Here is a 71588-nt window from a genome sequence, read left to right on the forward strand (position 1 = left end):
TGAACTGGTTGAGTTTTTCTTCATGCCCTAGGAACTTCCTTATGTTTAGATCTTTCATGTAGTGATAGAGTTTGTTTCTGTTTGTTGTAGATGTCAGAGTCTAGAAGTTCTAGTGATGAGGGCTCCCCTAGCTCTAGCTCTAGGTTTGAGCTTGCAATGTTGGAGTCTTCAGGGCCTTTGTTGGAGTCTTGTACAAAAGAAACATTGGATGATCTTTGCAATTGTCAAACCTTAGCCAATATTGGTTCTTGCTCCTCCATGTCAGTAGGTGAGGGGGTTGCTTTTGACGCCATAACCATATTTCGCTCTGAGTTCGTAGTGGACCATTTAGAGAAAAATTTGTTAGATAGCGAAAAACAGCTTGAGGCCCTAAAACAGTCATGTAGTATCCCCCGCAGTGTAGGAATGTGTTTGGTACATCATGAAAAATTGCCTTCTGAACCACCCAAGGGTCATGTTATGTTCTAGACCCAAATTTTATTAACCTTAGCGGTGAAGCTGCCTTTGTACCCGTGGTTGCAACGAATGCTATCTTTCATTGGATATGCGCCTGGGCAACTCAATCCTGGTTTTTGGGATACCTTGATCAAGTTTTATATTATTTGGATGGAATGTGGATTAGGTGAGCTTTCCTTCCATCAGTGGTGCTACTGCTATAAGATGCACCCGGTGAAAGCATGTCCTGGGTATGTCGAGTGTGCATGTCGGAGTAAGAGAAAGCGTATTGTCTTTGGTAAGAAAAATGCGTACTGCACTTGGAAAAACTGTTGGTGCATTCTTTATAATGATTAGGAGCATGTTAAGGGTGTCATACCTGAGCGACGTGTCTCTACCCACTTCCAGATTGTAGGTTGTAATGTATCTATTGTTTGCATTGTTTGCTATTTGTTGTGATTTCTTTTTGCGTCTAACATTTTCCTTCATGCAGTGACATGAGGTACTATCAAATTGTATGGACGGGAGCTGGCTAATGTAAAGAAGGTGTTAAGGGTGCCTAAGGAGGATAGACATTTGGGCAAGCTACGACCTTTGTTTCAAAAGTATGGTTTCCAGCCCCTAGTGTCGGAGTGCCAGAGACGAGCAAATAAGTTGTATCTTTCATTTCACCCCCTCTTTCTTTTAAAAAGTTGCATTCCTTACTTTGATTTTTCTTGTTCAGTGGAGAAAGTGAAATAGAAAGGGGGGGACTAACACCAAGAAAGGGAAAACACCCATGTTAGTTCCTGTAGATGACATTTTGTTTCACAAGGGAGCTCGTAAGCACCTGGTGAGGCCAGCCCCTAGACCTAAGTCGCAAGATAAGGTCCTCAAGATTACTGCCTCAAAGAAAGCTGAAGCTGAGGCTATCGAGTGTGCTGTTGCCATAGTTGTAAGGGAGGAGAGACGATTGTTGCCTCATTTTCCTACCATCGATCCTATCTTTCCTTTAACCATGGAGGACACTGACCAAGAAGGTGGCCCTAGCTCCAACCGTAAGAGAAAGTATCAAGAAGAGGTTGGCAGCATCCATTGGAAGGATTTGAAGGTTGCCATGCAAGCAAGTAGTTTTAGGTATGTCAATAATTGCTTGGCAGCACGCCGATCTACTATTGACGAGCTTGGCGAGTCGCTACATGAGAACGAATCAAATCGTGATCGGATGATGAGATTATCTTCTTATGTAAGTGTTACTCTGTTATTTCTTTACTTTCTCCCCTCTTTTCCTGGTAGTGATGATCATCTTGTCATGTAGGTCATGATTGAGTACGACGACAGATTACGAAAGGTCAAGCGGCACAAGGCAAAGTTTAAAAAGAATAACCAGCTTGTGAATGACGCCAGAAAAACAAGCAAAACTTTGGTTGAGGCTATTCGCCTCAAAGATCAAAACTTTGAGAGTTTGAAGAAGCGAAATGGTGAGAATGTGAGGCTCAAGAAACAACTGGAGGGGACTGAGAAACAGTTGGAGACAACTATCCTCGAAGTTTCCAAGGTTAAAGGGGAGTTGGATAGTGCCTTGGTTAAAGTTTCTAGGCTAAAGAGGGGTATCCCAACTGAGAGGAACGTTACCATGCAGGAGTTCTTAAGTTCCCAGGCCTTTCACAATACCTTTAGACCTCACTCCATCCGAGCGGCTAATTTTGAGAAAAGGAAATGGATGGCTGTCCTTGAGCGTTTCGATAATGGAAACATTATCCGAAAGTACTATGATGAGATGGATGAGTACCGACAAAGAGGTGAAGCCTTCATCCTTGCAGTTGATCCTAGTAGTGAGGGTGACTCTGATAATGAGGCTAGTGTCAGTAAGTAGTCTTGGGAGAGTGAGGATGGTTCTGGAGATACCGAGGATGGTGGTGATGGCGATGGGGTTGAAACGCAAAGTGATATTGTCAGGGGTTCGGCCTCAGATGAAGATGACTCATAGTGCCCTCTTTTTTTGCATGTACTTTGAATGTACTAGTTTATTGTTTGTGTGGCATATGGCATGTTGTAAGCCTGAGGGTTTTTTGTTTATGTATGTTTACAACCTTGTATTATGCATTTTGATGTTAATTGTCAAGTATTTGTACTATCATTGATGAATGTTTGGCTATGTTTGGATAAGTCCCTTGTTTGGATATAAGCCATGACTTGAGTATGATTGAACGAATATGCAGTGGAACTGTTTGTTATTTGTATAGTCTTGTTGACATATACTTAGAGTTTATTTCATGTTGGAAGCACTCGTGTTGAGGTTTCAAACCTGAGCGTTTCAGTGATAGGGATGTAAAGGAGTTAGGACCAAGTTGTCTAAATCACCTCTTTATTGAATTGATGCCAAATGGCCTTCATTACATAGGATGCCAAATGACCGTAGCTCAACACTTGTACAGTGTGAGTCTACTTGTAATAGTACTTCAACTGATCAGCGTTTCATGGATAGCCAAGGGTCTTGCCATCGGAGCTCCTAAGCTTGTAGGAGCTATGGCGACTGATGCCATAACTTGAAACAGTCTATCCCAATTTGGGCTTAGCGTGCCTTCGCTCGAGACTCTGTCGCATAGTAGTCTTTTCTTCAATACATAGTCCTCCACGTTGAAAGAGCGAGGTTTAACCCTTGAGTCGTAGTCGTTGGAGATACGCTATTTGTAAGCGACATTCCCTAAGTGAGCCTGGTTTCTATGTTCCTCGACTAGATCCAAGTTGAAGGTGAGTTGTTCGTCATTTTCACTTTGCATATAGTTTTGGACTCGAAACGTTGCTTACTCAAGTTCAATTGGGACAATGGCCTCTGTACCAAAGGCAAGTGAGAATGGAGTTTCTCCTATTGAAGTCCGATATGAAGTGCGGTATGACCAAAGAACTTAGGGTACAAATTATGGCCAATAGCCTTTAGCTTTATCCAAGCTGGTTTTCAAAGTGAGTTTGATTATTTTGTTGATGGCCTCGACTTGTCCATTAGATTGGGGATAGGTTAGGGAGGCTAAACATAAGTTGATGTTGAACTTAGAACAGAACATCCTGAACTTCTTGTTGTCGAATTGTCGCCCATTATCCGTGACTATCGCATTGGGAATGCCAAATCTGCAAAGGATGTTCTTCCATACGAAGTCTTCTATTTTTGCCTCAGTAATGGTTGCTAAGGGTTCTACTTCGGCCCACTTTGTGAAGTAGTCAACTGCAACAATTGCATAACAGAACTTGCCCTTCCCTGCGGGCATTGGGCCGATCAAATCAAGTCTCCATTGGGCGAAGGGGCAAAGGCTGATCATAGGAGTAAGAAGCTCAGGAGGGGAGTAATGAATAATTACGTAGCGTTGACAGTTATCACATGAGCGGGATATTCTGATGGCATCTTGGTGGAGTGTTGGCCAGTAATATCCTTGGCAAAAAGCCTTGTGTGCTAGGGATCGAGATCCAGCATAATCTCCACAGACTTCTTCATGTATTTCTTGAAAGACAATTTCCGCTTCCGCATGTGTAAGGCACCATAAGTATGGTAGGTTAAAACCTCGCTTATAGAGTTAGTCATTAATGATCAGGTAACGGGTGGACTTGTATTGAATCTGCTTAGCTTGGACTTTATCATTTGGGAGGGTGCCATGAGCAAGGAATTTATAAATCGGGGTGATCCAACTATCCCCCTGTTGTATGTTGCACACTTTTGCGGCCATAGTGCTTGGTGCTGCCAACAATTCGACATGAATTTTTCTCCTAATCTTGTCTTCTACTACTGAGGCAAGGCGAGCTAAAGCGTATGCATGACTGTTTGCCACTAAAGGGACTTGGGTGATCTGGTAATTGAAGTGCTTGAGCAAAAGCTGCGTTTGCGCAAGATATACTGCCATGGAGTTATCTTTAGCATCAAAGTTGTTCGTGAATTGGTTAACCACCAATTGGGAGTCACTGAAGATATCAATTTGTTTAACTCCAAGGTGTTTGGCCAAACGTAAACTTGCTAAAAAGGCCTCATACTCGGCCTCATTGTTTGACGCCTTGACTTTGAAGTGAAAAACATACTCCATTGTCACTTTGTCGGGGGTAGTCAGGACTAGTCCTGCTTCATAACCTTGTTGGTTGGATGAGCCATCAACATATAGAGTCCATACTGGGAGTGTTGGTTCTACCTTCCGAGCTTCTGGGGGTAATGAAGCCACAGCTTCAGGTGTAGGAGAGATGTCAATAGGATAAGTGAATTTGGCGATGAAATCTACAACTACTTGGCCCTTCTCAGCTGGCTTTGGGTGGTAGGAAATGTCAAACTTTCCCAGTGCTATCACCTAGTTGGTCAGTCGCCCCAAAGTGTCAGGACTCTGAAGTATTTGTCGAAGGGGGAAACACAATGATGAAGTGTGTTTAGAAGTAGGGGTGAAGTTTCCGAGCAAACATGACTAATGCTAGAGCTAATTTCTCAATGTTGGAGTATTGTGTCTCCGCATCTTGTAGAGCATTGCTAGCGTAGTAGACAAGTCGTTCGATATTACCATCCTTACGAATGAGGACATAACTAACTGTTGAAGCCGAGACAGACAGATAGACAATTAGGGTGTCGCCAACTTCAGGTTTGGAAAGTAGAGGGACTTTACTCATGTACTCCTTAAGGTTCTTAAATGCTTCGGCACATTCATCAATCCACGTAATATACTTCTTACTTCCTTTGAGTGTTTTGAAAAAAGGAGCGCATTTGTCCATGGCTTTAAAAACGAACCTGGTCAAGGGTGCCACCTTGCCAGTAAGGCTTTGGATGTCTTTTGAAGTTACTGGTTTTTTCATGTCAATGATTGCTTTGATTTTCTCGGGGTTAGCTTCAATAACTCGTTGGCTAATCATGAAGCCCAAGAATTTTCCAGAGCCCATGCCGAAGGCGCATTTGTTGGGGTTCAACCTCATTCGATACTTTTTATTGATGCAGAAGGTTTCAAACAGGTTGGCGATGTGTTGGTCAGCATGTTTACTTTTGACTAACATATCATCAACATAAACTTCTATATTTTTCCCAATCTGTTCAGCAAACATTGAATTGACTAATCTCTGATAAGTCACCCCTTTATTCTTTAGGCCAAATGACATGACTTTATAGCAATATAGTGCTCTGTCAGTAGTGAAGGCCGTGTGTTTTTAGTCCGAAGGGTTCATGAGGATTTGGTTGTACCCTGAGTAAGCATCCATGAAGCTCAAGAGTTCACACCCTGCTGTAGAGTATATAAGTCTATCAATGAAAGGAACGGGAAAGCTATCCTTCGGACATCCTTTGTTTAAGTCAGTGTAGTCGACACATATTCTCCATGAGATCTTTTGAAGCAAAACACTTTCCTTGGTTGGATTTTTCTTAACAAGGACCACATTTGCTACCCATGTTGGATAATTGACCTCACGGACGAAGCCTATGTTTTTGAGTTTTTCAACTTCTGCCTTCATTGCCTCGTATCGTTCAGCGTCATAAGATCTTCGCTTCTGTCTCACCGGCTTGGTCTTGGGATCAATACTCAAGCGAAGACAGATGATATCGGAAGAGATGCCTAGCATGTCTTCGTATGACCAGGCAAAGACTTCAATGTTTTCTTGCAAAAAGGAAATCAATGCCAGCCGAAGGGGTGGTGACAAAGTGGTGCCAATCTTCATTATGCGGTCCAGATAATCTTTTGAGATAGAGACATTCTCCAATTCTTCAGCAGGTTATAATTGTTGGGTGAAGGGGTCATCTCGAGGATCGTCGGGTTGACTATTACCATCATGGAGATCCAAGTTGGCTCTGTTTAAGCTAATCTTTATAACTTGGTCATGTATAGAAATTGTTTCTTTGGGCACAGGCAAGTGTTGTAACACGATCGTGCACTCAGTTGATTTCCTCTAATGTAACCGTTTCCATAGGGGGTTGGAAATTTCATCAACAACATATATATAGATACCATGGCCTTGAGATCATTGATACCCGTGCGTCTAAAGATGACGTTGTATGCTGTTAGCCAGTTAACCACCAGAAAGTTAGTGGTGATGGTGGCTGTGTAAGGCCCTGTATCGATGGTGAAGGGTAAATGTATGCTCCCTAAAGGTTGCACGACATCACCAGAAAAGCTTATCAGAGGAGAAACTGAGTGATCAAGCAAGTGTTTAGCTACATTAAGTGCTTGGAAAGCTTTAGCAAACATAATATTGACCAAAGCCCCCGTGTCTACCAGGATTCGTCGTATATCAAAGTTGGTTATCTGAGTCTCCACGATTAGTGGGTCATTGTGAGGGTAGGTGATACCTCTTTCTTGCTCAGGGTAGAAACATATTGGATCCCAATTAGGCTTTTGATACTTGCCTCCCCTGATGTCATCTATGTGAAACACTTGGTGGTCAGGCCTCAAAGTTCATTCACTGTTTTTCATGGCCCTGTTAGAAGATTCAGATACGGGTGTGCCGCCACTTACGAAATATATCACATTCATTTGGCGTTGGTTACGGTTATCCTTTGGAGGGTGACGGGGGAATTGATCAATTTTTCCTTCACGTGCTAAAACTTTAATATGATCACGGAGGATGATACACTTCTCGCCATCATGACCGTTATACTCATGGTAGTAGCAAAACACACCCGTGTCCTTCATGGATTTGTAATCCGACTATCTCGGATTTGGCTTTGGTATCAGGTGAGATATACTGGGGTAAATGGCCGTGCATGTGGCGTTCAAAGGTGTGTACGTCTCATACCTCGGGGTAGGGCCTGTCTTGACATGTGTTTGGCTCACTGCGTTAACTGCCTGGGGTTGGGCATTATCGTGGCGATACCTTTGGTTATCTCAATAGTGCCCCTTACTCTTCTTACTGAAATGGGACTGATGAGGATGGAAATCTTTCCTCTTGCCCTGAGATTGATATGTCTGTTATCTTGGCGAAGTATTAAGTAAGGTAAGAAGGGGCGCTGTTTCCGTTTGGAAGGTTGAGGTTTTCTCATTTGGTTGAATCTAGCTTCCACTCCCTATTTGCTGATAAGGGATGGTTGTAGGGAGTTTCCCTTAATATGTCCTTGCCTTGGCGGAAGCATGGTTGTAAGCCTGCGCCATCACTTCAGAGTAAGTCTTCCAAGTGTTGGCATTGATCATGTACTTGAAGAAACAGTCGCGTAGGCCTGTCAGGAAGGTTTTAAGGGTGGTCTTGTCATCTGCCTCAGCGCAGCGAGAATACTTATGGCTGAAGCAGCCGACATACTTTCGTAGTGACTCGTCTGGTTTCTGGCAAATAGTGTACACGTCATCTGCAGAATGTAAGCGATCTGTCTTGAAGATGTGTTGAGAGACAAACAGTTTCCTTAGTTCTTCAAATGAGTCTAGTATCTCAAGTGGAAGATGGCAATACCAATTTAAAGCTCCACCAAAGAGGGTAGATGGGAAGAGAAGACATCGCTCTTCGTCGGTGTGCATCCGGTATGCCTTGGTGGACTCAAAGAGGTTAAAGTGTTCAATCGGGTCCTCCATTCCAGTGTAGAGTTGTAAGCTAAGCTTCTGCTTTGTCTTTGCTTTGAGGGGGGTGTCTAGGATCCTCCTGGTAAAAAGACTAGGCCTGGGTTGGTTCCAGTCAGGTATTTCGGCCTGACGTTCGGCCTTCAACTTGTTTACTTCCTTAAGGAGCTGTAGAACAAAGGGATCCTAAGCGGAGTCAGGTATTGCTGAATCCTTCTTTCGTAAGTCTACATCACCTCTTGGAAGTAAGAAAGCTTGATCAAGAGCATGAGATTTTTCTTTGGACTCACCATACTGATTTCCAGGACGAGCCTGTCGAAACACCCCTGAGTCCCCCATATGTTCATATTCCTCTAGGACCTGTCTCTTATTCCCTAGATTGGCAGCTGGCTTGGGACATGGGAGAGGACCAAATCTTTTAGAAACCCTTGGGTCATTGACCTTCGAGCTTATGTGGATGGGGTTCTCTCGATGTTGTCTCAGGAAGTCCCGACGGTCGTAAAAAACTGCTTTCGATCATTCTGCTCCTTCTGCAAAAAGGTGCTTTCCTCCACTTCTCCTGCTTTGGGTCGAAGCAGCTAAGTTGAGAGAGGTCTCATGTTGATCAACACCTTGTTAAGTAGCTCGCTCCTTATTAGGGATATCCATGTTGAAAGCAGGTAATCCCCCACGTTTGGGGCCACCCAAGTGGTGGTCGACTTCCATGGGGGCGATGAGTTCGTGTTTTTGAATATGCCTAGCTTAATGGAGCATCCTGAAGAGCTTCTCATACTGCTCCTGGAGGATCTCATTCTTTATCGCTATCATGTTGTTCTGAGCCTCTAGCTCATCCACTTTAGCCTAAAGAGCAAACTTCTTTCGTTTCTTTTTTCGTTGCTTCACACTAAGTGCGAGGGGGTGTCTTTCTGCGTGTTGTGGCTTTCTTCCCTCCTCATGTTGGAGAGGGGTGCCTAGTCGAAAGAAAGTGTACGAATGGTGGAAACCAACTTAACAAAGTTGGAAAGAGTAGGAATAAATGCACTTCCCATAGACGGCGCCAAATGTTGATGCACAAAATTAGCGAGGACTTTGGTACAACAGAAAGTGTTAAGTTTGTGACCTTTGCTAGATTGCTTTGGTCATTAGTGTGGATAAGTATGTAAATGGATAAAGACAGAGAAACAAATAAGACAAGATGTACGTGGTTTACCCAGATTGGCTACATCTACGGAGTAGAAGAGTTCTCATTAGTTGTGAAGGGTTTACACAAATACATAGGTTTAAGCTCTCCTTCAGTGAGTTCTAGTGAATAATTTAGTACAAATGACATTAGGGATTATTATAGGAGAATGATCCCCTTTTATAAAAGAGAGTTTCTAGCTTTGTTCTGACATTGACACGTGTCGTGCTGTGATTGGCCTCTGATATCGACACGTGTTTCGTTGTGATTGGCCTCTGATATCTACACGTGTCGCGTTGTGATTGGCCTTCTAGTTGAAAGGAAACTCTTGTGGGTCATTGACGGTATACTGTTGATCGGTGTTTAGTAGTTTCGGAATTGGTCAAGTATGGTACAAACAATATGCATTAGTAATAAAACTCACAAAAACTCGCTATGTTAAAACCCAAGGTATGGGGAAAACCCATATACTAAGAAGAAAAGTGAGAAGTATGCACAATGTCTAAAACAAACGTCAAACAAGACAAAAATAGTGAACTCAGGAGTATGATCATCCCAGGATGGGTGCCTCATCAAAACCTCATTAGGTAGCAAAAGCTCAGTGGGAAAAATGCTCCTAATCGTAGGAAAAAGAGTACATTAAGATCAAGTGAGTATGCTTCAGGATACTCCCCCTGAGTTAGACATAACTTCCAAATAAGATAACTACAAGCAATTCAACTAAGATAATTTATGCGTACTAATTCCTTGGACGAGTTTCTGAAAAGTAGGCTTGGGCAATGACTTGGTGAAGAGATCGGCCAGGTTGTCCTGGGAACGGATTTGCTTGACTTTAATGTTCTAATGATGTTGTTGTTGGTGAGAATAAAAGAACTTGGGCACTATGTGCTTGGTGTTATCTCCATTGATGTATCATTTCTTTAACTACTCGATACATGCTGCATTGTCTTTAAAGATCGTCGTAGGAATGTCAACAACGGAAGTAAGACCACTAGTGCTTTGAATATATTCCCTAATTGCTCTCAGCCAAAAGTACTCATGTGATGCTTCATGCAGGGCAAGAATCTCAGTATGGTTCAAAGAAGTTGCAACTAGCATTTGCTTAGTAGACCTCCAAGATATAGCAGTGTCTCCAACGGAAAAGACATAGCCCGTTTGAGAATGTGCCCTATGTGGGTTAGAGAGATATCCAGCATATGCGTAACCAACAAGGCGAGAATCAATCCAAAAACCAAAGAGGGTGTCAACACTCGAAGATTTGTGGGTATAGAACAAGCCCAAATCCATCGTACCCTTGAGGTAACGGAAAATGTCTTTAATACCACTCCCGTGCTTGCATGTGGGCGCATTGTTGTATCTAGCCAAAAGATTAACAACGAAGGAGATGTCGAGTCTAGTGCATTGAGCCAAGTACAATAAAGCCCCAGTTGCACTTAGGTATGGAACTTCTGGTTCCAAAATCTCTTCCTCATCCTCAGTTGGATGGAAGGGATCTCGTTTAGCATCTAGAGTCCGAATGACCATAAGTGTACTCGAAGGCTTCATTTTATCCTCTTTAAAACATCGTAACACCTTTTAGGTGTAGTTCAATTAATGTACTAGGATTACATCCGAACAACGCTCGTCGAGACAGTATCGAGTTTTCTGAAGATCCTTTATCTCAAATTCCGATTTCAAGTGTGTAGCAATTTCATCAAGCTCTGCAGAAGTTCTAATAAGGTTCATGTCATCGACATAAATTGCAATGATTGCAAATCTGAAATGTGACTTCTTTATGAACTTGCATGGGCATAATTAATTGTTCATATAACTCTGACTTGTCAAATATTCACTCAGACGGTTATACCACATCCAGTTGGATTGTTTCAATCTATAGAGTAACCTCTTCAATCTAATTGAGAGAGTGATACGCGGTCTAGAACTTTTTGAACCAGTCAATGGAAGTCCTTCTAAAACTTTCATGTATATTTCTGTATGTAGATGCCCATAGAGATACGCGATTACCACGTCCATAAGCTGCATATTAGTTTTTCAGAAACTATTAAACTAATGAGGTAGTAGAACGTTATAACATCCATTACGGGGGAATACATCTACTCGTAATCAATCCCAGGGTGCTAAGAGAAACCTTACGCTATGGGGTATGCTTTGTACCGCATTATTTCATCCTTCTCATTACGCTTCCTCATAAAAACTCATTTGTAGCCCACTGGCTTCACACATGGTGGTGTAGGAATAATAGGTCTAAACATTTTATGTTTTGTAAGCAAATCGAGTTTGACCTGGATTGTTTGTTTCTAATTTAACCAATCTGTTCTATGTTGGCATTCATCAACGGAATGTGGTTCAATGTCATCGCTAATCATGTTGTCAGTAGGTACTATGTACGAAAATTCATCGTCGACGATCATCTCATTTCGATTCCAAACCTCATCCAATACGGCCTAGTGGACCGAAATTTCACGATTTTCTGGAGGTCAGTTTGTCTCATCTAAAACATCATCATTATCTAGAATAACCTCATGCGTTGGAATGGATGAGTGAACGATGGTCAAATTCAAATGAAGGTCACTAGTTGGTGCCGATTTCCTCTTCCAGGGTTATGAATCCTTTGAACCAAGAGGTCTGCCACGCTTCAAGGTTGGAGCAGATGATTGGCTAGTCACTAAAGTACCCGGCCGCATGGAAAGTACGGCCTCCCTACCTTTGGGGACGGTTCGAGCTTCCTAGGCAAGATGTTGACGTACGAGGGGTACATCTATCCTTGCAGGTGTGTTTGCAGCAGGTGTATGTGATATTGTCACCTTTGATAGATCATTAAAAGCATCTGACATGCTCTAAGTAATGCTCTGAAGATCTATAATCCATGCACCTTAGTTTCAGACTGGGCAGTGTGGGGATCTAAATGAGACATAGTAGGAGCTTGCCACAACAATTTGCGGAGTTCTCTAGGAACGTTAGCATGCTTATCTCCCTCTAATGATAGGAAAATTGTTTCATCAAAGTGACAATCTGCAAAATGTGCGGTAAAGAGATCTCCTATCAAGGTTTCTAAATAGAAAACAATTGATGGCAAATCATAACCGACATAGATTCCCATTTTTCTCTGAGAACCCATTTTGGTACGTAGTGACAGCGATATTGGCACATAAACTGTGCACCCAAACATATATAAATGCGAGACGTCAAGCACGTATCTAGTAAACAATTGTAACGATGAATGAGGTTGGGTAGCGGTGGGCCTCAGGCGGACCAGCATAGCTACGTGCAATATTACATAACCTTAGGTAGATACCTGCAGTTTGGTTCTCATAACCAAATTTCGAGCTATCAATTAAAGACGCTTTATGAAAACTTTCGCCAGGCCATTTTGGGTGTGAATATGGGGTACATGATGTTCCACATCAATCCCTATTGACATGCAATAATCGTCAAAGGTCTGTGGCATAAACTCTCCAGCGTTATCCAGTCGAATCGACTTAATCAGATAATTAGAGTGGTGAGCCCTTAGCTTAATGATTTGTGCTAGGAGTTTCACAAATGCAGCATTGCGTGTGGATAATACGCAAACATATGAGTGCCAATGCATCAACCAACATCATAAAGTATATAAATGGTACTTATGTTGGTTAGATAGGTCCATAAATATCCCCTTGAATCCTGTGAAGAAACTTAGGGGGATCGTGAATGATCTTTGTAATCGAGGGTTGAGTATTCAACTTCCCTAAAAAAGACACTTTGCATGGCGGGAATCCAACATAGGGAGGTAACCGATGCCTATGTGATTATTTGAGGATACGGCACATCATGTCACGTCCAGAATGTCCCAAACGATCATGCTAAAGCAGCATAGTGCTTTGGAACTCAGGCACAGGGTCGGCCACATGATGGGCTTCTATGCTGCGAATGGTTGTTATGTACAACCCACTTGAGAGACGTTCCAACCCACTCGAGAGACCTTCCAACTTCTCGTGAATACGCTTTTGGCCATATTCATACGAAGTGATATAAAGAAATTCAGAACCATTATCTTCAGTGGTTTCAATATGATATTTGTTATCTCGAATATCTCTAAAACTCAGTAATGTTTTTTCCAAAACGTGGAGAATAAAGTGCCTATTTAATCGTTAAGATTGTACCATTGGACAACATGATACGGGCCTTTCCGTATCCTTTAATCAGGTTGGATGGACCTAAGAGAGTTGTCAGAGGTGCTTTCTTGGGTATTAAGTTAGTAAAATAATATTGTTTACGCAAGATGATGTGCGTGATAATACTATCGGCCAGACAACTAACTTCCCCACCAGATATAGCTAGAAATAAATTGATTGAATTGGTCACATGCATAAATATAATTCCATTCATTCAATTAAGCAATTCGAGATATAATATCCATCAAATAACAATCCATAATTCAAAACAAACCAAAACCAAACAAATTATTCCAAAGACTTCGAAAATTTGTTCAAAATTAAACCATAAACCTAGAAAAACAAGGGAGAGGGGCTGGCCACTCCTAGTGGGTTCGGCCACTAGGGGTAAAACACCTTAAAATATGTCGAATTTATTCGTCCATAGGCGCTGACGCCTCATGAAAATCCAATATTTTCATTGATGTAATAGTATCTTCCGAATGTTCCACATGTACAAAGTTATACTCACGACAGGCATGATACTTGGCAATAGCCTCAGGGTTAGCTTGGCATATGTGTGACCAATGATCCTTTGATCCACAGCGATAGCACATATCCATTTCAGTGGAAGTCGATTGAAAGGGAGCTTTTACATTACTCTTGAAGTTCGAGGCCTTAGAGGCAAAGGGTGGAAGCTGCTGGGTCACATTTCCTCCCTTGGGTAGGCCTTGACTCTGTGGATCTTGGGCCCATGGTAGGGCTTGTTGCCCATTACCATAGCCACGATGATTTTTACGCCATTTGTGGCTGCTAGAATTGATCGCATACGCTTCAAACGCGGCGTTCGAGCTAGTTGGTCGAGCTTGATGATTTTTCATCAAAAGCTGGTTCTGTTTTTCAGTGAGAAGTAGTACAAAGATCAAATCCGTAAATTTGGTGAATTTCTATACCCTATATTATTGCTGCAGGACAATATTGGTGGCATAGAAGGTCGAATAGGACTTCTCTAGGAGATCTTACTCGGTTAGTTCCATTTTACAAAATTTCAGCAGTGATCAGATTCTACAAACTTCAGAGTTGTATTCATTCACGGACTTAAAGTCTTGGAAGCGAAGATGTTGGCAGTTGTGTCTTATTTTAGGCAAGTATATGTCTTGCTAGTGATCAAAACGGTTGGCCAGAGCAAGCCAGAGAGTGCGTGGGTCCTCCTCAGCGAGGTACTCGGTCTGCAGAGCATCATGGATGTGTCTTCGAATGAAGATCATTGCAGTAACTTTCTAAGCATCGTCAACAAGTTTGTCGTCGTTAGGTGCCTCGATGGTGGCTTTAATACCTTTCGCAGTAAGATGGAGCTTCACATCTTGAACCCATTTCAGGTAGTTTCTTCCAGAGACTTCCAGAGCGATGAAATCGAGCTTGTTTAAGATCGACATGTCTTTAAAACGAAGGGTACAAAAAATGTGATTAGTCGTATAGTGATCCATAGACATATATCGTAGAACATTCAAGTTCTAATAGACATGTATGGGTTTAATTTATGCATGAAAACTAAAGGCTTCATATGGTAAGTTTTGAATGAAAACTTCGAGTTTCAGAGGCACTAAATATGAAACTACAAGTTCAATTTAGTTTTTATGAATGATTAATTCATAAAGGAGAGGTTCCTACAAAAAACATAGAATGCAATATGCTGATTTAAGTGTAGTGGATTTGAATTTCTTTGGGAACTCAAGTGTGAGAGCTTCGTTACTATGAAAGTATGTCAATGGTTTAAAGTATAAAAATAAATTATTGAATCGTTAATGTCCAAAAGTGATCTTCAAATCAATAATTTTGGACTGATTATCAGATTAATTGATTGCAAGTCACTTTTAATTAATTCAATAGATTGAGTCCAAAGGGGGTCGATTGTGGAAGCAAAATAATGCCAAAAATTAGCATTGGATTCAAAAAACCATAGCCCAAAAAAAATTAGGATGGGTGCCGTGAGTAGGGCAAAGCTCTAAAGGTATATGGGCTCGGGTATGGCTACAAAAGTAGCCCATATGTGGCTGTAGGCCACGATACGAGAGACAAGAAGCCTAGCAATAAGCTGCTGGCTTGACTGGGCCAAGACTAATGCGCGGGAGCAGGCCCATGCTTGTGTGGGTGCAAAGAAACCCCAGCCGTAGCTAGGTTTCAGCTTTGGGCTACAGGGACTAAGCTCAGCCTCATGGGTTGGCTAATTGAGGCGCGGGCCGTGGCAAGTACAAAGCCCAGCAAGTGCAAAGGCTTGTTGTCAGTTCGGGTCAAGTTGCAAGGTTTCGGCCCTGCAAGGCTGTAGGCCTGCTAGTGGGCTCAGGGCTTTTAGGCTCGTTATGAAGTTGACCCCAAGCGGAAGCCTGGTTATCGCGTGCATGAGCAATAAGCCCAAAGGCTGCTGCAGCGATCCAAGCAGCTGGGCTTCAGGCCAGCGATAGTGCATAGTGTGGTCGACGGTGGTGCCGCAAAATCCCAATTTCCTTTCCTTTTTTTTTTAAAAAAAAAATTTCTAGGGTTTGAAAAACCCTAATATGCTTCTAATTTATTTATATACTTTGACTCACAATTCCACAAAGAAATTTAATTGTGCCATGCATGAAACATATATATATTGACAAATATATGAAACATATACAATATATATATATATATATATCACAAGGAATAGAGAAAGAAAGGGAACCGGCGGTAGCAAGAGGGAGAATAGAGAGATTTAATTGTGCCATGCATGAAACATATATATATTGACAAATATATGAAACATATACAATATATATATATATATATATCACAAGGAATAGAGAAAGAAAGGGAACCGGCGGTAGCAAGAGGGAGAATAGAGAGATTTAATTGTGAGGTGTGTGTTGTATCACCCCCATTTTGCCTTTATTTATTGTAGTAGGATAGGTAAAAACCTTACCCTTTTAGGATTACAACTCTTAATAGGTACTCAACTCCTAATAAGAATATAAGAGATATTCTTAGATCTACTAGGATTTACACAATCACATTCCTATTCTAAATATGACTGCAACATAAAGTAATATATTATACTGAAAATATGGGGAACAAGCATATGGTGAATGTTCATTCAAGTATTCAACAAGCTTCTTTCAATTTATTCAACAAAAAAAAAAAGTTATCTATTTTATATCTAAGTGAGACTCCCAACCTAGAAGAGTGCCTAGACGTGTCTAGGTGGGCTAAGTGAGCAACTAGACAGGCTAGGCCAAAGCCTAAGGAGGTCTAGATGCCTTTCCTTAATTTTCAAATACTTAGAAATTAATCGAGACAGTAACTAGCAGCCTAGTGCCTAGGTGGCGCTAGGTGAGGAATTTTAGGACAGTGCTAATTAACACTATGATTCTCACACCAACTTATACACTTATGAAACCGACAATCTAACCCAAAGGTACACTTGAATGTCGTTACTCACTGCAGGTGAATAGGGTTTCTTTAACAATGTATTGCATCCTGAGTTTAAACTCTGCTCCTCTTCATAATTTAAATGAATTTAATGTAAATTATCTTATCTTTTATCATAATAAAATGTCATTACTCACTAAGTTGGATCACAACTGAAGTATGACCCGTGTATATTAGTGGAAAAATCACCATAGATACCAAAAATCAAACATTTCGTACACACCAAAAAAAAAAAAAAAAAACCACATTAGAAACACAAGTTCCTAACCTTTAATATGATAGCTAGTGGGAAGATGGAGGGCTTCTATAAATTTGCTTCGAGAACTGAAAAAATAGCTAGGGTACATTACACACACATATATTTATTGGTAAATTATATTTTACCACCTCATGTTTGAGGTCTATTGCAATCTCATACAATATCTTCAAAATATTTTATTTTCATACCTCAAGTACTATTTTATTTCAATATATTACCTCCGTTACATTTTCCATCCATTGCTCCGTTAAAAGCTGACGTGGTTGCCACATTTGTGCCACATGGCAAAAAAAAATTTGCATTTAAAAATAATTAATTAAAGAAAAGTTATAAAAAGAAAATATAAAATAAAAAACCAAACCCTAAAACCCATCTTCCCCGACCTTCGTCCCTCCCTCTCCTCCACTCTCTTGACCTCCCTGACCTTCGTCCCCTCCCTTCACCACCCGATTCATCTCCGAACCTAATAAGCCCCTCTTGTCAGAACCCATTAACCTGTTCTTCGCCGCCAGCCCGTCTTTCCTCTGTGGCAACCGTCGGCTTAGTCGCGAATCTCTGCAACTCCTACAAGAACTCGGCTGTGGCCTTGTTCTGCAAAGCCGACTTGGCCATTCTCTGCCTGCCTGCGACATACACTCAGCCAACCCCCTTGCCTAGCGCCACGAGTGAAAACCCCCTCGTCCATCCACTCTGACATCCACCGGCGTCTTAATTTGAGTGAAAACCCTAGGTGAGGTTTTAATAAAAAAAATAGTAAAATTTGGACCTGTGAAATTACATTATTGCCCAACAATTTTTTTGTGTGATAGAAGACCAATTTGTCTTTTCACTCTCTTTTGATTGACAAATAGGATTTCATTAATTAATAGATATATATATATATATATATATATATATATATATATTGTGAATCACTATTTAAAAAACTAGAAAGGAAAGTGTATTGACATTGACACCTTAAATGCTCAATCACAAGAAAATTCAATTTTCAGTTAATCAATCACCAGAAATTGAGGATCATTAACAACAACAAAATTCACTTGGGTATATACCTTGACGAAAGAAACAATCCTTGTTTATTGGATATATGGTAAAAAAGAATAACTTTGACGTATCTTATATATATGGCAATAAAACTTGACACATTTTGTTTCTTTTTATAAAAAATTTACCTAAAACAATTAGCGATCACTCATTGATAAGAAAAATGTTTACAACATTACAAGAAAAAAAGTCAACCAATTACATCTTTTCAAGTGGTTCAATGCTAAGGAAATTCTCTCAGAATGAGACTCTTTATAAATTTTTCGTTATCTCATATTTTTTGTATAATATATTATAATATTAGCTTGAAAATTGTGTCAAACCATAAGATAGACAAAATGAAACACAATCAACCAAATAGACTATTTGGTAGACAAAATGAAAACTCAACTAACGAGATTTAAAATGATAACAAATATAATGATTATATGACTTTTCCAAGATAAAAAAGATAACAAATTGGTTACTCGATAAAAGCATGTGATTTCGGTGCAACCACATATCAATCCCACCAAACACACTCAACGCTCAACACCCTGCTAAAACCTTACCTTGTGGGGACTTGGTAATTGTCGTGTTTCTCTAATCTGTGAGGGAAGAGAGAAACTCATAAAAGCTGAGCTAGCGAAGGACAACGTCATATGTATATTCAAACCATACAGTCTCTCGGATTCAGTGTCCCAGCTTTTATCTTCTACACCTCCCCTCGTGATTTTTTTTCACATTTGGTCTCAGCCCCTCTCACAAAGAATCCACGCACAAATGAATCCTCTCCCTCCTTCGACGACCTTTTTATTCTTAAAACTTGAGCTTTGGTTTTAAGGTTACATAGATCTGAGTTGTACTGATGTTTTAATTGATAGATTTGATTTTCACAATTATTAGGTCTTTTATATCAATCTTAGTTATTAATTTTCTGTACTACCAATTTTATGTACGTTTTGAAAAAAATTGTAAAACTTAGGCAATGTGAATCGTAATGCAGTCCCCACTATTTATTAAATAGCTATTCAGAAATAAGATTTCGTAGGTTGTGTAAACTTTGACTTTACTATGAAACATGCATAATGTAAACTTGGACTATGTTCTCTCAGTAGATTTACTAGTTTGAGTGGGAATTATATATATCATGGTTTTGATCACCATCTTTCTTATGTAATATGCAGAAAACTACAATTACTTTGGTTTGAGTTCTTATCAACCATATACGAACACTTCAAAATTAAGACATCTACATTCAAAATTAAGAACGACCCAGACAAGTATGGATAGTGCTTGCAGTGTTGCTTATGCACAGGTTGAATGTAATAGCAATTGTTTCATTAGCACATAATCTGTAAAGCTAAGAGTACGGTGATGTAAACCAGAGATGGAGGTTGATACTAGCAAGCTGGAATAGCTCAGCTGGTTAGAGCGTGTGGCTGTTAACCACAAGGTCGGAGGTTCGAACCCTCCTTCTAGCGGTTTTTTGTTGTTTCTTAACGTTTTATTCTCTTGTTTTGGACCAAGTGTCAAGCCCAAGCCCTTTTTTTGCTTCTTAACCGTTTATTCTCTTGTTTTGGACCAAGTGTCAAGCCCAAGCCCTTTTTTTTTTTTTCTTCTTAACCGTTTATTCTCTTATTTTGGACCAAGTGTCAAGCCCAAGCCCGCATCATGTTCACAAGATCCCCCAATATTAAAGCCACAAGACAAAGCTCTCATTAGTACGGAAATTCTCTCCTGTGGAGATTTAGTTAAAAATAAATAAATAAAATTGACTTAGTTATCATTTTTGAAAGTTGTAAGAATATGTAGTGTTTGACGTTCAAAATTTGCAGGTCAACTCAAACGAGCGTGAGTTGACGCTCACATATCGTAAGGTTAACTTAAGAGATATAATAAACAACAATAGTAAGATAAACACAAGGATATATAGTGGTTCATCCACAAACAGAATTATGACTAGTGGCCCAAAGCCCTCAGTTGGCATGGTCAAGCCGAAGGGCAGTATGCCCCCTCTACCCCAACTAGTTTCTATTTCTTCTCTGCTCTCTCTTTCATTTATAGGCAAAAAGCCCGCTTTCCTAAGGAAGGTCAAATGAGTGGTCTCAAATAGAGGTGAAGGGACATCTTTCTATCGACCCAACAAATATTTGATCTTGGTCAACTTGCCTTTATGTAGTGGTCATCTGTAGAGCACTCGAGGAGGTGATTGCATGCCTAGCAATCTGCATGCCTAGTCTCGTGGTCTAATTAGAGCACCTTTCTCGTGTGGTCTTGGTAAAGCATCCTGGTATAGTGGTCTGACTAGAGCACCCTAGTCCGGTGGTCTACTTAGAGTACTCTTCTCGGTCTGGTGGTCTAATTGGATCAATCTGGTCTATGATCCAATGTAAGCATCTCGGTCTAGTGGTCTAATTAGAGCACCCTAGTATGGTGTTCTGATTTAAGCACCCTTGTCTTGTGGTCTCGGTAAAGCATCATGGTCCACCTAGCACTGCATACCTAGCACTTCGCCTAGCACTGCATGCCTAGCACTTCGTCTATCACTGCATACCTAACACTTCGCCTCGCACTGGATGCTTAATAGATTCTTATAGAGTTCTATAATATCTTTTAGATAGTTTCATAGATGTAATGTATTACTTGAAATACAAGAATTCTTCCTTCTTTACTATTATAAATAAAGACGTGAAATCACACCACAAAAATCACTCAATTCTCTCTTTTCTTGCTTCTTGCCGCCCCTCTCCCTCTCTCTATGGTTGTTTAGTAAAATACGCCTACAATATAAATTATTTTTTAAAATTTCCACCCTGTACTCCTGACTAATCCGTTAGTTAACAGAGCCCAAACAGATATTAGACTCACACAACTTCAATGAAATTACAACCCATGCCATTAGCTAAATGGGAGAATGATTGTTTGAATATGAAACGCAATAAGTTGAAGAAAAAATGTTTAGACATTTCTTTTGACAAAGGGAAAATCACATTCTTCTAGTATTATAAAACAATCTGAACTTGAGTGGCTTCAATTGTAACGGTTTGCTAAAAGTGGACCGTTTGCTACAAGTACCTAAACGATGGGGTGTATTTTGACAATAAATTATAAAATAAAACTTGGATATTAGTAGATATACCTTCTAAACACCTACGAAAATGACGTTTGAGTTGGCGAAGTCCTCTCTCGTGCTAAAAGATCCATTCGGAAAGCTTGGGTGGCCAAATATAGCTCACAAAACACAAAAAACCCGATCAGGCTATATCTTTCTGAGAGCCCCCTTGTGGCTGAGAAATGAGTAGTTTGGATAGGCCTTTCATGGATGCTTTTCTTCTAATTCATTTTCCCCACATAATTGTGTTACAAGTTTACAAATATCCAATTATTTTTATTTACAGTTGATCGTGAAACCTCAACTCTTAAGCTTTTAGACAAAACCCCACCCGCCCAACTGAACTCAGAAGCCAAAGAGTGAGAAAAACTAACCAACCATGGCGATGGCATTGGCGCTTCGCAGGCTTTCGGCTTCTGGGGACAAGCCCATTCGTCCCCTCTTCAATGCCGCCTCTCACTATTACATGGTTTTTCTACTACCCTTATAGTTTTCTGTTGTTGGGTTCTTTTCTGTTTTTTATTTGAGCGATATTCTAATTGATGTAATCTAAACTACCAGGACGGGGATTCAAAGTTATATAAATGCATGATAATCACCACTTACCCATTTGTCTGTTTTCATTTTTCAGTCATCTTTGCCCAATGAAGCTGTCTATGAGAAGTCTGGTGTCACTGTAAGCTCCTATATCTATCTGACTTTTTTTTTATTTCTTTCCTTTGGTTTGTAATTTGGTTTGTTCTTGTGTGTTTGCTTCTGAATAGTAAAACTGTGAAAATCTTGCAGTGGCCTAAGCAGTTGAATGCTCCATTGGAGGCTGTGGATCCCGAAATTGCGGATATCATTGAGCACGAGAAAACCAGGCAATGGAAGGTATGCTTGTATTTCTATAATCAAATCAAGACTATGTTATGAATTGTAATTGTTACAATGGTGCTTACAATTTGAAAAATGCTTTCTTTTATTAGTCTCTGTTGAAAACTAAACAAATTTAGGCTATAACTGAGAAAAGTTTGTATCTTTAATTTTTATATGATTACTTTGGTGTGAAGTTTAATGATTCCAACTGCTTTTATTTTTAGCTGTATTGGTATGTTGTTTGCATTAATCTCTTTCAAGAACTTTTAAACTTTTTGTTGTATTTTTTAAGGGGTTAGAACTGATACCCTCAGAGAACTTCACATCGCTCTCTGTCATGCAAGCAGTTGGGTCAGTCATGACCAACAAATACAGTGAAGGGTATCCCGGAGCTAGATACTATGGTGGAAATGAGTATGTGAAATCTTTCCCATTGTTCCCTTTGGATAAGATAGAAACTATGTGATTGAAAGCAGAGTCTTTACATAGTCAACTCTTCGTATTCTTAGGTTCATTGACATGGCAGAATCCTTATGTCAGAAGCGTGCTTTGGAAGCTTTTCGGTTGGATCCAGCAAAATGGGGAGGTAAATTCCTATGGCATGTCTCATGAGCAGCCTCCTGCTATTTGTTACAATGTCTAAGAGTAAGCATACATGTGAACTATGCATCTCAACACTCGTTGGAACCATATATTCAGTATCAAACAGCTACAATATGAATTTAAGTCAGTCAAAACCCTGAATGGTAGTGTTTCAACAATTGCTCTAATATATGTTAACAGCAACAAATCTTTCTTTTACATGATGTCGTTTCCTTACATTGCAGTCAACGTGCAGCCTTTATCAGGGTCTCCAGCAAATTTCCAGGTTTATACTGCATTGTTGAAACCTCATGACAGAATCATGGCACTTGATCTTCCTCACGGTGGTCATCTCTCCCATGGCTATCAGGTGCTTACAAATTCCATTAAGCAGTGACTGGTGTGATGAAATGTCTAATATCAATTTATGATCATTGTTAATCTTTCTTGATTTTAAACCTAAGGATGTGCTCAATTGGGCAGGAACAATTCCATGCCTTGCTGTAACACCGGCAGATTCTTTTTCTCTCAAAACTCATAACATCTATTGACTTGAAAGAAGTTGAAACTCGTACTGTTTATAATTTATAATTTGTGTTGTTTGAATTTTTGATAGCAATTACATTATTTCTTGTTTTAATAATGTGCAGACTGACACTAAAAAGATATCTGCTGTGTCAATCTTTTTCGAAACCATGCCATACAGACTGAATGAGAGCACCGGCTATATTGACTATGACCAGGTAATGTAGAAATTTTATTGTTATAGGCTTATAGCAATTCGTTAAGAACAACTCTTTTCTTTACTGTTACGGTTCCTAGTCTTTTTAAGTTATTGTAGTATGAAAGAAGCTGCATCATGAATCATGAAAAGGCAAATGAAGTAAAAATCCAAGTTGTGTAGACATTTAAGATAGATGCAGGAAATTACTTGTTAAAAAAGTCATGATTTACGGTTCCCTCTGTAGGCCTTGACGTGACAGCGGAATTCATGAAGATCAATTAAGGCCAAATAATAACACATTGCAAATCGAAACTATTACTTCACCTGTAGGACTAGTGAAATGTCATCTTTTAATCTGGACTGTGATGGATGAATTAAACCACAACATTGTATTAAAAGTTTACCAGACGAACTCTACCTTATTTGATTTAGTCTTGCTTGTCATATTGTGTAAATTTTATGTTCAAATTTTCTAGTGTGCCAGTAGAAGCTTCATTTGACACGATTAACTATGATTTTCAGTTGGAGAAAAGTGCCACGCTATTCCGGCCAAAATTAATAGTTGCTGGTGCTAGTGCTTATGCACGTCTATATGATTATGACCGTATTCGTAAGGTAAAATTGTTTGGTTTGGTATAATAACAGTAGAGTTATAATGCGATGGTGGAGAAGTCCAAGATTTACATTTGAAGTACTTGACAGGTCTGCAACAAACAGAAGGCAATATTGTTGGCAGATATGGCACACATCAGTGGGTTGGTTGCAGCTGGTGTCATTCCATCACCTTTCGACTATGCAGATGTAGTGACCACCACAACACACAAGTCACTCCGTGGCCCTCGTGGAGCCATGATTTTTTTCAGAAAGGGGGTAAAGGAGACTAACAAACAAGGGCAAGAGGTGAGTTTCAAAAGATCACAGTTCAAAAACTTAATTTTATTTGCCTTTTAGCTTGTAGTTTACTCTCTAATTATTTTTTTGTCGATTTATTTTATGAATTAATTCTACAAACTGACCAAATTTCTATACTTTCCTCAAGGTGTTGTACGACTACGAAGACAAAATCAATCAAGCCGTCTTTCCTGGACTTCAAGGTGGCCCGCACAACCACACAATTACCGGTTTGGCAGTTGCATTGAAACAGGTATATATACATGCTCATTAAGATAAATGCTCTCCACAATCTCGCGCCTTACCTCAAGTTCTTGTTCTATTGAAATCTTGTCGTTCATTTTGTCTGACTCTTCTTTTAATGTAGGCTACTACTCCAGAGTACAAAGCCTATCAGGAGCAAGTTCTCAGCAATTGCTCAAGATTTGCACAGGTATCAGATTACGAGATGCAAGAATATTTGTTTTCTTATACCTATAAATTCATTGTTGGCTAACTATGAATAACTTTAGACGTTTCCATTTATTCGCGTATGTTAGAATTTCACTGATGATGTCTTTCTAGTATCTTTGTCTATAATTTACTTTTAGCATTCTAATAGCTAAATTGGCAAGTATGCAGTCTTTGGCTGAGAAAGGCTATGAACTTGTTTCTGGTGGAACCGAGAACCATTTAGTTTTGGTGAATTTGAAGAACAAGGTAGCAGACGTTTTTTTCTTTTCTGTAATTTTGTTTATGGAATCATCAAATTCCAGTTAATGTGGGGTTGATACCATTTAGTACATGCATATGAGCTGTTGACTCGTGTAATAGCATTAGCATATAATTTTCTCTATTGCCAATGATGTACTGATATTGTTTTCTATTTCTTGAAATCTAATTTTTCAGGGAATTGACGGCTCCAGGGTTGAAAAGGTGTTGGAGGCTGTTCACATTGCAGCCAACAAAAACACTGTTCCTGGAGATGTCTCTGCAATGGTCCCGGGTGGCATCAGGATGGGTAAAGGCTTCTCATGGTTTTAGTTTCTCTTTTGTTTCTTAGATTTTCAGTAACCTTAGTGATTCTTTTTTCAGGAACCCCGGCTCTTACTTCTAGGGGATTTGTTGAGGAGGATTTCGCTAAGGTTGCAGACTTTTTTGATGCTGCTGTGAATTTGGCATTGAAGATCAAAGGAGAAGCTAAAGGTTCCTAAAAATCTTCAATATCCTAAATTTCATGCTCGCCAAGCTTTTGTTTTTCTAGTTGCCTTTCATGTACAAGTGGTATCTAGGTAATCCTAGTGCTTGCATTGGCTAATATGGAATTGCATTTCGTTCCTTTCTGTAAACCAGGAACAAAGTTGAAGGACTTCGTGACCGCATTGTCTGCCCCTCACTTTCAATCTGAGACTGCAAAGCTCCGCCATGATGTTGAGGAGTATGCTAAGCAATTCCCTACAATTGGGTTTGAGAAAGAAACCTTGAAGTACAAGAACTGAAGAAGAAATCATGTTGTGTTAGGTATGGAATTACCTCAATAATTCAAGTCATATACGAGAAAACAATAGGGAGTTGCAAATAGTAGTTTTAGAGATCACGATGTAATACAAGTCTGCGGACATCTCTGCATCACTAATCATCAACGAAGAAATATATTCTGTCGCTGGTCCCCTAAAGCGTATTTGATGCATTTGGACTCGAGTGCAGTGTGTTACTATTCAAACCGATGCAAAGTAGAAACAAAAGTGCCACTAATTGCTTTGCACCTGCTGCTAAAGCATGCTTACATTACTAGCTCACTGCTATCTTCTATGTTTACATCACTGCAATCTCATGTTAATTAGGTTTGGTAGTTTGATTAGTTGCTTATGGGTATGTGGTTGATCAGGTATCCAAATATTCTGATTTTAGTTTTATCGTTGTGGAACAGGCACGGTCATCATCAACGGAGTTTAATTCCTTGGTCGAGAAAGTGGAAGGATCGTATGTCAAGATCGAAGTTAGAGCTACGGTGTATCTAAATTCAGCAAACCGCAATTCGGATCCTTATGAATGTATATATCTGTTGAAGCTTTGCAATGCAATAAACCCGCCTTCATTTCAAAAAAGCACAAAGAAAATAAGTAGTATCACTAATCAGTACGCCCAACATGATATGATATCCCTCTTAGAGCAACTCCACCCCTAGGCAACCCAATGCCCCAACCCCAACCCCCCCCAAAAAAACTAAAAATTGCTCCGGTCCTATGCAATCAACTAGGCTCGAGGGGAAGCTGGACACACCACCAGGCCTGAATTGCCTGACCCACTGGCTGGAGAGGAGGGGGGGGGGGGGCACTTAGCCCTTTCCAAAGGCTAGGTGACATGGCGTAATTTGGACCATTAAATTTTCATATCAATGGTCTAGATTTTAAGGCCTTAAAAAAATCAAAAAATTTTCAAATGTTACTGTTGGCATACGCGTTAAAATATAGACGGTTGGATTACAATTTTTTTTTTTTTTTTTTGTGATCCAACAATTCATATTAATTAAGTCTATAGCTTACTGGAAGGCTTGCAGTAGTCAAGAAGAGGTTTATGCAACAGAAAGAATGGTTTCCTACAGAAGGAAGAATCTCTTCTTCCCTAGGCATGAGGGTGAAGGGACGTGTTGGAAGGGGTTTGGTCTGTAGATTTGGTATCTTTCAAGTAGATGAAGGGAGACATTAGAGGAAGGAGAATAGAAAACTTAGGGCTAGGCTTGTGGCTGGTGCAGGAAGCTTGCAGCAGGCAAGAGAGACTTCCAACAGCTGGGGAAGATGTTCTTCCCCTTTGCTAACAAATGGGGTGCTAGAACTTGAGATCATTGGTTCTCTCAGAATTATTGATTTAGGCTGGTGCCAAAGTAAATAATCTTGTTGTTGGAGCAACTCTTTGCACATTGCTGCTGATAGTGGGAGCCCAGAGCCCCAGAGCCCCAGAGGTTTAACAAATATTGTTAAAAGGTGGAGGTGATCCCAATATAGATGATGAGGATGGATATATATTTGGTTGACAGAGGCTTTTGTAAGTAATAGAGCATTGTGATGGCGAGGAGTCTGCCGCGTGGTACCACTTCAATGCTACATATACAATGGACATTCCTACTTTATTTAAGAGTGCAGCCTTATTGAGTTACATACTCAGATCACTTTGTCTAGACCTTTGTTTGTTGCTAATTATGCGAAGAAGGGAAATGATTTACAAGGAATCTAGGTTAAAATCATGCCATGAAAATATGAGCAGAATTTGCAGCAATCCAAGTGTACTCTATCACCATGTGGATCAGAAGAAAGGCTGGCCAGTATTACATGTGATGCTTGCTCTGAGATCCTGCAAGTCTGCAGTGAAGAGACGCATATTTGCATAACATTGGCGCGGTTGCTTATCTGCTTTGGTATGGAACCCAAATTTTTAGGCATTCCTTATCCATACAGTTGGAGTTGCAGATCATGTCCATTCACAAGGGTGGTGCTGCAAGTCCTTTGGTTCACTGGTTCAATAGGTCTTGTGCATCGTATTTGGTGGTCCTATGTTTTGCACTTAGGTTCCAATTTGCTCCTTCCACCACCCTGCTAGTGAGCACAGAGGAAGGTCTAGCCAGACAACAGAAGCAGCGTTGGACAAAAGAATTTATAAGCAAGAAAATGTTGCTGGAGTTCAAATTTTGGTGCAGTGGCTCGGCCGGACAACAGAAGCAGCTACTTGGGTGGATTCATGAGTTCACATCCAAATTCTCAGCTTTTCAAACTTCAGCCTTGAGGACAAGGTTCTTCTCTGAAGGACAAGTATTGTTATGATCCTGTAAATATCTTGATCACAATTAGTGATATATTAGCAGATTAAATAATGCGTATTAGCACGCGATTAGTTATTGCCAGTTGACAGTTTGTTTATATATGAGCTCGTGCTCTGAATGTAAGGGAACAGACATATTTTACAAAATAAATTAAACACACAAAATATATCCGCCTTCCTCTTTTCATTCCACTCTCCATTTTTGTGTATCGGTTAAGGTTGAATAAGGACTGAGATTTGAGTTTTATATGGGATTCACAATACAGTGGTGTCAGGAGTGGGGTGCAAATGGCTTAGAGTAATTGGGTGTGGAAGATGATAGCTTTGGGTTGAGGAGATGGCAACAAAATTGGTCAAGAAGCCATCATAGTTCTCAAGGATTACTCAGTAAATGATAAAGATGTATATTCTTCTTTCGTTTCTTTATTGATTTATTTTGTATTATTCATTGTTAATTTTCTTTCTACTTGTTTGTTATTACTCATTATTTTCAAATTTAAATTCAATTAACTTTTTATTTTTCAATCCATGCGGCACTACTCAGTGAATACGTAGAATTTACATGTGTGTCCCGTCACCTACTAATAAAAATTTTGATCAAACATAATAGAAGGATCACATTTATTTGTCTTTTAACAAACGATATTATCTACACAATGGGGGTGAGGATGAGCTAAGCATCATAATGTGCTAACAATAATGTAGTTCAATTCGTTTTTGACGAGAATTGAATCTAAGACCTTTCACTTACAAAATAAGAAAAATATTACTAGGTTGTAGTACTAAGTAGCAAGACCATGCTAATTTTAGAGATCATCCTGAAGAAGGAAGTTAATTCAGAACCGTTTGAGATAAAATCCCTTAGAGCAACTCCAGCGTTGAAGCCCTCCCTCCAAGCTATTCACTATTCAATCCACTTGGTGAATAGTAACTGCCTTTAATGAACAGTAATCGCCTTTTGCATCTCCACCGTTACACTTTAATAGCCCTGATAATAGGTAATAAAATATTAGTATTTTATTTATTTATAAAATAATACAAATAATTTTAATTGTAATTTCGGATAAGATTTTTAATCGTTCTCGTTGCGCCACTTGTCATAAAATTCAAAAAGACAATTATTGGGAATGGATTTCCGATAAGAAAATATGAAATTGTAGTGTAAGGTAAATGATAATGAGAAGGTATTTATAGAAAAGTAAAAACAATTTTTTTAAAAAAAAAAATTTCAGATTTTTTTTCGAATTTTTTACAATTTTTTTTAAAATTTTTATTCAACTAATTAATCTCTGCCGTTGGACATAAAAAAATTTGAATTTCAACACTCTAGATTGTGCCACGTGTCACAACGGTAACTTTTCTTAATTTTAAAACTATTTTTTCTTTTATTTATTTATTTATAAAGCATATTAATATTGACCGTTGATCTCAGATTGAACAGTGGATATTAAATAAGACTTTTTATCATTTTTTTTTACTGTTGAGATCGAACGATCCAAGTTAAAGAGCCGTTGAGATCAAACGGACCGTAGGTGCACACGCCTGATAGAAAAAAAATTAAAAAAGGCCTGACGCCAGGCTGACGTCAGCCTTGGCGTCACATCCACTCGGACTCTCCAACTGGCAATTATTCACGGGCCCGAAACTTTAACCTCCACCTCCATTTAGGCTCCTTCACGCTGGAATCGGTCCACAGACCTCAGGCCCTTTTCTCTGGCCTGCCCCCGAGCATCCACCTACGGTGGAGTTGCTCTTATAAAAGTTTTACTTTCTAAGGGAGAGAGAAAGGAAAAAGAAAACAGTTTTAACTCCAATGACAGACCAACGACTTAAAGGCTTCATAAATGCACCCAACCCACAAGAAGCTGCTTTGCTTTCCCTAGTAGTATAGTAGATTAAAGAAATAATCAATTTTGTATCAAGTTTGTTGGATCGTTGATCTCCCTGGTATGTGAGGAGGGAGAGAGAGAGAGGGGGAGAGAGAGATCAAAGGCAAAGGATGGCGCGGGCAGGAGGGATAACAAATGCAGTGAATGTAGGGATAGCGGTCCAAGCTGATTGGGAAAACCGCGAGTTCATCTCCCACATTTCTCTCAACGTTCGCCGCCTCTTCGATTTCCTTGTCCAATTCGGTAATTTCAACCCCCTTCCCTTGCCTCCCCTTTGTTCTTTAGGTCGACTTACTTCTGTTGCCTTCATGGTTATTGCTGAATTTTGTGCTGACCCATCTGAGATTTGGAGTCTTTTCTCAATCAAGTTGATAGCCTTGGTCAATTTGCTGATTAGGGTTTCTCTGATTTTTGAGATTTAGGGCTGATTTTAAACTCTCAAAGATGTCCAATTTGTTTTCATTGCATATTAACTTGAACCGTAGCTACAATTGCACCCGATTGTGCCCAAGATTTGGTTCTAATTTACCCAATTTTCGATATCTAAGTGATTAGAAATGAGAGTTAACATGAGCCGGGTTGATTTTGATGTCCGAAATTAAAAGAATGTGGCATTGTTAATCAGCTTGTTCAGGCAGGGGGCTTTTGCCTGACTCAACCCTTCTTCTTGCAGCCCTACTTGAATCTCTCCTTTCGTGCATTGTTTGAACAACTACTTTCTCGACTTTAGTGCAATCGTTTATTACGTTGGGCAATGATTTTTGCACACCGTTTTGGTTTGAAATGCATTTTAGAAGAAAAAGGAAATTTCTCTTCTTTTCGGATGTGGGTTGAATTACATTGCTGGACTAATTTGTGTTTTTCTTGTTATTTAAGAGGCTACGACAAAGAGCAAATTGGCATCATTGAACGAGAAGCTTGATGTATTGGAACGTAAGCTAGAACTTCTTGAAGTTCAAGTGGGTACTGCATCGGCCAACCCTTCGCTTTTTGCTCGTGATGCTTAGCGGATCATGCCATTGTTATAGACGATAGTATACACGGCGTTCCTGTAAGCATCCTCTTGTCTATAGTGTGGACGTGAACATATTTCCTCGCCTTGTAACTCAGTTCTAAATCAATCTATTCATTTCTTCTGCTTTTATGTTTGAGGTAAAGAAATATTTTTGTTCGTCCAGAGGTTATTTTTTTTCGATATACGCTTAAAAGAGAACACGCTCTGCTTAGAATCTTTTATTTTCTTCGCGGGACACTTTTTTTTAATGGAAGGCGACTTCTCTTGAAGAAAAACTAGTCCATATGAATGAGAAGATTGCAATGCTAGCAAAAGTCGTCGACGATAAGGACATGCATATCTTTTCACTCATGAACAGACTAGAGTCACAACATATCGAAGAGTTCACACCATGAGAAAGAATCCGGAGGGAAACCAAAGGCGAAGTTTGAATCCCCTTCAGTGTGAACCTTCTTTGTGCAACAACTTCAAGATACGATCACAACCACCATTTGAGCAAATTATGGAGCTACACTGGGATATTCTTATGTACTCTTAACCATATACCAAGAGGGTTGACTGCTTGCCGTTGTCACCCGGATACCAATCTCATAGGTACAATGCATTCAGATTAAAAAAGCAACCCAAAACATGTTGCCCATTTCGTCAAAACCTTTACAATGCTGGCACAAAAGGTGACCAGCTTGTGAAACAGTTCGTTTGTTCACTACGAGGGAATGAGTTCGATTGAATAGCTTCTATAACAACCGTTGCATAGTGAGCATGATAGAATTCACAAACACAAAGAATTGAAGAAATGTAACTACATTGACCGATGACGCTCATTAAGACTTGACTACAGGATAGACTTACCGAAGTATCAGCAGTCGCCCAGTGGATACAAGGTATGCATTGGGGGGTTACTCTAAGCTTAGGGGCTTACCTTGCAAGGTAATAAGCCATAATAAAAGATTTAATATGTAGGCTTGCTAGTAATTGCATGCGCGGTTTCTTTTCTTTCTTTATTTTTCCGTGATAAGAGAAATTCTTGGTCTGGACGACCATACCACACACAAAACACTTCATTCTTATGTTTTGTGCCCACCGGCCCTTTTGCTATTGGCATCCATGTACGGACATCCAGACCAAAGAATTTCTCATTTCAAAGACGACTTGCTAGGTATAAATCGACAATGGCAATGGTTTTGGTAGCAAAATATATTAGCGTTGTGTAGGTTACTTGAATGTTAAAGGATAAGCAAAATATATTACACAAGAAGTTGCAAAATTTCAAAAAGAGCATTTGGAAATTACTCTAATTTTCTCCCTAATCACTTATGCCAAGCAACAAAACAAATCATTCACAAACGGATGAAAATCTCATAAAACCATTCACTATCTTGGCTCTGGAGGAGCCATTTGTGACAAAATAGATGAAGGTTCTGAAGGAGTGGGTGGCGGAATCCTTCTCTCCATCACCATGGAAGAAAAGCGATTGGATCCCGAGCTCTCTATGGATCTCATGTACTCTGATGCATTGTTCTCTATAATCAGAGCATCCTCTAGCTCCCTTACGACTTCAATCATGTTTGGCCGTGAAGCGGCAAAGGGCTCAATACATGACAATGCAACCTCCACTACTCTCCACATGGCCTCCGCATGGTACGCTCCTTTTATGTTCGGGTCAACAATTTCATCAATCTTTGATTCCCTTACATAGGATTTTGCCTGCATGAAAAGTTCTCTTTGTTAGTTTTCACTTTCTTCAGAAGCTTCACAATGATAATTAATCTCCAGAGGAGATAGAAAAGAAAAGTTTTCGGCCAGTCTGAAAGTGTATACTGATGCAAAAGGTCATTGAGCTTTAAGCAAAACATCTAGGTTAGGAACATTAAATGGATCAAGAGTCTCTGGAGTCATAAAACATGATTAAACATACCCATTCAACCAAGCTCCACTCGGGGCGTGGCCTGTGTATGTTCAGAGGTTCCCGACCGCTTACAATTTCAAGCAGAACGATACCAAAGCTAAAAACATCACTTTTTGCTGATAGATGATGGGTCATGTAGTACCTGAATAATAGAAGATTGACATTATCAGGTTCTGGTAAATATTTTCTGTGGCTTAATTTTCTTCTTGCACTACATGAAAACTTCAATGCGCAAAAGCTAGGAGCATATTTAGCAGTTATTATCTTCAAAGGTTCCTGAATTGTCCATGTGCTACATTCATCAAGAGTACAGTGGTTACTTATATAATAAAAGAAACAAGATTTATTTTGTAGCAGATGTGAGCTCAGAAGTTTTCTGGATTCATATCTAAGATTTTATTTTAATTTTTTTTGTGTAGGGGTTTTCTCCATTGAATTGTTAGATTAATTCCCAAGCACTTTAAGAGTCATATCACTTCGTATTGCATCCATATGATAAACGGACCGTAATATTATATGATTTCATGTTCTGGTATATAGATTTGAGGATACCTTATTTTTATCTATTTCAATTTTCTCTTTGAATTTTCATTTCTCTCTTTCTCTCTCTCTCTGTTTTCCCTCGACAACCTCCCTTCTTTTGTTTCTATCATCTTTCATTTTCATTCTGTCCTACCTTAATTGATATTTCAGTGTTCTTGTAGTTCGACATATCAATAGTCCACACCAATTGTGAATATAATTATAAACCAAACTAAAATTTAAAGGCCCAAGAAAATTTAAAAATCCAAAGGTATAAGTTGACGAAGCAATCTTACTCCGGATCCAAGTATCCCGCCGTCCCTCTTACTTCCAGAGAAGCACAACTGTCACCTTCTTGAGGAGCGTATTTTGAAAAACCGAAGTCTGCCACCTTGGCAGTCATGCTATCATCCAAAAGTATATTACTTGATTTCACATCCCTATGTATAATGCAACGACCAGCAAAATTGTGAAGATGCGTCAAACCTGAACAATAAAAGCACTCATCAGAGATTCTGATATTCCAAATGCTCAAGGGATAAGATTGTGAAATCAACAAAACAACCAGAATATGAGGTTATAACATGAGGAAAATTTAAAGTAGGTATGCCACAAACATAAAATGCTATTAAATGGAACTTTACTGAAGCCAGACCAAAATCTTAAAGCACAAGATGAGTTGCCAACTTTCAGGTCCTCCAATTTATGAAGGTCCCCTGATAACAAGTGCCAATCCATGGGAATATATCCAGGGAAATGCTATTTACACAACTTTCTCATCTCATATACACCTCTTGTTTTGCAGCCGTTAGATTGACCAATTAAAGTAAAATCACCGGTCATGATTGACAGAGGTTGTGCAAAAGGTTAAATGGACAAGAAACTGCATCTGCCAAGGTCCAATAATTAATTTGTGAAGATGTGTCAAATACCAGAATGTCATGGTTTGTATATGTTCAAACGTATACTTAAGCTATAGTTGATGTGATCTTTTGAGATCTTGGGGGACATTTTCCAAGGCCGAATATGCTAATAATATAGAAAATTCTGTATCACTTGCCTCGAGCAGCACCAAGAGTAATTGACAGTCTGGTTGGCCAGTCCAGAATTTTTCTTTTTGCTGCTTCCCCTGTTAATATTTGGTTTCAGTATTAATAAAAATGACATTGAAAGGTAGGAATCGAAAGAAACAGTGACTCAGCCAGTACCATAGAGACGATCCTGTAAAGAGCCGTTGGACATAAATGGATAAACCAGAATTTCTTGGTCATTCTCACAACAATAACCGAGAAGGGGAACGAGGTTCTCATGGCGTATAGCTGACAGAAGATTTAACTGTAAAGAACATTAAAAGAATTATCATTTACATTTTAAGGCATATTAAAGTCACAAATGACAGTTGGTTATGGCGATAAGAAAACGAGACACTAGGTACAGATGGGAATTTAATGTTGAAAAGAAATGATTTCTTATATAAACATGAATAGTCCCCTATTATGGTCGTTATCAAAGAGTAACGGTATTACCACGCCCAAAGTGTTTACCCCACCCTCAGTACTGTCACTCTCATATTTTCAAAGAATGAAGAGACACAATGATATTCAAGTTATCAAAGAACACTATTACCATGCTCAAATGGTAGATAACTGGAGGACTGTTCCATAAAATTACCGAAAGCTGTAACTGGAAATGCTCAAAATAAAAATAGAGTATCTAACCTCATTCTCAAATTCCCGAGTTCCTTGGGTTGATGTTGCTGACCGAACCTTTACGGCCACTTCCTGACCATCAATTAAAGTGCCACGGTAAACAGACCCAAAACCTCCTTCACCTATCAAGGTTTTGTACCTTTGGGTAGCAGCCTCTATGTACTCAAGAGTAAATGTCTCTATGGATATTGACTTCATAACCAGATCGTCCATGCTTGGTAACGAGAAAATTAAATCTGCAGTTTGAGGATTTCTATATTCAGAGGCTGCATATTTAAAAAAGCAAAATACAATCTCCACAAGTGCCTCAACTAGCCTGACCGTGAAAAACATCTTCAATTTGCAGATAATAAACAGACCCATATTTTTCCTTTACTGAACGTACAAGGATATGTCAATCTGCTGCAGAACAGTCATAACTACAGTTGATGAGTTAAACACATGTTAATCGTATCCTTGTATTTTCATTGTAACTACTCTACAAGCTATAACAGAACAGTCATATCGACACTTGATGTCTAAGTAGGTTCCAGATTAACTTGCAAAATCATGTCCCAAAACAAGCTAGAGAAAGTTTGTAACCTTCGGACAAATGACAAGTTTACATAGACATGTTGAAAACTCAAATTATCTATACTGTATGCATTAAAGGTGTGATCATACTAAAAATTATTGTAAAAGAAAATTAAATAGGATTTTTCGTTCCAAGATCTATCTGAAATTTCACATTGGTAATACAATTTGAATACAATGTATGATTAAAAGCATTTATTTTAATTATGCGCAAATGTTATTTACAAACTAGTTATCAAGTCCACGATAAATTTCATGTAACTTGTGTTAGTTTAACCTTAAAAACTGCAAGAACTATTATAAAGCAAAATTTTTTTAATTCCTTTTATTGTGGTGGAAATGTTAGGGACATGTTTGGGTAAGGGATTTCAGAGTCATGGGATTGAAATCCAAATTATAAGGGAAAAAAATCACAAAATGCTGGATAGGAGGGATTAGGAAATGCATCATATGAGCATTACAAAGGCATAGAGAGGGATTAGGAAATGCATCATATGAGCATTACAAAGGCATATGAGAGGGATTAGCTAATTGCTCCTAGGAGGATGTCATTTGCAAAGCCCTCTTACATGCCTTTGTAATGCTCTATGGTGCATTGCCTACTCCCCCAACATTTTGTGATTCCTTTCTTTATAATTTGGCTTTGAATCCCATGTCCCTCACCCAAACATAGCCTAGAAGTATAAGTGCGATACCAAGAATAATTAAGCATCTAATGCACTCACTCTTTGTCATATGATGTCTTTTTATATCAAAATTTCCTTGAGGTAGAAAGTTTTGTCTCCAAATGCAGAAAATTATCCCAACTACAATGGTTAGTAGTACAGACCCAGATGCAGCAGCAGCACCAATGATGATTCGTTGTTTAGAAGCTTCTTGAGCATTGCAACTTTCTTGGCTGTATTATAGAGATACAAATTTCAGATTTTTTCAAATACTTTTAGTTTTATTTATTCTTCAATCCAAAAATTTCATTTGGATGCATGGAAAATAAAAATCGTACCCTGTGGTAAGTTTTGAGCCATTGAAACTGGAGGGAATATCTTTTGCAACATGAGGGTTGCACCTGATATTTCTGTTGATGAACCACATGGAGATGAATTTATGGAGGCATGTCTAATGTTATGTAGCTAGACTCGTATGTGACAAAGAATATAGAAGCGCTTACAGTATATCCAAATGTGGCAGTGAGATAAGAGATAATGGAAGTGACCCCCAAAGGTCATTGAAGCTCAGATCCCTGATGATATGAAGGTAATCAATAAAAAAATGAGTCAGACAGAATTAGGTCCGTTCAGAATACTTAAAATTGAAGAGAAGTACATGAAGAATTTTTGAAACCTTCAAAGGTAAACAGTTCAATTGAGGAGCTAGTTTTAACAACTTTTTTAGGCTAAACTATAGAATCAGAAGATCAAGTATCAAAGGCCAGTCATCATATTCAGCAGATCACATTATCCCCAATAGAGAGTGCCAAAAAAAAACAAAAACTGTGACTTGACGATTCAAGTATAAAAAAAGGAAAGTGCAAAAAATAACAACTTTTTTACTTCCACAAATTCTAGTAGATATTTTAGAATTTTAATATGGTATGTTTTCATGCAAATATACAAGTTTGAAATCTGTGAATGTCCTTGTAAATTTAGTATCAGCACAATATCTGGGGTGTTATCTTCCTAAGGATGCCCAGCACAGATATGCCACAGTTGATCCGTGTAAGAAAGGACACTTTCCTACAGCTCAAGGCCACATTTATGGATTAAGTCAGTCTAGGACACTTAACATCATTGGTTCGTATCATGCAATATTTGGGGATTATACAATGGTAGTAAGCAACGGTAGTAAGTAACGTATGGAGGCCTTTCCTATATATCACATGATGGCCTTAAATGATTCCACCTAAGCGATGCAGGCTGTTCACAATCTTTAGAATCTCTATTCCAAATGTTAGTATTCCATTGGTGGAGTTGGATAACTATTTATTAAATCACCAACTGAAACTGCCATCATTTCAAAACTGAATGTGAAGGAAAAATTTACACTGAGGTCAGCAGGGAGGAAGGAAGAAATGCTGGAATGTTGCCAGTAAAGTCATTGTGGCTGAGGTTCCTACATATCACAAACAAAAGAGAGCAATGGATTGAAATTAGAGTACAGTTACTCAGTCAAGTGAAACATGAGAAAGCCCAAATAGAACGGTGCTTCAAACATACAGGACTTTTAGGTGGCTCAGCTTAGTGATACTTGAAGGAACTGGCCCTTTAAGAAAGCTTTTATGATCAAACCCCCTCTGAATGCCTGACGAAAGATCCCTGAAATTCGTAAAACTAAGGAAAGTTAAAAACGAAATGCGCAAAAGCAATTAATCTAATCAATAATCAATTTCCAACCAAATCTGATCACTATCTTCTTTTCCCTACTTTGCAATCAAATCTTTTTTACTAATTTAACAAAAACCTAAAAACATTATTATCAAATATTCTATGCTGTTATATTATTATGGTTTTCAACTTCTTCCACAAGGAGTTGTGGATTTAAGGTCTTTAACAATACATTTTAGTAAAAAAAAAAAGGGATAAAACTTCGCTCCCAAAGTATCCCACAGCACTGAAAACTAGTATAATTTACTACAAAGACCATATTCTAATGATTCCATGAAAGCCATTTGCAGAACTTCTAAGAAAATGGAAACAAATAACTTACAGTTCAGTAATGATACAGTACCCATCAATGGATTCACAAGTAATACCATCCCATGGAACTGGTAGACACGGGTCTCCAGCCCAACCCTCCCAAACTTCACTCTCTTGGTTATTCTTCAGCAACTCATTCTTCACCTCCAAAATCACTTCCACTGTATAAAACCCAGTTAATTACTACAAACACCCAATTGGAAACTACAAAATCCAGTGAAAAAAAAAACCCAACTTACCATCGCTTTTAGTAGTCTCTGGACGCCATGGGTGCACCTGCAAGATCTCATAAGCATTGCAAATGGGTCCATTTTCCGACCCGGAGACCTTAACCAGAGTCAAATTCAGGGACCCATTTGTCATGACAGTGAAAGCAAGCTCCTTGTAATTGGACCCATTTCCCGAGACGTCAAATCTCCCTTCTTTCATCTCATCGTTGAGGAAAATATCGAACACCCTTTGCCCGGTTTGGACCGCCCGATCGACCTCGTAGAAGTAGAGGAACACGAGGTACAGGTAACTTTCTGTGGGGAGGCCATTGTGGAGAAAACGCAAACTGTCTGGAGCCGCTAGAGCTGTTTGCAGGACTTGCAGAGGCGGAGACGCGGTGGCGTTGCCGGAAATGGAGACGTTGGGTTGTGATATGTGATATGTTCCGCTTCCTGGGTCGGCACCTGAATTTGACTTCCATATCCTGTCACTTGTGTCATTTGGATACCTGAAAATGACCAACCGAATTCATAGTCATGTCATTGGAATGGGTAGTGAGACCAATGCACGGTGGAGGTTAATTACATTTCGGTTTAGCAATGCATTGTTATATGAAAAAGGTGGCGGAACTCGGTTGCAATGAGAAGAAACTATTGTCCCGATAAACACACCTAACTCACATTTGCTCATATGATTTTCAGCTTTTAATTGTGAAAAAAAGTTCTTTAAGACTTTCATACTACATCATTTACTAATGTAATGATATATAATTCATAAATATCATGCAATGTATGTGACATGTGACTCATTTCATCACAATAACGTGGTTTAACAATTTTATTTAAATTTTTGTATTTTTACATGTTGTAGAAGTTAATTGAGTGTTGAAGAAGGGGTGGGTAGTGAGTGTCTAATAATCTTTAGCAACACAGTGTAATTAATGTGGTATAACAATTTTATTTATTTTTTTGTTTTTACATGGTCGTAGAAGTTAATTGAGTGTTGAAGAAGTAGTGGGTGGTGAGTGTCTAATAATCATTGGCAAAACATTGTAATTTGTTAGGGTAATATTTATGCTTCTATAATACATAAAAAGTACGATTTCCACACGTCATTGTTCATTTTGTTACTATTACAATATTCCTCATTTCTAGATACATGTTACAATGTCACATGTCACGAGCCACCACTACAAAGTGAGAGCAAAACTGCATTGGATTGGACAATATACATAAGTTCACATGTGGGTTTCTCTACTTAAGTTTGGCATAATTTTAAATACTACTTCCTTTTGCATATCAGGTCTGCAAATATGGGTTTAACAAAATTAGTTAAAGCAGTGTGTTTTATCCTTTGCATTCCAATTTAAATTTTCGCCGTTTGTCACATAAATTAAGATGTGTATTTGAGTTTCGATGATTGAATTCTGTGAGTTAAGAAGAGATAATCGTCGTTTCCATTTACAATACTTTGTTTAATTACACTTTGTTTGTAAGCTAACATCCTTGTTCCTTGGTTTTGAAGAAAGCATACCTGATATCATCTTTTGTAATTTCAAAACTATTTCTTGTAACCAATTTCAGAACACTTGAAGGGAAGTTCTCTAAATAGTATTTCAAATCCTGCAGAAGCCTCAGCTCAAGCTCTGAAATATAAGGAGCTCCCTTGTCATACACCAAACACAGATATGTGTCATCCTCAGTGGCTCGAAAAATCCCTTCAACCACTGACAAGTCCTCCGACGAATCTACGATAGCAATCGGGGTCACACCAACTGAAACCGAAAAACTAGAGCCCCAAATGTGTCCAAATAGAAATGTAGCCCTAATCAGATAGTCTTCATCCTTCTCTGTTGATAGCTTGTAACATCTTTTCTGGCCCGAATTCTGGTAAAATACTCTACTTCTGTTGTAACCGGAATAGTCTGCCTCTGACTGAGCTCTTGTGTAACAGCTTGTGGTATTAGGAAACTGATCATAGTCCGATATCCAACTAATGTTTCTGCTATCCGTGTAATTCGATTCCCCGCAGCACGCAATGCTCACTAATCTGCCTGCATAACAAAGCAGATACTGCATTAATTCTTGTTAGGAACATGTTAGGAACAATCGAAATATATGTGACTAAATTTCGAAAACCCTTGTTTCACATCTTCGAAAAGATCTGCCGTTGCATAATGTTAGGTCATTGATCTCCAATATTATGACATGAGAACAAGCTATCTACTACAAGAGTTGACTCATTTTCTTTCTACCTAATTTCTTGATCATATCAGAAGGTTTGGAATTGAGTCTCGCAGGATTAAATACGGACTAAAGTTATTAAAATACAAATATAGAATATGTACAAAATCTGAAAACCTTAATTACGATGTTAATCTCTTAATGATGACCATGAATTTCATTTGTATGCTTACCTTCATCTGCAGAAGTGGATGGCACAAGAATGAAGAGGCAGATGATCGAAAACTTGATTAGTCTTAAAACCCGATAATTAAATTCCTTCATCATCGTTTTATCTTAGGCCGACGTCGCCCCATATGGTAATTAAACTCTTAACCATGCCAACATATGCGACTTTTTTTTCCAATCCCACCTACACAATAAGGTCTTATAATTTTAATCGAACTCACCTGCTTTCCGGCTTGCAAAATTACTCACCTCAGTTAACTTGACCAAAATCTTCGACTAATTTCCACCAACTTACATGTAATTAGTAAAACAATTAAGCATCTTGATCGGGCCGAAAAATACACACGTGACAAAGTTGTACATGTAGCAAGCCAAAAAGTTGTTAACATAGAATTATGATCTAGGAACTGTAGAGACGAAAGAGAATCAAAAGGGTGGGGGGAATAGGAGAGGGAAGAGATCTGTGAAAATGGTTTGATTGTAATGAGGAGAAACAGTGCAAAACCGATGAACAAGGAGGAAGAATTAGTGTCTCTGGATTAGAATAATACACTGTTCAATCAAACAATTATTTGAAAATTATCATAGTTTTTTCTTATAGTGGTGGATGATTATAATTAATTCTACAATTAAATAAAATGGTTTTTTTTATTAACAAGGCGGACCAACCCTTCGTCTCTCTCCTTGTCTGTTACCATGGATGCAGCATCACAGGTTGGGTCTTGGCTTTCTCCAGTTAAAAATCATATTGCATTTTAATATTGCTTAGTTTTTTTTTAGTAGAGCGATCGCTGTGGTGATTTAAATAGTGAGTTGTTAGAGGTGAGGAGACTTGGTGGATATCCAACTCACACCAAAATGCATACGCATAATTGCTTTCTACCACCGCAATATTACGACATCTGCAAATGCTAAGTTAATTATGTAAAGGTTAGCACCAAGTTTGATTTTTTTTTTTTTTCCAATTTTTTCCTTTTTGTGTCAATGCAAAATTTAAGAGATTTATTACCTTATGGAAGCTCATGAACTAGTCTTCAAATGTGTTTTCTAGTATTATGAAAACTAGATTCACCATGAAGAGAGTCAAAGCCTAAAATCCAAACTTAACTTGTAGACATTGAATTTCGGTGAAATAAATATTCACCAACACATTAAAGTTTAGACATGTCATGGTGTATGTGGCATATGCGATGTGTTGCATAAATCATACACATTGATGCGACTCATCAAAATTGAACGAGTCATAAAAAAGAACACGTGTCAACACTTGGCAGAAACAAATAATTTGATATTAATTTAATTAAATCAAATATTAATTGGTGGAGATAAATCACGAACTAGCCCACAAATCGGGTCATGGTTCTTTCGTCAATTAATCAAGCCCACAATGAAGGGCAAATCCATCTGCATGCAAGGCTTGGAGAGTTTATAAATACGAAACTCCAAGACAAAGAAAGGGCTAGAAAATCATTCACGCCCAAACACTGAAACATTGAAACTCTGAAACTCTCAAGCGCTCAAACCCCTCAAACACTCAAACACTCAAGAAGACTCGGAAAACCCTTCGCATTCTTCGTAAAAACCGTGAAGAACCACCAAACACCCCCACACCTGTCGATTCTTCCATTGCCAAGAGCCAAAACCTTGCGGCATCCGTTCATCCAAGATCAAGTCGTCGCGACCTTGAATCAACAACACTGCACACCTTACATTTTGGAGATCGAATCAGAGGATCCAGTTGTAAAGAGATTGTAACCTTATAATTACATTAATACAAATATTCTTTGTACACATGTTCTCTTATTATTTGCTACAGGATTTTTGTCTTTACAAATTTGGCATGCTCAATGGGACAATCTCTGCCTCTTATCTCTTTCTCCTTTCAAGAAATCCAAACACACTTCAAAATCAATGGCATTGAAGAATGATCAAGTTGCTTTCACAACCAAGGGAAGAAGCATCAACACTTCCGCTACAAGTGGAGAATCTTTCGGCATCCTGACTCGAAGCAAAGCAAAGGTGGTGACCATTCAACGTGCCACTTCCAAGTTGGTGCCGCTCAAGTAACAAGGGAAGCGTCAGAGATGCACTCTTGTCATCAACCTAGCCTCGCTAGGGGCATCGAAGCATGCTATCGTGGCACGCAATATGACATCCCAAAGCGGCGAGGGATTCTCTATCTTCAAAGAACTTGAGGGAGTGCTCCTTGTCACCGGCTTCAGATGCGGACTCAAGCGCAGGATCTTACCATGGACCGCCAACCAGCAACCATCACATGAAGACTTCGCCAACACCCTTGATGTCCGCTAAAGAGTAAAATCCTTTAGCTGCGCAGGTTATGACCATTGGTGCCACCTCCATCGAAGAACAACTCGCACAGATGAACGAGGCAATTGCAAAGCTGACCAGGACTATTGAGGAGAAGGACATGCTGATTGCTACGCTCATGAGCTGGTTGGAGTCGCAGCATGACGAAGAAGTCAACCCTGACCTAAAGAAGAATCAGCATGATGAGGAGTCTGGCAAGAAGGAGGCACGCCATGTCAATACCATTAGGGCACAATAAGGAGCCACTTCGCGGGATGTACTGATACTCCAAGCCATACACTAAAATGATTGATAACTTGCGGATGGCAACATCGTGTGGGTCGATGCCTCCAACAAATTATTCGCACATTCAAAGCATTAACTTTGTTTTGACAAAAAAAAAAAGAAAGCAAAAAAAGGTATTAAACTTTGTCAGTTCTCCATATTATTTGGCCAAAACATTGACAGGACAACATTTCTTTCGGTTTGTTCCCTGTATTATGTAATTATTATTATTTTAATTAGGGAGTTTAACATGTTTTGTTAGTCAAATTAAGACCGTATATTCAAACGCGGTTTCACCTAACAACATAATGATTTAGAGTCTCTAATCTCTTTGAATGTTCAGGCAAAATATACACATTACAACAAAAATTCCTTTTTATTCTTATTAAAGTTGATAGAGTGAAGATAAAACAAGCTACTGTTTTCAGTTATTACTAATTCACGTAATTTATAATTGTTAATAAATATGGTATGCGCCGAACCATTCTTCTGCAATTGACCAAAAAAAAAATCTCTCGCAGCTCTGAACATAATTTCAAAGATTAACCAAAAGAAGCTAGCAATAGAAATTAACAGTTCAATTTCACAAACCATAACTTTGAAAAACAAATTGATCAACATGATGATCACACTCTCTTGTCCCTCTGCGATTTTCCTCTACGTCCTCTGGTTCTTGGACGCGAAACGAATGACTAAGTAAAACAAAACCCTGTATAAAACAGTCATGCCCAACATTACGTACACCTTCTCCCACTTCTTTACTTCAGACAGAGTGTGTTCTCCGCCGTAATCTATGCGAAGACCTTCCAAGATGTTGAAACCGGTTATGTTGGACCCGTCAGGGTTTTTTCCGAAAGTATCGCTAGTTTGGTACTGATTCATTATAAGTCCTTCATATGGATACGTCATGGTGGAGACTTTGTTCATCCAGGACCAATAGCCAGGGATGTCGTGGCTATTCAAGAAGTAGCCACAGAACAAGAAGAACAAGGCAGTGAAGGCAATGACTGCTGCATATCCCAAGATGTAATTGGGCACAACTGAGCTCACAAACACCACAAATGAATTGGTTGAGAGGAGAGAAACATAGAGGACCACCAAGAAGTATATGAAGGGCCCTCTAAGCCCCAAGGCAAACCAAACAATGCCGGCGTAAACAGATGCTTGCAATGCAAGAAAGGGGAGGTATGTTACTAGGCCAGCAATAGTGTATGAAGAGGCTCTGTAGGCATTGTGAGCAGTCTCGCGGACAAAGATGAAGCGCTCCTGGATGAAGGCTGGGACAGCATCATTTGATGAGAAGAAGAAGAGGCAGACAGTGAAGATGAAGAAACTGAGGCGGTTGGTGATGCCTTGAGTGGTTTTTGGCGGCTTTAGGAACATGGTGGCCATTAAGAAGCCCATGAATGTGAGGACTACTAGTCTTGAGAGGAAGAGCTCGGGCGTGCGCCTGATGTTGATGAAGTTACGCCTCATGAGAATCCAAGTCTCGGGGAAGAATGAGTTGGCGAATTTGGGGCCAAGGTGGTGGTATGAATTGGCGTTTGGACCAATAACCGGGGTCAGATAGTCATTCTCATTCACTGTGTAGTCACTGCTATGGGGCGTTGGTGTGCTTGGAAGAATCTCACTTGAATAGTTGTAGCCTGGGGATGCACTGCAAAAATGTATGATGTGATTTTGTTTAGGCTATGAGAAATCGAATTTTCAATTGGGCATAAAAAAACAGAGCAAGATCGCGATCAATTAGTGACAAATGTGATTATTTCTTAGCGACGGACGATTAATCACATTACACGAAATATACTCGATCCTCAAAAAGTTAAACTGCAGATAGTGTATAGAGCCCTGATATCATGTTAGACAACTATTCGAGCTTAGTTTTTGAGTAAATAACCGACATAATTTAATCCAACAAATTTAGCATCAAATTCGAATAATGACTTTTTCAGATGACTGACCTCATGGGGCTCTGCATCTTTTGGCCTTCTCGTTGCCGTGAAGGGGTAAACATCTGCAGTTTTTGCATGACCCCACTATGGCTGGGAGTCCATGACCTTGAATTATTATTGTTGTAAAGGCTTCTCACACTGTGATCAAAATCATTGACCGAATGTATACTAGTTTGTAAGTGCAGGCGCTTTCCAGACCTTCCCTTGTCCTCCAGGCCTTGACCTCCACGTCCACCATGGCGCGGTGGTGTTGGTGTTGGCATAACTGTCGAAGGTGAGGCATCCACATCAACTAACAGCGGGGGTCTCATTCCAGTACGTGCAAATTCGGCTAGTGCCTCGACCCCGAGTTCAGACTGATCATATTGCTGAATCACATCAATGAGGTACTCAATCGGGCTCTCTTCCTTGTGAACTTGGCGCCCCATTCGACCAAGATGGAGAGCCACATCTTTTGGTGATCCTTGGTACATGAGCTGCCCTCGAGCTAGAATGATCAGATGGTCGAGAAGCAATTGAATTCTGGACGAGGGTTGGTGAACGGTGAGAATTACAGTGCTTCCAGAGCGTGCAATGTGGTGCACCTTTTCGATGACACTGTGAGCACTGGTGGAGTCTAGACCAGAAGTGGGTTCATCAAGGAAGAGGAGTGATGGTCCATGAATGATGTCCACTCCAATTGAAACTCTCCGACGCTCACCACCAGACACTCCTCGGGTTCCCTCATCACCTATGAAGGTGTTTCTGGCAGACTGCAAAAAGATTGAAAGGAAAATTAAGTCTGCACTAGGGTTTTGTGCCATCAATAAATCAACGAAGAAATGGAATCCAAGTTAATTATTAGTTAATTTGGAAGATGAAATTAGTCTTTTCAACGTAAAGAAATATATTCAAATACATAAGCACACCAATAATATGGAATAGTAGGTTAGCTTTCTCATGTCGAATTCAATCATTTGATCGGGTTTATTCTTAACTGAGTATGCAATCCAAATTGATCTCTGGTAACATAAAAACCGTACTCTGTAACAGCATACATGCATATATGCCAGGAAATATGTTTTTGGCCTTTTAGCAAATATGGTATCTAAAATTGGCATTACTCATTATTTTATTCCTTGATAATCAAATTGATAGAAGTGGTCTTGAGTGTGTCCATCGTGAATCATTATGGTCATTCCGTGAAAAACTGTCAATATTCTCATTAGGTGAAGGAATTGGTTTGATAAAATTACCTTCAAAAGGTGGTCATGTTGTCGCCCACGTGATCATTTAATGAGAATATTGACAGATTTTTCATGAGATGACCAAAATGATTTACGGTGGACATACTTAGGGACCATGTCTATCAATTTGTATTGTCAGGAACCAAGAAGTTATGCTAATCTCAAGGACCATTAGCATGCATGTTATCCTATCAAAGTGTCAATCTATTCTATGGATCAACTGAAAATCTCATTTAAATATATGATCCAGATTGACATATCATGGTAGATACCTAGAAATATACCATTCTATACTCATATAGAACCAATTTATGGATTGAATAGAATTACTCACAGTTAATCCAAGCTGTTGAATCAGCTTTTCGACTCGCTGCTTCTTATCAGCAGTTGAAACCGGTCCCAACCTCAAATCAGCAGCAAACATCAAAGTCTCATAAACTGTAAGACTTGGAAAAAGCCTATCATCCTGCATAATATAGGCTGAAGTCCTTTTAATCAAGCTGGGACTCATTTCCTTGCCATCCAAGGACACTCTTCCCTTAAGACTCCCACTTGCTATCCTCCCTGCCAGTCCATCCAAGAACGTAGACTTCCCAGCACCACTAGGACCCATCACGGCTGTGATAGACCCTTTCGGTGCAAACCCCGTGATCTTGTGCAACAAGTCCACTTCTTGCCTCATCCATTTTCCCTCCTCATCTTTGGTTTTCTTTGTCACCGTGTACGTTAGGGTGGAAAACTCAAGCCCCCCTGTGAAGCTCGACGGCTTCCCGATGTCTATCACCGTGTCACGCTGGCGACCAGTACTACGAGCCATGTATCAGAAGAAATCAAAGTAACAAGTGGTATGGTATTTTATGTGGCATATAGAGGGAGGAACTTCAATTTTTTTTTGGTTTCGGTTAGGGATCTCTCAGGACTAGGGTGAAAGTACAGATGGGGAATTAAAAAGAACAAGATCATGAGCCCGAAGGGCTCCTTACAGCTGGTATATAGCGTATTAAGGAGTGAGTCCCAAAGCTAGGAGGCTGTCCTCTTTGATAAATCCGTTTCTCACTCCGTTTCAATCGAATAAGATCGGAAAAAATAGTTCCTTGCTTTTCATCGTTTGGTTTTGGCAGTTGTGTTTGTAATCGAGTGCTGGAATTGCCCAGGAGTTTAACTCACTGATGCAGATAAATCCATTTTTTGCCAAGCATGCAATATTATTACACCAATCAATCGAGATTCCCCCCAGTTCATGAAAAGTTGCTCAAATGGAAGCTCATTGGTGCCTATGGAATTGGAATTTATATGAGCTGAATTTGTCGCAACTTTTTAGTAATGTTAGAGATACTAATTTCCGTGATAACTAATGAGACAATGTTTTGTTTATTTTTTTAGGCCAACTTTAGACCCTAATTATTCAAATCAAACTAGAAATTTTTGTATTAACCAGAACTTGGTTTCGGAAATTTATTTGTGTGATTAAGTTCAAGTATGAAATTAATTAGAAGTAATTTGGGTGATGGTTTTAATGATTATTTCATCATTACTTGTATGCGGATGAAAATTAGAGGTCGTTCTCATGAAATGTAGCTTTCACCTAGAGACAGCGCATTGGTAGTTGCTAACTTTCAAATGGTACAAAAAGTACAGCCGGCCTTTTGCTCTTGACTTTTCTTTAAAACAAATAGAAACCTGTTAGCAGGAGGTAAGTTCTGACCAATTTTAGGCTGTTTTAATGGATAGATGTACAACAGGTAATCCCAAGTCTACCACTTCTCGGCATCTCACCTTTCTTCACATTTTTGCCGCTTTGTAAAGGAAAGATTTTCTCTTCAAACATACTTACACACACACACACACACACACACACATATAGATATGCATATATATATATATATATATTAATTATAGGACCCACTCTACATTGAACTTCAACAATCTGAATCATCTATTTTCAGGTTGCACCGTAGTTCTCAAAAATGAATTGTATGCTCTTCATGAGGATGACTTAGAAAACTCAAGTAAGGAGAAGAACTGGTAGTCAGCGTGGGAGAAACTTCATACTCGTAGGGATTTCACCCCCTGATATCAGCAAAACTCCTTAGGAGGACTTACATGACTTCAAACATGGCTCAAATGATGGATGATCATCACTGTCTGGTTAGAAGACCAAAATTGGTGCCAAGGTAAAAACCTTTATAAGCAAAACTCAGTGCAATAAAACTCAGCAAAGAATAAGAGTACATGAGCCAAATCATTGGCATCTTTAGGATGCCTTCCCGTAACTAGCACAAGACTAGGTGTTTCCTTGAACATCAGCATCGAGAAGACGCCTTACGTAAATTCTGAAAGCCTGAGCAATCCAATATCTCTAACGTGCTTCAAAAATGAGCTCTTAGGTAGGGATTTTGTAATAGATCAGCATAGTTATCCTGGGAACCAATATGACGAACCTCAATCTTCTTCTCTTACAACTGTTCATGCGAGAATGAGAACTTGGTTACTATCCTGGGAACCAAGAAACCCTTTGAGATAAATTGGAGTTGATTTGGTTGGTCAAAAGTCTGATTTTCTAAGAAGTTCGAATTTCAGTTTAAATAGGAAACCTTTTATTTCCTAGTTATTTTAGGGTTTTTTTTTTTATATTAACACACCATGTTTTGTTGACTACACCCCGCATAATGATTTAATATTAAATTGCTCATAAAATGACTATTTAAGTCCTAAAATGTTCTAAAAATTAAAAAGAAGATTCTAAATACACCGCAAGTTCTTTCTTTGAGTCATGCTTAAAATTTACTTCTACACTCTCACATAAGCAATATGACTATTTTTTCCAGAAATGAATGAACAGGTTTTCCGTAAAAGTTTGAAAACTCAATGTGAAACTCCATCACTTCAATATATATACATACAACTGCAAGACTTAAATCCTTTTGCCCTCGAGTCAGTTTGGGAGAGGCTTATGTCATTTTGTCTTTGCTTTAATGAAAACCCATTTTGACTAAAAGAAAGATTGAAGAATTATATGGGTTGGTGATATGAAAATTGAAAAGAAAACTAGAGGAAACAAGTTTGTGAAGACGAATAAGCGGGTTTGATGTGGGGTGTATGTGAGGAGTTTAGGGTGTGAGGGTAGCTTAGGAAAGAATGTGGGGTACATTAAGATATTTTTTAATCTAAAAAGTAGTTGTGGGGTATTTTAAGTACGTGGGGTGTAATCAACAAAATATGGGGTGCCAATAAAACAACCCTTATTTTATATTATTATGTTTCCTAGTTTTTAGAAGACCTTTTCTAGATGGCATATTTTGAGGAAGATTCCTTTTAAGGATCTGTTAGGGACATCTCAAGCTTTAAAAAGAGACATTTTGAGACCAAATCGAAGTTGATTTGGTTGGTCAAAAGTCTGATTTTCTGAGAAGTCTGAATTTCAATTTAAATAGGAAACCTTTTATTTCTTAGTTATTTTATTCTATTATGTTTCCTAGTTTTTAGAAGACATTTTCTAGGAAGGATTTTATTTTATAGTAGTATAAATATGGCTATTTAGCCATTAGAAAAGGAGGCATCAATTTGGAGAACTTAGCTAGGCTTTGACAATTTGTATTTTAAGGTGCTTTCCATCCTTTTTCTATTTCAATAAATTCGTTTTGTTTTATGGTTGTTTGAAACCAATTGTTGTTTGCTAGGGCAATGTCTTGAGCCTTAGCATGAATATGTGGTTTTTATTTAATTGCTTATGATATTATGCATGCATGCTTTGAATTATTAATCACTGTGTTTAAACTGTCTCCATATCTTAATGCTTAGCTACCATTAGAATGCTTAGATAATTAGTCATATGCAATTCGGTCGGAATGCCATTGGACGATTGAGTATTGCTTCTTATGATTGATAGTTGTAAGTTCACTTAGGGTGAATGCCACGTCTTAAGGGTTGCATGGTTCAAAGGGTTTTCACAAACCATAATGAGTCATGCATGTTTATATTTGATCTGAATGCCACTGACGGATTGCATTTTTGATATATGTTCTAGCTTGAATGCCACAAGTAGAATATGCATAAGGAAAACCTAACCTTCAAAGTTGCATATGTAATTCATAAGTAATTGGTAAAACTACATAAGATTATTAAGGTGATGGTGGAACTCTAGTATCCTTTTATTATTATTTTCTAAAAGTGTTCCATTTCAAATTGGCTTCAAAGATTCATTCTCATAGAATGGTGGACAAGAAGGCATCAACCAATGAATTCAGATGCACAGTTATTAACCATCTAGTTACTCCATACTTACTGTTAGCCTTTGATGTTGTCAAAGAGTGGTTGATTCTAAAAGAACAAATCACGTGATCACCAGTTTCTTTCAAATCCGTCTAGCTATGGATGTTAACTAAAGCGCTAATTGGGAGGCGACCCAATTTTTCTAACTTTTATTTCAATCACAACAATATATATATATATATATATATATAATTTAAAAAAAATAGAAATTGAAAACACAAAAACAAAGTTCTATTTTTATTTTTTATTAATCAATATTTTATTTTGGGTTTTATTCTACTAAGATTTTTAATGTGTTTTTTTGTAGGTTGTGTTGATGCACAAAATTGGTCAATCTTGGACCAACGTAAATCCGACCGTGAGTCATACAAACGTACAAGAACACAAAGATATATTGTGGTTCACTGTTGGGCTACGTCCACACTGGTGTTAATTCTGTTTCACTGTGTAAATGTGCGGATTACAATGGAAAAGCAAGGGAGCTCTCTGTGTGCTTACCCTTTGTGCTTCCCTTTGCTATACGTCTATCCTTTTCCAGTGAGGGTGAAGGATCCCTTTTATAGTATAAGGGTTTCCTTCACCTCTTACATACACAATGGGCTAGGTTATGAGGCCCAAATACTAAAGCCTAATATATAGTACAAACATGAGTCCTTCAAGTCTTCAGTCAAAAGAGTCTTTTGGTTGCAGACTTCAAATCCAATCCATGTGTGGGTCGAAATGACTAGATGTTGTCCAGAATTGGTACTCGACATGAAGCGGTGCTCAACGTGAAGTAATACTCAGTTAGAGGTAGCACACGTTGCGAGGCTGCTCGACTAGAGGCAATGCTCACGACGAGGCGGTTGCTCGGCTGGAGAAAGTGCTTATTGCGAGGTAGCTCAGCTTGTGGCATTCCTCTTGGTGAGTATACACTTAATGTCATCGTACACTCATTATGAGTTAACTCTCGACCTGAGTCAGGTCCACTTGTCGGGTCCGTATATTGGATCTATGTGTTGGGTCCGCGGATCGGGTCCACAAGTTAGGTCTTTAAGTCGAGGCCATACGTAGGGTCTTTAAGTTGGGTCCGTGAGTCAGGGTTCGATCTCAAGGGTGTCCAAGTTCGCGGGTATCCAAGCATATAGATGTCCAAATGAGCGAGTTTTCGAGCACGTGGGTGTCCGGTCAGACAAGAGATTACTGTTCAGACTAAATTTTTGTCACCATAAGCATGTGGCTCATCAGTCTATAAGTTAGTAGGCATCTTTAATCAACAACAATGTTAATCAACAAAGCTAGTTGCTCAATAATTCCTGACAATAAATGACAGTATAAATATGACCACATAATGAATAAATCAAATTGACAAAGTTTGTCAAGGAAAAATATTGTACTAGTAAATAATTTATTAAGTTGTGTGGTAAATCACATGTTGTATACATGGTTAAAAGCACCACATATCACTAGGCAATGAATAAATATTGCTCAAGTACTTGGCTAAATATGTGAGTCACTAGTGAAAAATAATGGAAAAGAATCAGACGATAATAGTCTTACACATGATGACTATGGGGACACACACACACACACACACACACACACACACACAAGCTTGTAATTTGTGTACTGGGCCCTAACATTTAAAGAGAGAAAATGTGTCGTGTGTCAATAGCAGGATGGTGTGGTGGGTGTACAGACTTTGACACGTTTTATGGTAGTAATCATGTGATATCACGTATAAAGCAATAATTATATTATTAAATAAGAAAATTGTTATTGGCACTCTACAAATCTCATTTCGCACTTCAAACTTTCTATAATTAGTAAGAAAATGACACTTATGAGAAGTGTAGAATAAAAATTTTGAAGTGTTAATAATATTCCCTTAAATAATATGCTATCATGTTAATAGGACATAAATGATAATAATAAAGTAATAAAATAACAAAAGAATAGGATCTTATCCCTTTCTTTGTCGTGGGATTTCTTCGTATATTGCGCATGGCCAGAAATTTTAGAGGGATGCCTCCGACGAGTTTGCGATGTGGGCGTCTAAGAGTCGGGGAATGCTCCAGAAATTTCAGAGGGATGCCTCAGGCAAGTTTGCAACGACGGCGTCTCTCGAGATGACAGTCCGAGTCCCCCGATTTCATTGGTGGTAGCGGCGTTTCGAGTAGACGAAGGGAGCCCTCATCATTTGTGCTCCATATTTCTTTCCTTTGTTGCATATAGGGAGTGTGCTGTCGAGTTTGTGACTTGCAGAGGAGTTCATTGCTGAAATTTGTGGGTTTTGGGTTCGGATTTGAGGAAATTAGGGTTTAGTTTGGTTAGTTTGGCTATGCAACGGGTAGTTGTTGATCTGGGTCGGTGTTTGAATAAGGGGAAAGATGTAGTGGTACAAGTGTGTCGATTTGCAAAGGTGTGTCAGGGCTGCTTGGAGAATTTGGCCATAGAGAGAAGGGTTTTGGGTTCTTGGGTTTTGTAGATTTCACGGTGGAGTGTGGTGAGGTTGTGAGGGTTTCATGGTAGTGGAGATGAAAAATTGAGAGAGAACCGACATAGCTTTTCGTGTCAATTTCCCACAGACGGCGCCAAATGTTGATGCACAAAATCGGATTGATCTTAGACCAACGTAAATCCGACCATGAAACACATTAACCACAAGAACATAAAGATATATCGTGGTTCACCAAAGTTGGACTACGTCCACACTAGTGTTAATTCCGTTTCACTATGTAAATGTGTGGATTACAATGAACAAGCAAGGGAGCTCTCTGTGTGCTGCCCTTTGTGCTTCCCTTTGCTATATGTCTATCCCCTTCCAGTGAGGGTGAAGGATCCCTTTTATAGAATAAAGGTTTCCTTCACCTCCTACATACATAACAGGCTAGGTTATGAGGCCCAAATACTAAAGCTCAATATATAGTACAAATAGGTTGCATTAGGTTTGGATTGGCCCTAAATATCCAGTACACGCGCATTTTTAATTGAATCGTGCATTCAGCAGCATTCATCCACTTACCTCAAAATGCATTCACCCATCCATTCATCATAGATTTGCATTCAACATCAACAATAATGTGCAGAAATTTAAAAGGAATGCCACTGAAGGATTGAGTATTGCTTCTTGTGATTGATAGTTATAAGTTCACCTAAGGTGAATGCCACGTCTTAGGGGTTGCATGGTTTTTCAAAGGGTTTTCACAAGACGTAATAAGTCATGCATGTTTATATTTGATCTGAATGCCACAGACATATTACATGTTTGATATACGTTCTAACTTGAATGCCATAAGTAGAATATGCATAAGGAAAACCTAACCTTCAAAGTTGCATGCGTAATTCATAAGTAATTGGTAAAACTACATAAGATTGTTAAGGTGATGGCGGAACTCTAGTGTCTTTTTATCATTATTTTCTAAGATTGTTCCATCTCAAATTGGTTTCTTTAATTCTTTTAATTTAAATTCATTTTTAATATTCTAGGTCATAAAATCACGTTTTCAAAACTTTGTTTTAAATAGTTAATTAAGCATTAGTTTAAATACAAATTATTCAATCAGCACACCCTTTATACTACAACTACCTTGTTTTCTTGCAAATATTTTTAAGTGTTTTTATCTCTACTTTTGCAGGTGGTAATAATCCTATCAGCACACCCTTTATAAAGCCTAACTTTAACTAGTTGATCCATGCAATATTGTCCTTATAGATGATCGATATTTCATCTATAGCAAAGGTTAACTTATATGTACTTCGAATATGCTCGATCATAGCTCATAGCCAATTACACTCCCAGTCAGCTTAAAAAAGACCATGAGTTAAGCATGGCTAGTCGAGGTAGAAATCAAGCTCTCTTTTGTAGACCTCCAGGATATAACGATGTTTCCGACAGTGAAAATATAACCAATCTGGGAACGTGCCTTGTCTAGGTTTGATAAGCACACAACATTAGCAAAGCCAACAAGCAATGCATAAGACTTTTAGGACATAGGTATAGAACAAGCTCATATTCGTAGTACCCTTAAGGTATCAAAATGTCTTTGATGCCATTCCAATGAAGGAGTGTTGGCTCAGAACTGTATCTCACCTAGAGATTCACAACAAATGAGATGTCTAGTCTAGTACAATGTACTAAGTATAACAAAGCTCAAATTGCACTAAGATAGAGAATTTTGATCATGATCTCTTTGTCTTCTTTCTTAGGACATAAAGTGTTTTTCTTACGATCCAAAGATTGAATGACCATGGAAGTACTAGTTGACTTTGCTTTTAGGAAGTTGAATCGACACACCACTTTCTAAGTGTAGTTCGATTGTTGGACTAAGCTCCAGTTTTCACTGTGCTCAATTAGTAGGTCGATACAATACTTAGTCTTACATAGATCGTTCATCTCAAATTCATTCTCAGGTGCGTAGCTACCTTTGGATCTCTTATAGAGTTCTAATGATGTTCATACCATCGACATATACTACAATTATTAAAAAATCGAACTTGGTGGTCTTAATGAACATGCATCAGCACAATTTGTTGTTTACATATTCCATTCTGAACAAGTACCCGCTTAGGCGTTTGTACCACATCCGTCCAAATTGTTTCAAACCATATAGGGAACGCTTCAACCTAATTGAAAGTGTGGTATGTGGTTGAGAAAACATTGATTAGGGTATAACCAATCATGCCAGGACTTTCCTATAAATCTCTGTATCTAGATCCCCATAAAGATATGTAGTGACCATGTCCATTAGCTTGTTAGGAATTTTGCTCATCAATGCTAGTGTCCTATCTTGTTTAGAATTGTATTAAGAAAGCTACAGGTGAATAGAGGTCCTAAAAGAATTAGGAAATAATTAAGTTTCCTTATACCATTTCATTGGGAATCCTAGAAGAATAATTAGAAAATGAAAGAAAGTGTAATTTCCTATTTCATATAGGATAGGAAACAAAGTGTACTTCCCTATTCCTTATAAAATAGGAAATAAAGTACTTCCCTATTTCATATAGAATAGGAAATAAAGTGTATATTCCTTGTAAAATAGGAAATCAAATATCTTCCTTTTGCCATATAGAATAGTGTTGGAATCAAATTCGCACATCACTGTAGAAGGTGGAGATGTACAAATCCAGATTACCTGTAAAAAAAACAAACAACTGTGAGCAAGCCAAATACTAGAAAAGGGAAGCGGGGTGAGTTGGTCAAAGGCTTTTCGACAGTTAAGTTGATAAGCAATATTAAGACTCAAACAGTGGGTAAGAGAATAAGTTTTCAGAGATTATGTTACCAGAGATTAACCTCAGAAGAGTCTATTTATACCAGTTGAAAGAGATGACATTTTATGATAATAGAATCTTTATAAAACTAGGAGAATCCCAAAGAATATATAGAAAGTAGATGTTGCATATTAATCTATATTTTTTTTATTATAGCAGCAGTATTTAGAGAGAGAAGCCGACCCAACACTATTTACCTTTTTAACCATAACCTACGAGTCATGTGCAAAAACATTGAATAGATGGACCAACAATCGAATTATCAACATGGGCCATTAAGATCGATCCTTAATAACAGGCCTTACCCAACACACACACACTATAATTTTGTGTGTGAGATAAAGACATGTTAATTTCATATTCCAGATTTTAAACTATTGAGTATTAGAAGAAAGGGGGATTTTTGGGAGGGTCATTTTTGTAAAATGGGGATTCACTACTGAAACAACAAACTTTAAAATTACACTTACGAAAAGTAGCTAGCCTTGGCGAATTGGACTTGTAACGGGTTTTTTTGTCACTGTAGTGTTCTGATCAAATAACATAATATTATGTATGAATTTCTCTTCACATAACATTACATTATTGAATTAGAATGTCATGTGGTAGTGAACCCGTTATATGTAAGTTGTTTTCTTACTAGGGGAGAAGATCTCTTAAATGTGTTTTTTGTCAACCATATCCTCACCACGATTGTGATATCAACATGACGTTGCATTATTAAACCCAAACGCAAAGTAATGATAATGACATTGTACTATTAGTTCGGGACCCTAATAAAGATAAGGAGAAATTAGGTTCTTATCCTTCCTTTTGCTACTCCATTGATTAAAATCCTATTCATTTTCAATTTTTGATCAAGGTCCTTGGGTATTAATAACATCATTAATTATTTCAATAATAAAATATTTTTTTATTTCTAAATATATTCATTTAATGTTAAAAATGTTATAATTACTATATTTATATTTATGACTAAATTTTTTTATCATATATTTTTAGTTTTAGTTTGTACCCATTTTTTTTTAATTTATACCAATTTTGTTTTCAGTTTTAATTTGTACCCATATATTAATTTCTTTTTGTGCCCATATTTTTTAAAGTTTATTTGTATTTGTACCCATATATTTTTTTTATTTGTACTTTTTATTTTGCAAAATGTACCCATGCTAATTATATGTACCCATTCATGTAAAACTTTTTAATCTTAAAATGTACTCATTTTTAAATATACCAATTTGTTATATATAAAACGTACCTTTTTTTTTATATATAAAATCTATTCAATTTTTTTTCTAATCCATTTTTAAACTTATATGGGTACATTAATTCTTTTTTCTTTGATTTTAAAATGTATCCATGTCAAGTTTAATCGAAGAAATTTACTAATGTTATTAAGCCTAATATCTTTTTTTTTTTTTTTTTTTGTGATTTTGAAGAATGTACCCATGTTTTGATACAATAAATTTTTTGGTTAATTTTGATGAATGTACCCATGTTTACACACACACACACACAATAGTATATCTATATTTTAATATTTTTAATCCCACAAATTATGGTTTTTTTATTTAAAATCTCATTTATATAAACAACAAAAAATTTTAATTTTTAATTTAAAAAATATAGTAACGTACATAGAAATAAATTATCATATTAATTTCAGGGACCTCGATCAAAAATTAAAAACAAACAAGATTTCAATCAAAGAATATTCATAGCTAATGACTGCATTCAAAGTCTCTCTAAAGTTAATCTAGTCATGCCATTGACCTCTTGCCTTTTTATTTTTATTCTTAGCTAAATATTTTATTGCCTTAATTTTTATTTGCTTTTTCCCATTGTGTAAAAGAAACCATTGATACTTAGAAAGTTGACGAAGTTTGGGAGCAATCATCAAAACGGGTCATAAGAAAACTCTTATAACAAACTGGAGTCCGGTTTTATTTCTTTTGATAACACTAATCAGTGTCATTAGCCATCGTAACATATATGATACCATATTTAATTTAGCAATGAGCAAGGAATATATTCCATTCACACTCGCCCAGGAATTGAACCGAGCTTTACGAGAATGCGTACAACACAATGGACCAAGTTATGTGAGTAATTTTACATGTAGCTGTTTACACTATGAACATTAGTGTTGTCTTACCTGGACTCCTTGGGCTGGTGTAATAAAATGAGGATATGACTCAAAACTGACACCAACTAGTTAACAGGTTAATTTATACGTATCATATGAGAGTTGTATAGTCATATATAGACTATTAAGTTATGCTGTAAAGTTATTTAGCACGAGGACATCTAAGGGTCGTTTGTTTGTCCTCACTAAATTTCGTTGGATTGGACTGGCTTAACTGGGATTGCTTAGCCATGTTTGGTGTGAAGAAGGACTAGTGTTAATGAGACTAAGTCGGATTCACCCCGACTAAGTCCTTCGCTAGGTAGTCTTAGGGAGTCCTCCCAAAATGTCTGGGATTGTTAGCCCTGTCTCCAAATCTGCTTCCTTTTTACACTGCATCGTCTGTACGCTGCTTCATCTCCTTTTACCCACCCCCAAATCAACTTCTCCCACTGCCAAAATCTCAAAATCGAAACGCCAAAATCTCAAAATCGAAACACCAAAATTCAAGAAAAAAAAAATGCAAAACAATAACAACAATGGGAGAAGCTGATTAGCAAGCATTCTTCACACATTCTTCCTTTTTCCCAGAAAATTTTGAGATGGCTATCTCTTTCTTGAATTGCAGACGGAGAAGTCAACGCATGTATCAAAGGAAGGAGAGAGATTCGAAAATTTTGGGAGAAAAAAAAGGTGAGGAAGGAAATAATGCCTAATGGCGGGAAGAGGGTGAAGGGGATGAGCTTGTCTTGAAAGATCTACCATGACCTTGTTTTGAAAGACTGAGTTTTGCAAGAAATACAAGGAGGAAAGGAGAGAATGGATGGAGTCGGAGGGAAAATATGGGTGAAGGTTCCAAAGAGAGGTAGAGTGGGCAAAAAGAAAGAAAAGGGTTAAATTAATATTATCAGATAAAATAATATAATATTATTAGATAAATGTTAAATAGTATAATATTATAGTTTGTTTATATTATTTTTTTTAGTCTGACACTGCACTAAACGCTTCACTAAATTAGTTCAGTTTAGTCTAGTCTAAGCCAATCCAATTTAGTCCCTGAAGCTAGTCTATTCCGAAATAGTCCGGTGAAACAAACGTACCCCTAGTTTCTTTGTAGTTCATGTAATTATAAGTAAAACACTTTGCAAATAGAGTATAAATAAAGGGCAAAATACATATTCAAGTACAAAATGGAACGAATTAACTCTAATTTGATCAAATTATATCAATCAAGGTTTAATTCCCTAAATTAAAGCTAAATTAAATAATTAATTCAAATTAAAACAAATTAGAAAATCAATCCCACCAATTACGAGATTCATATTAGGGATTCTAAACTAAGACTCAATTGTTCGCCTATAAATATTGGGCTCATTTTAAGAAAGAGGACACTAGAGAAACAAATCAAGTCCAAACCCTTGGAGAAAACCAGAAAGCTCTCTGGCCAAAAGCAAACACCAAACACCCAAACACATCAAGCTCATAGAGAAATAAGAGTACAACAAATACATGTGCCGGTTCATCCATACTAAAGCTGAAAACCACCCACCACGTGAAACTGCTCGTGGTCCCATTTTGTTCAAGATCAAGTCTCGACAGTCCTTGAAGAAATCTCGTGCCGATTCAAGATCAAGTGTTTGCCAGCCTTGGATCAAATCTTGAAACTTGAGATCAAATAAGAAGAACATTCTTGTAAAGAATAAGCCACAGAGATTGTAACCATAAACTCATTAATACAAATTCATTATTTTGTACATGTGTTCTTTTTCATTCATTGCAGGAAATTCTGTGTTTACAAATATATACAATGACAAAAATTGGACATGGTAGTGGGGTGGTGGTGGTGGCAACATAGTGGTGGTGATGGTTGTTGTGGTGGTGATGATTGTAGCGAAAATGGTGGGGGTATTTTCAACTTTGGTTTTTTACAAAAACAACTTTTAAAAGTAACCTGCATGTTGATTTTAAAATCAGATGTAGAGACCATTACTTTTAAAATATGCACCAAATTTTATTTTTATCAAACAATTTTTTATTGCTTAATTTTAAAGTGAAGTAGCTTTTGATGAAAAAAAAAAAAGAAAACAATACTAAAGATGGCCTTAGCAGACCATTCTTTATCCATTGGATAAGTTTCAGATTAACACAAAGTAGAATCTTTTATGATTTTCAAATAAAAATATATAAGGGGAACTAGATGGAATAGACTGGTTTATATATTGTTGCACTTTTTAACACATTTTTTAAAAAATTGTTGTTTTAATCGCTTTGCCTATAAAAAGTCAATAATGCCCTTCGTTAATTAGAAAGGGGACAAAGTAAATAGTTTCTTATTTTTTCATACAAGTAATTAGTAGGCAATTCGAATACAGATCCTCGAAAACGCAATGACGCTTTAACGATACCCAACGACACTCCTCCTTTTTGATGTTGAACCACCACTCAGACGACAACACAACTAGAATCCAATGATTTAAAAAAACAACCAAAAACCCATTTTCAAAGAACCCAATTTGACCAAAAAGGAACATTTCAATTTGACTTAAACTAAAATTCTTAGGATGCAACAACAACAATATAACAATGCCAAAAGGACACTTGTAACGACCCGTCCCCAATTATTACGATTTTCATAAATTTTAAATATGAATTTATGAAAATGCCCTTCAAGGCAAAGTGTTCTTTTGTTGACTGTCGTGTCGTGTCACGTAAGGTTCAATTTCTTGGCGTATTCTCGTAGTACTCGTCGCCACGAACGTGTGGGTGTAAACGGATAGTGATTTAGAATTATAACGAAGGAGATATTAATCTTTAAAGTTAGGGGCATTTTAGTAAATTGGTTATTTTTTGGAATGCTCCAAATTTCTGGAGCCAAATCAGGAAGGCCACCCGTGTGGCCCAGATTAAAAGGAAGAAAGTTGGGCGGTGGAGATGGAGGATAAAGGAGAGAAAGGAGGGAGAGGTGAGCGAATCAGAATAGGAGAGATGTGAGGGTGACCAATCAGGGAAGAGAGAAAAGAGAGAAAGGAGAGAAGAAGAGGAAGAGGAGAACCGCTGGGTTCACCATGACCCATACCCAACCCCGCGGAAATGCATGAAATTCGGTGCTTTCTCTAGTCAAATTCTGGCGAATTGCATTGGCCCATTACTTGGGATCATCTCATTGATCATTCCTATTTGATTTTCTACACAAATTGGACAATATTTGGTCTTGGTTTCGTGGCAAGAGCACCGACGGCACCGTGGTGTTCTTGGTGGCAATCCGCCATTTCTGCAATGATTTCTCTCAATTGCCACCACCAATATACTTCCCGTGAGCCTAGAAACAATGCCCAATCATTGGTTGGAGTGTCGGAGTCGATTTGAGGACGAATCAAGAGTCACCCTTTATATAGGGTTTTCGACGGATCGAAGGAAATTTGAGGTGTTGCCCGGCCAAATTGGCCTTAGTCACAGGTATGAAAGTTTCTCCACTCACTAAGATCTTCATTTCTGTGAAGTTTGAGAATTTTTAGAAATCGTTAAATTTTTCGACAAGACGGGGCGGCCGACTGCCATTGGCAGTGGCGCGTGGCCAATGGGCCACCGATGCTATTTTACACTAAATTGATATCTTGATCTCAGATCTGATATCCATACGATATGGATTTGAGTATTGTGAATCTAGTTTGATTAAGGTGAGTTACTTAATTATTATAGCAATCGACAATCTGACCGTTGGATCATCACCAAACTTTGAGGATATTAGAAACTTACAGATCGGGAATCCGACGTACAGATCTTCCCAATTAGGACATGTAAGTTATATGTTCTATTGATAAGACTTCTAAGACATGATTTGATAATTGTTCTAGGCGCCGATCGTTCGTGATGCCTTGATGTTGTGCTAGGAAGTTGTAGCGTGGACTCCAGGTGAGTGGGCTTTTGGTTTTCTATATATACGTATGTATACTTTACATTTTTCCCATAAATTGTTTTAAATGAAATGTGATTGAAATGCCATATCATACTTGCGTTATATTTTAGTATATGCAATGGTGTAGTCATGTATAATGTTGCATGATGCTGCGGAGCCCAGGTAAGCTACATGTGAATACATTATGATGTTTGTAGTTGTAATGTACATGGTTATGCCTAGATGCATTTGGTACTCATTATCTTGCACCCCGGTGTTAGTGCTCCGCTTGAGGTTAGGGCCACCCTTCACATGATTGTTCACCTCCCACACCATACGCTCACCTTGGATCCAAGGCAGATGCCAGCTTGTCGTACAGACCACGTTAGGTGGTTCCGACTCGTAAGTGACTTGTGATACTTCATACAGCCTTCACGTGATCGTAGCAATTGAGCGTATTTATTTACACCCAGCCTGTCGTATAAACTATGTTAGGTGGTTCCGACTCGTGTGCAGGTTTAGAGCCGTACAGGTCACGTTATGTGACTTTGGCTGGCATATCATTTTACATTGATATATTTCATCTGGCTTACTTATTTCATTGTTGAGATACTTGACATGGCATATTCTTGGCTTTCACTACTCTCGAAAATGATTTCTATATATGTATGTATTATTATTTTCTAAGAAATTATACAGGTTTTATGGCAAGGGGTTATAATGTTTTCAAAAGATTTTTATTAAAAACTTTATTTTCATGCCCACTCACCCTCGTTTTTGCGCCACTCCAGGTTTTAGCTGTTAGAAGTTCGTATCGACGAGGATTTGTGGTGAATCTCAATATAGGTGGCTACCTCTGAGGGTATAATCCTTATCCACACTACTGTACTTTACTTATGCTCTGACGTTGCGTGTGAAATGAGCTCGTTCCCCCTAGTAGTGCACTGTGGTCCTTAGGCACTTTTAGGTTTAGATTTATTGACATTGTCCACATCATTATACTTATGGCTTTGTCACCTTCCAGGTGTCGGCTAACACAACTCGATTCTGAGTCCTAGTGGATATTTCGGGTCGGGGTGTGTCAACACTCCAACAATACTTCCCATTTTTTTAATTTTGAGCCAACACAACCAGAACAACAATATGATGACGTCCCAATAATATTCCAACTATACACCCACTTTCTAATTTTGAGCCACCACAACCACACCAATTCATTCAATGAACGCTCTCCTACTTCATTCCCCAACCACCATGTACAACCAAATTTCAAATCTGAAAAATCGAAGAATGGATTTGAGAGGTGGAGCAATCAGAAGCTTACTTTGCTACTTCCATGGTGTTCTAGATGTTCTTCACCAATCTAAATTTGATTAGTCATGGTGGAGCAACCGAAGAATGGATCTAAGAGTGTTTTTGCGATTGTTGTGGGTTTCCTTTTATAGAAAACTTCATTTTAATCCTTGGCAAAGATAACTTTTAGATTAAAACCATGAGTAAGATCAAAATCTAATTTTAGTCCCTGGATACATTAATAAACTCATTTATTAATTATATTTTAGTTTTTTTAATTATATCTCTTTTTCTTCCTAATTTTTAATGTATTGATTTTATTTCATTATAATTTTTATTTTTATTTCATTTATCGTAATATATTTTGTTGTAAACATTTAGATAAATTAATTTTTGTTATACAATATATTTAGGTACATTAATTCAATATAATACTTTGTCTTCTTCATTTAGGTACGTTAAATTCATTATAATACATTTTAGTGCATACATTTAGGGACACACATTTCGGTACATACATTTCGATACAAATATTTAGGTACATTAATTCAATATAACACATTTCAGTAGTAACATTTCAATGCATAAAATTCGGTACACACACTTAGGTACATTAGTTTAATATAATACATTTCGGTACTCATATTTCGGTACTAACATATAGGTACTTTAATTGAGTCTTTCAAGTTTGAAGAATGTTAAATAAAAATAATAAATTAAAAAACTCTTTTTTGGTCAAAAGATAAATTAAAATTTGTATATTAACAAATTTAAATATTTAATGGAAGACATTAAATAAAATGCAAATTAATTATTTTGAATTAAGGACACATCAATGAATTATAATCAATATGTACTCTAACACCAGATTTATTTTAAATTTTAACCTTCTTAAAGGATTAAAGTTTAAAAAACCCCCTTCTTTTATGAATGAAGGACAATTTAAATTGGTTTTTTTAATCGATGAAGGTCAATTTTGACTTTTCACCTGTAAAATTAATTAAAACAACAATTTTTGAAATGAGCGATCAAAAGTGAAACAATATGTCAAAAGCGTCTATTCCATCCAATAGCCCTAAATAATGTGATCAACTTGTAAATAATGCGAGTCACAAAAGTTCCAAAGCTCTAGTTGTTAAAATATGTTATAGAATAGGATGACGTATGCCGTATATGATAATCATGTTTTCTGGATGAGCTCCTCAGAACACGTGTGTATAAGCAAACTTGATACATGGACAGAGACAAAAACAATACCAGATCCCTCTGTGAAGCAATGAACCAACATGATTATAATACAAGATTTTATGTATGTTAGTTGCTTCCCCCTCACGGCATGTGTTTAATATGTTCAGAGAATGCCATAACTCACACTCATGCATCCATGAATTTGTCAACCAAAGAAACACATGAAAAATAATCCAAATAAGAGATCTTTTCATTCCTTACATCTTTGTTGCTAATCAATACATGCAATAAGTTTCATTTGCCTATTTATTTGTAAGGATATTCATTAATGTAACATGAATTTGTACTAGAATAGAGGGTGATAAAATTCAGCGTTGTTACAAGAAAATGAGTTTTAACAAATTACGAATAACGATTGTTTTCTATATATTAATACAACCCAAATAAAATCCGAAAATCTTCAAACAATAGCCACTCTACATGATTGTCAAACACCTTGACTATGGAGTAACACAAACCAATTGATATCAATCCTTGCCAAAAACACCTTCACATTCGAAAGTTACGTGCCCAACTTCATCATTATTAGTCATATAGTCTTCATTTTATGATTAGATTTAACATTCGTTTTCCGTCCAATTGCCTCGAGATCTAATATAAGTGGTGAAGGATGTTGCCATACTTCGAACTGCAAAATCCAAATGTATGTACTTCGCCAGATTGTTATGATGAGGAAATTCTTTTTTTGTTGAAAATCCTTATTATTCTCACTGCAAAAGAATCACTGATTTACAATAATGAATTTGACAAACTCGGTACAATGATGACATTCATTACAGTGTATATATTAGGATAACTTTAACACGTGAATATGAATTAGTTAACACTACAGACATCGAAGTTTCAATTTCCTTCGATAAAGTTAAGAAATGTGTGGTAGGAGCTATATAGCTTCTGCACGAAGTTCAAGTATATTTAGAACCCTGGAGTATTTTCCACCACAGATAGCAACTTCGCAGTTGCAGGTAAAAGGTTTATAACTCTCCTCAATGAAACAAAATTTGAAAATGAAATTATTACTGGGTAAAATCCCAGTTGGTGATTTGGCAGACAGTGTCACGTGTTGATCCTTAAAGTCTATTAGAAAGAGAGTTTAAAGCTGACCCCGAGAGAGAGAGAGAGAGAGAAAGAGAGCTTAGAGAAGCTTTTTTTTTTTCTTTTGGTCAACAGAGCTAAAAGAAGTTGGGTTCATAGATCTCCTCAAAAAGTTCAGTAATTTTGATTGATTCATCACAGAGCTAAAAGATGTTTAGTTTAAACAAGATCATTACCAGCGCTTGGAGTAGTTTCAAAGGCTTCGGATCGCAAAGTGCAAACGTGAAAAAACAATACTGAAATTGCCAGTAGGATTACTCTGATGTGGTCTCATATAGTTGAATTTGTGTATTTTTCAAATCGTTTAATGATTTGATGGTTACTAAAGTTTATAAGTAAATAAAGAGTATTTTAATTAACAGTAGAATAATAATTACATGACTAAACTAGTTTTCTTGGCAGAAAAAGAAAGAAAGAAAGACTAAACTAGTTTCCATAGAAAATTATATAGTACTAAGAAAAATATCTTGTATGATGAATAGAATTTTTTTAAGTGCTAATAATAATTTTTAATATATAATTTTAAATAAAATTGTCAATAATAATCTCTTAAAAGTAGTCTCGAAATGATAGGATTTCGATCATTAATTTTGCGTAACAATATTACAAATTAAAGAAGAAAGGCACATGAAGAAAGTAATTAGCATTTTTAAAAAAAAGTGCTTAATTTAATTTTAACCATTTGACTTCTAACTTTGTAATGATTATTCTGGGATAGCCCGATTGACTTGGAGAAAAAACCAATTGAATGCTTCTAGCTCTTGTGTTTAGCAATCACCTGCATGATGATATTCTACAAGATATCATTATATATTGTCGACACTCTCTCTTCATCATTGCTCGTAATACTTATGCATGCTTCTGCTGCATGCAACAATCTTTTGTCCCCGCTAAGGCTAATCAAAATCAAGGTTCTGAAAAAAGCTAAGCGCTAGTCGAGTTAGGGCTTAGCGCTTAAACGGTTAGGCAGGGTCTAGATGGGTGCCTAGGTGGATAAGGCGGATTTAATTAAATCTATTATTTCGTGTAAATAAGTGTTTATTTATACTTAAAATATATATAATTTCATCATAAACTACAAAATAAAATGACATATGTATTATGAGATATTGGAACATAATGAAAACATGGGAAACAAGCATATAATGTGTGTTCATTTAAATATTCAACAAGTCTCTTACAATATATTGAAAAACATAAAATGCAAAATGAAAGTTATCTATTTTCTGTCTAAGTGAGTCGCAACCTAGGCCAGTCTTGATAGGATAGGCAGGTGCCTAGGCGGTCTAGATGGGCGCTTGAGTAGGTATAGGCGCACTTTCTTAATTTTCAAATGTCTAGGCATTAATTAGGACGGTGATCAGCCGCCTAGCGCCTATGCGGCACTAAGCGGAGATTTTTAGAACAGTGATCAAAATTGAGTAGAATTCTCTTCCTTCCTAGTCTCCTTATTTCCTCTTTTCTTATTTGAACGGTTACAGTTAAACCATGTTAACGTTTTATGTTAATTTTTTAATAGTCAGAAGAAGACAAAAAGTAATATATGAAAGGAAGGAAAAGAAGGGGATGAAAATAAAAAATGAGAGAATCCTACTCCTATAAAAATATTGCTGCTTTGTTTGACAAAAAAATAAATATTGCTGCTTTGAGCAGCAGAAACTCAACGTACTCCAAATTTAATCAGTTAGGGAAATTTTGAGTAATATCGGACGAACTACGACACTTAAAATGAAATTACACATGTAGGCCTTGTTTGGTATGCCATTTAACATACCGAATAGGACTAAAAATACGGAATACGATGTTTAGTGTCCGATTGTATTAAATAATCCAACCCTACCTACTTTATACAGTAAACACCCGCTTGCTTATACCTTCCAAAACTACGGTACAATTTAGTCGGGCTCACTCTTTCCTTTCTCTCCGGACTCACTGTCGGTCCTCTCCAGTAGCTCTTTTTGCCTCTCGCGCTTGCTCTCTCGTCTAAATCCTAGGTTGGTCTTCTCAAACGCCTTCTTCTTCGTCTGAATCCCAGTTCATCTTCTCATTCATCTTCTTCTTCCCAGGTTCCGCCCCTCCTTTGTTCTTCCCTCCTCCTTCTATTTGTCTTGCAATTTTCTTTCAATTGATTGAATCTAGTTATTGTTTTCTCTCTAATTATGCAATTGATTACGTAATTTTGTGTTTTAATTAGAATTTTCAAATTTTAGGGTTAGTTGTTGGGGTTGAATTTTAGATTTGTTGTTGGTGTTGAACTTTCATCCATGTTTGTTTTCCCAGTATGATCAACATTAAATGGTACCTTTTGTCGAAAATTTTAGCTGAGAAAGCAGCATGGGATTTCTGCAAAGAACATGGGATTGATTTGGTAACCATCCTACCCTTCTTCGTGATCGGGCCTAGTTTGCCCCCTGATTTGATTGGTTCATCACAAAGGGGTCCTTCTCGAGCACCCCACTGAAACCTGTGCGAAATAACATTATAATGAGCTGCAAACTTAAACAACAATACAGGGAAAAAGAACAAGAATTCAAATAAAATACCCTTGAACAATTGAATCCTTCACAGCATTTGGCAAGCTTTTGTCGACTTCAGTGGAAAGTGCGTAATCTAATAGAATGTTAGGTCTCAACAAATATACCCTTTTGTCAAACAAAAGCACTAGGTCTGGAACGTATAGCTAAAATTTGAAGAAAGGCAGAGGGACGGAGAGATGAATAAAAGAAAGTTATATAGAAGATATATAAAGCTATGTTTTGATTTCACAAGGTGATTTGCTATCCGCGGGTTGGGGCGGGGCTATATGAAGCTATGTTTATACTATATTAGGATTAAAACAGAACCAAGACAGCAAAAGCACTTCATAAACAAAATAACGTGCTGCCTGTAGTAGGTGTATTACCTGCTTATCAGGGCCAAATGCCCATATGGAACGTGCAGCAAGAACATCCCACTCATATCTAGTCCGGAAAAAATTGCCTATATCATTCCAAGACCAATCAATGCTTACAACACCATTCTCAATGCCCTCAACAAGGCCTCTCTCCAATAGCTCTGCAATTTACTAAAGGACAAGGGTTTTTAGCACATCATAATTTAAAAACTAAATCACATAAAATTTCTGAAATTAGGTTGCTAGGTGTTCTACTGCATCAGATGTTCTTGGCCTGCTTAATACTGCTTATTTATGTCCCTGCATCATAAGCGCTTCGTTTAATCTTGATCAAAAGCGCATTAAATGGTTATTTGTTTGAACATTCAAGCAGGGGAAACAGAGAAATTCAAATGGCATGGAACGATGGGATATATTCACATTGTTCGAAATTCGAATGATTTAGTTTTGATGTCTATTTGAGCCTAGAGTGACCTAGGAAGTTGAGGGCAGAATTTTGCCTCTTGGTTAAGTTTACACATATGGAGAAGGTCATTTTATAGTTAAGTTTCAAATGTGTGTTGTTCAGGCTTTATAATTACGTAGCACCTGAGACTATGAAGGTTTAGGGGAACATGGATTCCTTGTAAGATAGTAGTTTAACGTTCTTATCTTTCTTGAGCTTCCTTACCCATGTATGCTTGTATTCTTTTTGTATCCTACTACTGCAGATGTTTAATCTTCTTTGCATTTTTGCTTTAATTAGCCAATGATCATGTCTTCTTGTATTTGTCAAAGATACAAGAATTGCTTCAGAAAAGAGTGGATCGATAACCTGAGATTGCTTCAAAATTGTCAAAGATGGATTTGTGTATTGGGGATCAAATAAAGGCACTGAATATCTTTTTCGAAAAGCCACAAAATGAGAGGACATTCTTGTCTTTGGATGGTGCAATGAAAAAAATCCTTCGTACTCATGTTACTTTGACAAAGTAACTGCAATTGACATTGGAAAACAACAACAATATATTTTGTTAAAAGCAGCATGCATATCTTTTGTTAAAAGTTGCAGCATGTATATATTTTTGGTCTATATAACGTAACAACTGTAGTTGTGTTTTGTGAACATTCTTTTATGTTATTAGAAAATATTTTGAATTTGAAGTATGGAATTTACTATTTTTCTTTGTTATTTAAAAATTTGTGTGGTTTTCAATAGGTATAAATATGAATAAAGTTCAACAAACAAACAAAGACTTGTCAAATTTGTTTTTCTTCCCTTTTCTTATCCGGTTCAGTACCAAACACGGTATAAATAATACGATCATTAGTTTGATACTGCGCCAAACGCCCGACTAATTTAGTCAATACTATTTGATGGCTATTTATCCTATCCGACAGAAATAGTCAGTACAGTCCAAGCTACTAAACAAGGCCGTAGTGGATTGGAGAAATTGTTTAAGAATGTGTGCTTTTGTTTTACATATATTTTGCAAGGGCAACTGTGTGGTTGATGTTTTTGCTAATTTTGGTGCACATAATGATGTATATTATTGGTGGTCCAACATTTTTTCATGTGCAGCCTCTACTTATATTCATGACATTTCTGCTTCTATCAGCTACCGTTTCATATTATTTTTACTTGATAGTTTCTTTGTAAGTTGGGTTGATTTTTGGTTCCCCTACTGTACTTCTCGCTATGTTTTTCCTCAACAAAGTTTGACTTTATGTCCCCTCATTTGTATTTCACTTTTTATTTAATAAGATTAAGGAGATAATCGGTGAACACTATAACCCCATCCTTAAAATAAAGCATAGTAATGTAGTGATCGCGATGGAAATTAAGACTAATTAGCCAGCTTATGCAGCAGCAAATGGTTATGAGGAAAATAATGGGTGGAAGGGAAACAATCGTTGCGTATATCTCGCTCAATAGTCTAAAATTTTGTTGTTCTTTTCTAAAAGAAGAAATTAGGTTCTCATCCCTATTTTTCTACTCTATTGATTAAAACCTTATTCATTTTCAATTTTTTATTGAGGTCCATATGTTTTAATAAACGTCATTAATTATTTCAAAAATAAAACATTTACATGTCAAGATAATTAAATTTTATTTTTAAATATATTCATTTAGTGTTAGAACCGTTTCATTCGGTATATTTATATTTATGGCTAAACTTTTTATCATATATTTCTATTTCTAGTTTGTACTCATTTTTAATTTGCAACCTTTTTTTTTAAATTGTACCAATTTTCTTTTAAATTTTAATTTGTGCCCATATATTAATTTCTTTTTGTCCCTTATGTTTTAAACTTTATTTGTACTCATAATTTTTTTAACCTTTTATTTGTACCCATAATTTATTTATAATGTACCCATTTTTCTATACAAATGTACCACTTTCTTATACGCAAAATGTATCTTTTTTTTTTTTTTTAAGTACCATTTTTTTAATGTAAAATTTATTTATTTATTTAATCTAAAATATACCATTATTTTTTATATAAAATGTACCCATTGTTTTTTATATAAAATGTATCCATTTTTTGTTATATAAAACATTCCTCTTTTTTTTTTTATTAAATGTATCAATTTGGTATGTAAAATGTACCCACATTTTTATATAAATGTACTAATTTTTTATATGTAAAATGTAGCCAACTTTTATTATATACATGTACTCATATTTTATAAAAATCAAATAAAATCCCCTTTTTTTATAAACTAGAATGCACCCATCTGCAATTATTATTATTATTATTATTATTATTATTATTATTATTATTATTATTATTATTATTATTATTATATCAAAATCCATAAGCAATTTTGAATAATTGAATTGGTAGTGTAAATGAAAGCAAAAAAACAGTTGAGTATTTATTAGTACTATTGCATTTCTTTTATTATTATGTCATTTATGTGGCAGAAGAGGGACTTCAA

General features: G+C 37.5%; 5 protein-coding genes and 1 non-coding gene across 7 annotated transcripts; 3 read left to right on the forward strand and 3 right to left on the reverse strand.

Moving 5' to 3' along the window:
- Positions 1-3983: 3983 nt before the first annotated feature.
- LOC125476226 lies at positions 3984-5985 on the reverse strand. The gene is made up of 3 exons (XM_048582086.1): positions 5830-5985; positions 4852-5460; positions 3984-4739 (listed from the first exon to the last, which is right to left on the reverse strand). The coding sequence occupies exons 1-3, from the start codon at positions 5983-5985 to the stop codon at positions 3984-3986; spliced, it is 1521 nt and encodes a 506-aa protein (XP_048438043.1).
- Positions 5986-19335: 13350 nt separating this feature from the next.
- Positions 19336-19409, forward strand: TRNAN-GUU. Its single transcript has one exon. It is a non-coding gene; the product is annotated as a tRNA-Asn (tRNA).
- Positions 19410-21194: 1785 nt separating this feature from the next.
- On the forward strand, positions 21195-26182 carry LOC103954691 (serine hydroxymethyltransferase, mitochondrial). Of its 2 annotated transcripts, none has more exons than XM_048582004.1 (16): positions 21195-21509; positions 21672-21716; positions 21827-21913; positions 22191-22312; positions 22408-22484; positions 22726-22850; positions 23131-23223; positions 23727-23819; positions 23907-24104; positions 24244-24348; positions 24463-24528; positions 24717-24794; positions 24984-25095; positions 25170-25280; positions 25428-25591; positions 26005-26182. In XM_048582004.1, exons 1-15 carry the CDS (start codon positions 21420-21422, stop codon positions 25571-25573), a joined length of 1548 nt encoding a protein of 515 aa, XP_048437961.1. In that variant the 5' UTR covers positions 21195-21419; the 3' UTR covers positions 25574-25591; positions 26005-26182. The 2 variants fall into 2 exon arrangements, with proteins under 2 accessions (XP_048437961.1, XP_009364793.1); XM_009366518.3 differs by having other exon boundaries at positions 21197-21509; positions 25428-25595.
- A 3502-nt stretch (positions 26183-29684) lies between these two features.
- Positions 29685-30923, forward strand: LOC103954690 (protein BRICK 1). The gene is made up of 2 exons (XM_009366517.3): positions 29685-30022; positions 30656-30923. The coding sequence occupies exons 1-2, from the start codon at positions 29890-29892 to the stop codon at positions 30784-30786; spliced, it is 264 nt and encodes an 87-aa protein (XP_009364792.1). The 5' UTR covers positions 29685-29889; the 3' UTR covers positions 30787-30923.
- Positions 30924-32061: 1138 nt separating this feature from the next.
- On the reverse strand, positions 32062-39101 carry LOC103960601 (nodulation receptor kinase-like). The gene is made up of 14 exons (XM_048582005.1): positions 38996-39101; positions 38440-38918; positions 38211-38361; positions 37721-37819; positions 37548-37616; positions 36676-36747; positions 36511-36582; positions 36233-36405; positions 34944-35170; positions 34434-34560; positions 34286-34354; positions 33522-33711; positions 32713-32845; positions 32062-32501 (listed from the first exon to the last, which is right to left on the reverse strand). Coding segments are annotated over exons 1-14 (2196 nt in total). The 5' UTR covers positions 38998-39101; the 3' UTR covers positions 32062-32168.
- A 4835-nt stretch (positions 39102-43936) lies between these two features.
- Positions 43937-47520, reverse strand: LOC103954689 (ABC transporter G family member STR2-like). Its single transcript, XM_009366516.2, has 3 exons — positions 46926-47520; positions 45375-46117; positions 43937-45070 (listed from the first exon to the last, which is right to left on the reverse strand). Exons 1-3 carry the CDS (start codon positions 47406-47408, stop codon positions 44071-44073), a joined length of 2226 nt encoding a protein of 741 aa, XP_009364791.2. The 5' UTR covers positions 47409-47520; the 3' UTR covers positions 43937-44070.
- Positions 47521-71588: the final 24068 nt, after the last annotated feature.

The sequence above is a fragment of a genome, unplaced genomic scaffold, assembly GCF_019419815.1.
Source record: "Pyrus x bretschneideri cultivar Hongxiangsu unplaced genomic scaffold, Pyrus_bretschneideri_v1 Contig18, whole genome shotgun sequence".
NCBI lineage: Eukaryota > Viridiplantae > Streptophyta > Magnoliopsida > Rosales > Rosaceae > Pyrus > Pyrus x bretschneideri.

Excerpts from the sequence above, each read along its gene's own strand:
- LOC125476226 (XM_048582086.1), bottom strand. The coding sequence starts at position 5,985 with ATGCTAGGCATCTCTTCCGATATCATCTGTCTTCGCTTGAGTATTGAT. Across the intron at positions 5,461-5,829 it reads ACATAGGCTTCGTCCGTGAG|ATTGGGAAAAATATAGAAGT; the intron begins GTCAATTATCCA and ends TTTGCTGAACAG. Across the intron at positions 4,740-4,851 it reads AGAAATTAGCTCTAGCATTA|GTGATAGCACTGGGAAAGTT; the intron begins GTCATGTTTGCT and ends CTGACCAACTAG.
- LOC103954691 (XM_048582004.1), top strand. The coding sequence starts at position 21,420 with ATGGCGATGGCATTGGCGCTTCGCAGGCTTTCGGCTTCTGGGGACAAG. Across the intron at positions 21,914-22,190 it reads AGAAAACCAGGCAATGGAAG|GGGTTAGAACTGATACCCTC; the intron begins GTATGCTTGTAT and ends GTATTTTTTAAG. Across the intron at positions 25,096-25,169 it reads CCCGGGTGGCATCAGGATGG|GAACCCCGGCTCTTACTTCT; the intron begins GTAAAGGCTTCT and ends TTCTTTTTTCAG.
- LOC103954690 (XM_009366517.3), top strand. The coding sequence starts at position 29,890 with ATGGCGCGGGCAGGAGGGATAACAAATGCAGTGAATGTAGGGATAGCG. Across the intron at positions 30,023-30,655 it reads CGATTTCCTTGTCCAATTCG|AGGCTACGACAAAGAGCAAA; the intron begins GTAATTTCAACC and ends TTGTTATTTAAG.
- LOC103960601 (XM_048582005.1), bottom strand. Across the intron at positions 34,561-34,943 it reads CTCGGGAATTTGAGAATGAG|TTAAATCTTCTGTCAGCTAT; the intron begins GTTAGATACTCT and ends TGTTCTTTACAG. Across the intron at positions 32,502-32,712 it reads AGTGGAGCTTGGTTGAATGG|GCAAAATCCTATGTAAGGGA; the intron begins GTATGTTTAATC and ends CTTTTCATGCAG.
- LOC103954689 (XM_009366516.2), bottom strand. The coding sequence starts at position 47,408 with ATGGCTCGTAGTACTGGTCGCCAGCGTGACACGGTGATAGACATCGGG. Across the intron at positions 46,118-46,925 it reads TTCAACAGCTTGGATTAACT|TCTGCCAGAAACACCTTCAT; the intron begins GTGAGTAATTCT and ends ATCTTTTTGCAG. Across the intron at positions 45,071-45,374 it reads AAGATGCAGAGCCCCATGAG|TGCATCCCCAGGCTACAACT; the intron begins GTCAGTCATCTG and ends ACATTTTTGCAG.